At 40.4% G+C, this 71,454-nt stretch overlaps 5 protein-coding genes and 1 pseudogene across 7 annotated transcripts; 1 reads left to right on the top strand and 5 right to left on the bottom strand.

Moving 5' to 3' along the window:
• The first annotated feature begins 4,807 nt into the window (after nt 1-4,807).
• LOC115680553 (uncharacterized) lies at nt 4,808-8,827 on the top strand. Its single transcript, XM_030604374.2, has 8 exons — nt 4,808-5,171; nt 5,999-6,036; nt 6,148-6,222; nt 6,317-6,400; nt 6,489-6,523; nt 6,763-6,848; nt 8,442-8,507; nt 8,591-8,827. Exons 1-8 carry the CDS (start codon nt 5,105-5,107, stop codon nt 8,623-8,625), a joined length of 486 nt encoding a protein of 161 aa, XP_030460234.2. The 5' UTR covers nt 4,808-5,104; the 3' UTR covers nt 8,626-8,827.
• A 2,623-nt stretch (nt 8,828-11,450) lies between these two features.
• Nucleotides 11,451-15,534, bottom strand: LOC115662432 (disease resistance protein RUN1-like). 3 transcript variants are annotated; one of them, XR_008817414.1, is made up of 4 exons: nt 15,190-15,534; nt 14,757-15,071; nt 13,788-14,642; nt 11,451-12,048 (listed from the first exon to the last, which is right to left on the bottom strand). XR_008817414.1 is itself a non-coding variant. In XM_056315715.1 (3 exons), exons 1-3 carry the CDS (start codon nt 15,307-15,309, stop codon nt 13,863-13,865), a joined length of 1,215 nt encoding a protein of 404 aa, XP_056171690.1. In that variant the 5' UTR covers nt 15,310-15,534; the 3' UTR covers nt 11,451-13,862. The 3 variants fall into 3 exon arrangements, 2 of the variants coding, with proteins under 2 accessions (XP_056171690.1, XP_030460149.1); XM_056315715.1 differs by having other exon boundaries at nt 11,451-14,642; XM_030604289.2 differs by having other exon boundaries at nt 11,451-14,642; nt 14,757-15,059; nt 15,190-15,533.
• Nucleotides 15,535-33,343: 17,809 nt separating this feature from the next.
• On the bottom strand, nt 33,344-38,757 carry LOC115680486 (uncharacterized). The gene is made up of 3 exons (XM_056315867.1): nt 34,949-38,757; nt 34,452-34,736; nt 33,344-34,366 (listed from the first exon to the last, which is right to left on the bottom strand). The coding sequence occupies exons 1-3, from the start codon at nt 38,711-38,713 to the stop codon at nt 33,467-33,469; spliced, it is 4,950 nt and encodes a 1,649-aa protein (XP_056171842.1). The 5' UTR covers nt 38,714-38,757; the 3' UTR covers nt 33,344-33,466.
• A 21,700-nt stretch (nt 38,758-60,457) lies between these two features.
• LOC115680525 (disease resistance protein RPV1-like) lies at nt 60,458-62,733 on the bottom strand (annotated as a pseudogene).
• LOC130139239 (uncharacterized) lies at nt 62,297-63,984 on the bottom strand. Its single transcript, XM_056315776.1, has 3 exons — nt 63,455-63,984; nt 62,769-63,297; nt 62,297-62,698 (listed from the first exon to the last, which is right to left on the bottom strand). The coding sequence occupies exons 1-3, from the start codon at nt 63,982-63,984 to the stop codon at nt 62,297-62,299; spliced, it is 1,461 nt and encodes a 486-aa protein (XP_056171751.1).
• Nucleotides 63,985-64,814: 830 nt separating this feature from the next.
• Nucleotides 64,815-65,642, bottom strand: LOC115668347 (putative disease resistance protein RGA3). Its single transcript, XM_030589811.1, has one exon. It carries the CDS (start codon nt 65,640-65,642, stop codon nt 64,815-64,817), a length of 828 nt encoding a protein of 275 aa, XP_030445671.1.
• Nucleotides 65,643-71,454: the final 5,812 nt, after the last annotated feature.

The following is a 71,454-nucleotide window of genomic DNA, read 5'->3' on the forward strand; positions in this document are numbered from 1 at the left end:
CTCTTTCTCTCCCTTTTGCTCTCTATAAAAATCTGATTTCTCAAATTATGAAAGCTCCTCTCCCCAGATTATGAGACATAAACATATATTTATAGTGTAAACCTAGGTCAATTAGCCGGGCTTTCTAGTCCTAATGGGTTTAGGTTTAGGCTTTAATTTAATTCTAAGTGGGCTGAATTAATTTGGGCTTTTCTTTAATCAAGCATAATGGGCTAATTTAAGCTCAAATTAAGACAACCAAGCCCTTTTGCGTGTGATTTTTGGCCCATGCTTTCCGAGTGAGCGGAGTCTCGTTCGATACCCGAGCTCGATTTACGTGATGAATTTTAAGCTCGCTTACCACCGCTGATCCGATGCGAAATGCAGTTAATCTATATGAACCTAAACTTTATGCTATGCGATTTGTAATATTTTTGTTCAGGGGTTAAAATTTAATCCCTAATTTTCTATGTAATTAACCACTAAATGATATGCCGAAATTTAGGTGTCAACAATAGAGTTGACTGTGGCTCTCCCAGGTCAAACATATGTGATGGTTAAACTGAGGAAATGCTTCAGTTTTTAGCATAAGATCCAGCATATGAATATTTATTTTAATGTAAATAGTCACGAGTGGGTGAGCAGTAGTCCATGACGCAATGATTTCAATCACCTGTCCTTTTCTTATAAGCGTCTTTCAGAATTTTGCCTTCTTTAGATAAGTTAGAAGCCATAAAAGAGCGACATGACTTTTATTTTAGGGTTAATACCACGGAAAACCCTAAACTGGTACACTTGTGACACATTTACCTCAAACTATTTTTTTTACCATAAAAACCCCAAGCCAAGTACACTTTGTGACAATTTTACCTCGAACATACCACAAAAACCCCAAACCTAGTACACATATGACAATTTTACCCCAACTAATTTTTAATATTATTTTTTTTATTTTTTTGAATTTTTTTGAATTTTTTCTTTTTTCTTTTCTTTTCTTTTCTTTTCTTTTTTTTTTCTTCACTTCAACCTCTGGCCGGTCGCCGGTCCGGCGACCGGCCAGAGGCGGAAGCCGGCGAGGGCCGCCCTCGCTCGACTCGGCAAGGGCGACCCTCCCCGGATCTAGCGAGGGCGGCCCTCGCCCGACTCTCAGCGAGGGCTGTCCCCCGCCCGCCCAGCGAGGGCCGCCTCACCCGGGCCGGCCGCGAGCGGCAGCCTGGCAAGGGCTGACCCTCCCCGACGCGGGCGAGGGTCGCCTCGCTTCGAGCCGGGCGAGGCTGGCCTCAAGCCTCGACGCCCGGCGAGGGCAACCCTCGCCCGACGCAGGGCGGGTCGCCCTCGCTGATCCGGCGAGGCGGCCCTCGCTGATACCTGGCGCGAGATCGCCCTTGCCTGGGCGGGCGAGGGCGGCCCTCGCTCGGCGCCGGGCGAGGGCGGCCCTCGCCCGACGCCGCGAGGGCGGCCCTCCCGACGCGCGGCGAGGACGGCCCTCGCTGGGCTTCCAGCCTCCCCGGCCGGTCGCCCGGATCGGCGACCGGCCAGAGGTTGAAGATAAAGAAAAAAAAATAAAGGAAAAAAATAAATAAATAAATAAATATTCGAAAAAAATAAAAAATAATATTAAAATTTTAATTCAGGGTAAAATTATCACATATGTACCAGTTTGGGGTTTTTTGTGGTAAGTTCAGGTAAAATTGTCAGTATGTACTGGTTGGGGTTTTTATGGTCAAAAAATAGTTTGGGTAAAATTATCACGCAGTGTGTGCCAGTTTGGGGTTTTTTATGGTCAAAAAAATAGTTTGGGGTAAATGTGTCACAAGTGTACCAGTTTAGGGTTTTTCGTGGTATTAACCCTTTATTTTAATAAAAGTTTAACTATTCAAGCACTTTTGTTGAATTTCTTTCCATAAAGTTTAGGTCGACATGACAAAATTCAATTTTAATCTGTACTTTTTAACATTCAGTCAATTTCGTCGTCGTTGTTGTTGTCAATGTCCTTCAATCAGACAAGAATCTAATCAAATTCTAAATATTTGATAAACATAAATTACTAAATGATTTTTTTAAGGGTTAATATCATGAAAAACCCCAAACTGGTACACTTATGATAAATTTACCCCAAACTAATTTTTTTATCACAAAAAACCCCCAAACTGGTAGACCTGTGATATATTTATCTCAAACTAATATTTTAACCACTAAAAACCCCAAACCGATACATTTGTGGCAAATTTACTCTCCGTTAAATTGGATTAATACCATAAAAAATCACAAACTAATACACCTGTGACAAATGAAGGGTAAAATCCCAAACTAGTACACCCATCAACTACCACGTGTCATTAAACTAAAAAATTTATTGATAAAATTTAACGAAAACTAATGGATGGTATAATTGTCATATATATACCAGTTTAGGGTTTTTTGTGGTAAAAAAATTAGTTTTGAGTAAATTTATCGTATGTGTACTAATTTGGGGTTTTTGGTGATATTAACCCTTTTTTAAATATGAATGAGAGATGAATGTTCAAGTTCACAAGAGATAACTCATTATTCTCAAATCATCGTACTAGCGTGCTGCGCTCAAAAACCCATTTTAGAAGTCCAAATCTACGTTTTTCGATACGTGCATAATATGAGGAAATAACGTATATAATTAGAATTAGTTGAAAGTTCAAAGAGTCTTGGATAATTTTTGTTAGAATAGTAGGATAATGACATTGCAACTATATGAATTTTTGCCCGATATTCAATCTGATACGCAATTTTCTTTGTTCAAAACATGGCATAATGTGGTAATGACGTGCCATATCATGAGTTCTCCCTAACTTAGGTCACCCCCTCCGTAAAAATCAAGAACTATTGCCAAGTAAGAGGGTGAATTCAAGTGACAACGAATTTGAAATCGACCGTTTTTTTCTTCTTCCTTTTCCTCCATGCGTATGTGGTCGCCACAACTCTTAAGTCACCTCTGTTGGAGGTCAAAAGCCGGGGAGAGAATTATACTAATGCCAGTTCAGTTTTAAACTTTACAATTTAGCCAATTCAGTCATAAATTTTTACTTGAAATCCCAATGTAGTCGTTCCGGTTAATTTTTGCCGGAGAATGCTAATGTGACGGTGTGCCACATAGGACAGTCAATGATGACTGGATCGTTGTATCAACGATTTTCCGGCAAAAATTGATCAGAATAACTATATTGAAATTTCACGCAAAATTTTTATGACTAAATTAACAAAATTAAAAAGTTTATGACTAAACTAACATTTATACAATACATTTATGACTAATTGGGTAACTTCTCCAAAATCTAATGGTGGTGGTGGTGTTGCTAGTGGCAATGGTGATGAGTGGTGGGTGGCAATGTGCAATGGTTGGAAGAAAAATTATTGTAGAGAGAGAGATGGGGAGAGAAACATGACCCGAAAACATGTAGAAGGCTAGATTTAATAATAATAATGACAACTTTACGTGAATAATTTACGAACCGGGTAATCTCGTCATATTTTTCATTTAAGTAAACAAGCGAAAGTTCGGGTAGTTAATTAAACAAAATAAATAATTGAGGTATTAGATATGGGTGAGCATGATCTGGGTGGGCAGTTCCCACATTGGAACCGTAAACTGCCCACTAAGGACAAGTTTCAAAAAATTAAAACTGGGAACTGCTCGTTGGCCTGATCCAATTCCCGAGTGGGTCCATGAAACTGGTCTCCAATCTATACACCGGTTTGTAGCTAAGATTAGTATAAACTGATTTGTTTGGTCTTTGATTGATCAAGGAAAAACAACATTACATATTGATGGCTATACCTTGGAAATCTTAATACCATAATGCCTTTCAATTGATATATGCAGATCAAATCGATCGCGAATCTCACACAGGCCTAAACAACGTATGCTCACAAAATGATTTCCTTTGTCCTTCAAAGGAAGTCTAGACGGACTAAGAAATGAAACTCTACTTGCTCGATAGACACATGAACGACGAGTTAATGTTCAAATGATGAGTACTTGTGTATTTCAATTGACATTTGATGCTCTCCTAGTTTTATTAGTCCATAAATCTTGAAAGATATACCAGAGAAGGCGTTTGTATTTCAATTGACACAAGTCCTTGCTGAATCTTCTACAAAGTTATAGTTGACGGTCGAATTTTGCTTTTTTACATATATATATATGCCGGTTCGGTCTGGCTGGGCGGTTCCTTGCTTGGAATCAGATTGGTACTTATCAATTCCAGTAAATTGGAATTGGGAATCGGACCGGCCTCCATGGGAACCGCCGGTTCTAAGCCGATCAGATTCGATTCCGGGCGGTTCTCGATTCCTTTGTACATTCCTAATATTAGATGTAACAATAACTAAAGTATGATTTCCTTCGTATCATTATCGGAGATATTCTAACTCACCTTAGGGTCTTTGGTTACCGTTAACCCTAGAGATTATTGCTTTGAGGAGTGGAGAGTAAAACCCAGAAGGCTCTCTCCTGTACGCCTTGTTTTATGTCTTGACGGCCGGACCTCCTCAAGCCCCTCTCCGCCCCCACCCTATATATTTATTTTCCCATAGAGGAGGAAATACCCATTTATGCTTTACATTCCGAGGATAAAGATAAAAGCTTTTTAAAGACGTGCTTAGGTTTCTAATAATATTAATGCTTAGGGACGAAAAGGAATAATGTTAATTTCGGTCAACGTCGACTTCAAGTGCTCTCGACAGAACCAAAAAAGGCGAAAAAGCGTTTTTTTTTTGGGGTCAAAATCCAACGTTGAGCTCCTCGATAAATATCTGAATCTAGCGACAGCACAGCACGCCATCGAACGACATTTATATAGACATCGGCCACGACCCGACCCGACTAGGGTTTTCGTGTTCCGATTCCGATTCGGAGATAGTGGGGGAGGTGAAAAGGGGAAGAGAGGAAGAGGAAGAATCGATTCAGCTCCATCCCTCGTCGTCGGCTCCACAGCGGAAGATTCTTGGTTCCTCGCGAACGATAGCCGCTCGATCGCGCCGTGAACGAGGTCGATCGCCTTCTTCTAGATCTGGGTCGATCTCCTCTTTCGTGCCCGAATCGTGTTTCGTGTTCTTTTTGGGTGGGGGAGCGCGCGCCTCTCTGTGAGCCATGGGGAGAGGAAAGTTCAAGGGCAAGCCCACGGGTCGCCGCCAGTTCTCGACCCCCGATGAGCTCAGTAAGCTGGAAAAACCGCCAAAGATTTCGTCTTTCTTGCGAAATTTCGTCGACCCTCTTTTCGTCGCGTTTGGTATCGCGTGTTGTTGTGGGGAATAGTCCGTTCGTTGACCTTTCAGAATATAGTTTGTTTGGGCGTGATCGGGCTGGATTTGGGTGGTGTTCTGTTTTGCTGGATCTGTTGGTTTTGAGATCTTGGTGATTGAGGAAATAAAGTGGAACTTGGGAGGAGGAGGTGGTGATGATGATGTTTTAGAATTTATCTGGAAATGGTGTTTTTTTTTGCTTTGCAGTTGAGTTTTGATTTCATAGTCATGGATATTGAGAAAGAAAGAATGAGGATGGTAGTGGGGTCTACACTGTAGTATGATTGTCCCGTTGCAACAGGGAGCGACGTGCAATTTGATCTGAGCCTAGATAACATAGTTGTCAGCTAATGATTCTAATTTTCCACTGGTAAAATTTTTGATAATGGAAAGGGTACGGATGTTGTTTATGGAATCGAATGCGTTTTCTCTTTCGACAGTATTTCCTTGTGGGAACAAGGTGGGTTTTTTTTTGTCAATTTGATGATTAGGATTACTTGATATCCATAACAGTGATTACAATGAGGACCCTCTGAAAAATGCCCTCTAAAAGCAATGATTACAATGAGAGAGAGAACTAAGTTTGAGTTCTGTGCTCTCTTACTTCTGAATATCCTAAAGTCAATATTCAGAGAGATTGCACTTGGCAAGCTCTCGCAGTTGCTATCTTTTGATGAACCTGTTGTGTTTTTGCTTGACTTTATACCTGGCTAAGCTGGCTTTGTTGTTTAAATTGTTGCAGTCGCGGGTACTTCCAGTCGTCCTCGCACATTCAAACAGGTCTCTCTCTCTCTCTCTCACGGAATCTTGAGTGCTGGAGGGCTTTTGTTTTATTCTTTCACACTATTTTACATGATAGTATACTACAATAAGTGTGTATTTTGTTCTCAGGAAGAAGCTGAGCGCGTAGAATCTGAAGAAGAATCAGAAGAAGAATCAGGAGAAGAGTCTGGTGAAGAGACTGAAGTGAGTAATGCACGCCTGCCTATTTCGGTTGAAAAGGTCATTTGATTACGTTTAATTGTTTATGGCGAGCTTGATTTTGTTGAACTTTTTGCAGAAGCGGAAAGGGACTGAAAGTGTTATTCAAATTGAAAATCCAAATTTGGTGAAGGCAAAGAACTTGAAAGCTAAAGATGCTGATGTAAGTTTGTATATCTCTGGATACATTTTAGTGTTGCCAAAACATTGGCGATCTGCTTCTTAAAATCCCACTGGGTGTTGTCTTTCAGGCGAGCAAGACAACGGAACTTTCAAGGCGGGAAAGGTTTGTAGATGCTTATTTGCTTCTCTCTATGCGATTGCTATTTGCTTGCATTAGGGTTGAACGAAAGTTTTGGTGTTTTCTTAGGAGTTGTTTATTCAAATTGCAACACGCAGTTTTCTGACTTTCTTGAAATCTTAATGTTCTAGTCATTCTTGGTTTCTTTAGCTTGAATTTGAAGTTTTTGAATTTTTTTATTCATTGAAGAAGTATTCATCTGTTAATTGTCTTTACGTGAGCAGGGAGGAGATAGAAAAGCAGAGAGCTCACGAACGATACATGAGGCTACAGGAACAAGGAAAAACAGAGCAAGCCAGGAAAGATTTAGGTAAGCAGTGTTTGGTTGAACAGAAACAGAATTTCATGTGTCCATGTATATTTATATTCTTAGTTTTCATTAGTCATATGGGTAATTCATTGTTCACATGTGCAACATAGTTGGGTATTATTACCTATATCATGTAAACTGTGGTGTAATTATGCCCTTCCTGAAGTGGTTTCGATATTTTTTAGCATCTACTACGGGGAGGCAGTGGACTTTCTAGCTAGTTAACTATGATATTCAAGTTATGACAAAAAAAACCTACTATACTCGAGTAATTTTTGGTAGTGTTTGCTGTGTAAAAGTACTGACGAATAACTATCCTATTAAAGTTCTTATTGACTTTGGAAAGGAAACTGGCTTGCTTGCTCACATGCTATTAGCCCACTGACTTTGTCTTTAAGTAGAACTACGGCTATGCTTTGAAGTTAGTAGTATGAACATCTTGGTGAGTTTAGATTGTGTATTGCAATGAGTAAGTATATCAGACTGATGGAATAAGTATCTTCATTTTGATGAAGATGGAGCGAGAAGTCAAGCAAGACCGAGGTTGGTAGACAAGTTGTTGCCTTGTCGGCGAAGGGGAGGGAAAGTAATAACTTGACTTGTAATCTGTAAGATGTAGTTAAGTCAATCAATCAAAACAAAAAGAAGAAAGAAAAAAAGAAAAGAAGGATAAGCAGTGTTGTGTCTTTTGTCTTTGTTGATATGCCAGTGAAGCCTAACATAGTTTAAAATCTCATTGCTAAATTTTACTGCCGCAAAGTTTAATTTGAGCCCCTCATTTTGGACCTACTATTGAAGTTTAATGTTGAAATTATTCACTTTTAGTCATATTCACTCATGATGAATGATATTAAAATACAATCCCGGATATCATAACTCTTATTCTAAGTGAACACTAGCTAACCAGGGTCAGGTTTGATATTGGTGTCTAAATAAGTGCTTGCACATATTATGTCAGTGGCATCTGAGCTTTCTGTATGAATCTCATCTGTGACAAATCCAACTAGGAAGAAAGGGACCAGACAATGGGAAATATTATTGTCTTCTCTTTTTTTTTTCCTTCCCATATAGATGAGAAATGTGCATCGCCGTCCATAGTAGGATGTAGAGTTGCCTCCGTAAGACTGTAAGACTAATATCTTTTTCATTGTTGGTTCATAATTTAAACCGTACAATTTGATTCAATTCGTGTATGAAGCGATTTGTTTCGAGGGTGTGAACCAAGTTAAAAAAAGAATCGTCCAATTTAGTCGCGATTCATTTACGACTCGGCTGCTGATGGACCAATATAGCTATGCATGTTTCTATAAAGTGTGTCACTTAATATTAATCTAGAATCTAGTGGTCTAGCAACTTGAAACCTAATTTGAGTTTGATAGGTGAATACATACATTGAACAACTAGATGAAAGCTAAAAAAATGACTGATGGAAAAGTGAGGATATTCTTATATGTTATAACCATGCAAACCACAAAGTCAATCTTGACTATACTTCTCCTTGTTGGTGTTATTGAATAATCATTATCATATCCATTCCCTTCTCCATTCTAGTTTTGGTTTTGGTGCTCATTATTGCGCTCTTATTTCCTGCAGAGCGTTTAGCCCTTATTCGGCAACAAAGAGCGGAAGCTGCCAAGAAGCGAGAAGAAGAGAAAGCCGGTAATTCTTCGAGGCTGCTATATTTCTCGTTCTGGTTTCGCCCTTATCACCAAAAACTGATTCAAAAACTCTTTCATCTACAGCCAAAGAACTGAAGAAGGCAGATGCTCGCAAATGATCCTTAGAGAGAGCGCACAGAGGAGCGTTCTCTTGCAAAACAACAAAAAGAATATGTGAAGATTAAAGACATCACTTTTCTATTCTAGCAATTGGTGCAAACAGTATATTTTATCTTCCCAGTATTACTACTGAAAGCATGTGGTACTGTTCTCGATTGGCCTTCGTATGAGTAAAGGCGTTTCTGATGACTATTTAGAAAATCTACCATGTTTGGCTTGTTTGCAGAGCAATATTTTGCTCAGGAGTAGCTACGTCAGGTGACTGCTATTTCCCGTGGTACTTCAGGCTGAGAATTGCGTGGATTGACCGTCAATTAAGATATGGATTACACTGATAAAAAAGACTGATTACAAGAACAAGTCTATTTGTGTTAAACTTCTTTATAATAGCAATGATGGGTAGACGCTGCCAAGCATCTCTGCTCAATGTACCCAAGGTTGATTTTGAAGTTAGAATATGAGGTTTCAAAGTGATTGAATCTTCTATGATCATATCTGAGAAATACAGTGCACTCATACGATGAGGACAAAGATGACCCACTTTTCAAATATTTTAAAAAATATTATGTACTTTTACTCGAGGGACAAAAATGGCCGTAGACAGCGGAAGTTTGAGCCAATTTTAAAATGTCATATATCATATAACCCTTGGCAACATTGTCCAATCAAACTTCGGACGTAGCATAAGTGTCCATGAATTACTAGTTTGATCAGTTATGCAAGTATTTGTCAATCAAATTGGATTGCTGCGGTGTATGATCGTTTGGATGAAAAAGATACCAGTGGTCCTTTTTATCCCTCAAATAAGAAAATGTGCTTTTTTTTTGGGGACATTTTGTAAGCGAGGCATTATAACTGGGATTAAGCCAATTTTCTTTAGTATTAGGTGGCTCAAAAAGTTTCTTTATAGTCGTGGTGGATGTACTGGGTTGAAGTCGGGTCTTGAGGTCCTCGCTTAGCAGAGTATGCACGGAGGTAAATGTAGTGTAGAGCGATATATGGACGACTTTGTTGGCAGTGAAACATGACCGAGAAGACAAAAAAGGTGAGAGAGAGTGTGTGGAGCTCTCACAATTAGGTAAATGACACAAATGATTCATGAACTTTTGCCCAACGTATAATGTCGACCCTGAACTTTTTATTTGTTCGATGTGGCCCCTGGACTTTTTGTACATATACAATTTAGTCCTTGGATTGTATGGAAATGTTTAGTATTGTCCCCGAACTTAAATTAATGGAAGGACATCATTGAATAATTTTATACAGTTCATGGACTAAATTGACATGTACCAAAAGTTTAGAAATCACATTGAACAAATTAAAAGTTCAGGGACGACAATGCATATTAGGCCAATGTTCAAGCACCATTTATGTCATTATCCCCTCACAGTTCTTAGATCTATTTCCCGTGGACCGACTTGATTACAAACACCAATTTCCTAGGCCTGTTCGTTTCATTACACCCTCATAGTTCTTAAGTTACACTTTATCCTGTTACTTCTTCACTAACAAAGTGCGGTTTTGCTAAGGACTTTGGTGAATCAGAAATGTCGATTGTGTTAGAAACACAGTAGAACTAGAAAACGATTGTTGTACGACTACTGTCCACCCTAAGTGAAATGAAATCTTTCGCCGTCCTACGCTACGACCTGTTCGACGAAGAGTCTACGTTCCTCACCGGGTGCTTATGGCGCGTTTGGTAATGTTTCTGTTTCTGGAAACAATTTCTTTTAGAAATAGTTTTTTCCATTTCTATTTCTAGGATGAGTTTCTGAGCAAAATAATGCGTTTGGTAACTGCACAAAATTTCTATTCCTAGAATAGAAAAAGAACAGAAATGCGTTTGGTACAACAAAAAAAATTTCTATTCCCAATTTTTTTCATTTAATTATAAAAATGTCAGTGAAGACTTAGCAATTCATGTTTGGATAAAAGTAGACTAGAAATATAATCAAAATATATTATGATATAGAATTTGATGACCTTAACATAATCATAAAGAAGATTACTCCTTGTAGACAAAGCAAATACTGGGTAGTGGTCAAGGAAATTGGGGTTTAGCATTTATGACTTAGGTTTTTAGGGTTTTGTGTTTAAGGTTTTAGGGTATAGGATTTTGGGTTTTGGGGTTTGGGTTTGGTTTGGAATTTAGGGTTTAGGGTTTTGAGGTTTAGGGTTTTAGGTTTGGGTTTTGGGGTTCGAGGTTTGGGGTTTGGGTTTTAAGATTTGGATTTTGGGGTTTCGAGTATTAGGTTTTAGGGTATTGTGTTTAGGATTTTGGATTTTCGGGTTTGGGGTTTCGGGGTTTAGAGTTTTAGGATTTAGGGTTTTGGTTTTCGGTTTTGGGATAGGGTTTTGTTTTGGGGTTTGGGATTGGAATTTAGGGTTTTGAGGTTTTGGGTTTGAGATTTGGGGTTTGGGTTTGGATTTTGGGGTTTCGGGTATTAGGTTTTAGGGTTACGGTTTTAGGGTTTTGGGTTTTAGGATTTCGGGTTTAGAATTTTAAGATTTAAGGTTTCGGTTTTTGGGTTTAAGGATTTAGGGTTTGGGTTTAGGGGTTAGGGTTTTGGGTTTGGAGTTTTGGGTTTAGGGTTTTAGGATTTGGGGTTTTGGGATTTAATGGTTTATGAAATTGTTTTTCTAAAATGACATTATTTCTTTTTTTGTTTTTGGGAATAGAAAAGTAGATTTTTTTTACTTTTTATTTCTGTTCCAAATCTATTTCTTGGCCTCTTTTCTATTCCGGAGAATAGAAAAATTAACTGACGTACACAAACGGATTTACGTTCTTTTTCTGTTCTAGGGAACAAAAGAATAGAAAAACAGATAAATAAAAATGTTACCAAACACGCATTTAATGTACCCCCAAGAGTCATACCCGTTCGAGAAACATCTAGCAAACATAAATATGCTGTTAGCTTGCCTGATTACGGGATGATATCGTGAGGTCCATCTTTAATTTCTCCTTTCCTACGTGAGCACGATGCCATGAAGAGAAAATAAATTTCGTGTGTTGCGCACGACAACCACGATTTCCCATGAAGAGCAACAACCGGCTATCTTAACAGCTGAGACATCGTCCCTGTTTCCTTTGTTGATCGTCTCTCTTTGGCAAAGCTGCAGGGCCATCACTTATGTCGAGAGCCATCCTGCTGACCTCACGACAGATCTGAGATCTGAGTCAACACTTCCGTGAAGGCACTCTTGACATTAAGTGCCTCTAGAGCATAGTAGTCCACAAAGAAAGTGCATCTCTCGTGGAAACGGCTTGGAGACGATGCAGGTCTGCCTAGTTTCCAATGAGCATGATCACGACGTTGGCCTCGTGGTGTTGCAAGTATCTTTTAGCCATCTTTCCACATTCTCAAACATGACATGCCGAGTGATATGATAGGCCGGCTGTGCCTTGATAATATGCACTCCTAATTGCACGATCTCTATTAGCTATGTCAAAGGATATTATGAGACAGTGAACGAAGTGGGATCAGATGGAGTTTTGGTTTCGATCAAGTCCATGAGATGAGAGAATTTTTTCAACAACACCAAAACAACCAAACTCTGAGTAGAATGGAACTGAAAAATGAGTATATGGCATGATGAACTAATGCAGAAGGAAATATAATCGGTAAAGTTCTTATATCTGATGATAACTTTCAGTTCATCCGAGAAAGCTGGTCTTTCTTCATAAGGAAAAAAGATTCAATACGTGAATTGCTGAAGTTAATATATATGATTCTATGACCATAACTGGAAAAGTTTCCGTTGGCCCTAGTGTTAAGGGAAATGTTTCCGGATGTTGGTCTTGGGTTCAAACTCTCTTTGAGACTCCCGTCTACTTTAAGCAAACAAATGTATCATCTCAGAGCCAACTCTACACTGAAATTGGCTCTGGATGGCACGATTCCTCGGTTGCATTCTGGAACTAAAGCCATCTTCAAGCATTGAACTCAAATGCTTCACGACTTGGTTAACCAAATGGGTTATTGCTATGTCTACTTAAGTATAAATCTGCTGCTTTCTTATTAGGTTTTCACCACCACATGTTCATGTTTGGTCTTGGATGACATTGTATTTTTCATTATGTATTCTGAAGATTGAGACTACCACTGTGGCCCTACATTTTTTATTCAAATTAAGCAAGGAGCTAAGGCCCGTGTGCTCGATAAATTAACTGGGACGTAGGCACGATGACAGTCCTAACCCGATGCACTTTCACTTGTTCCAGTTGCATCTAATGAGTTTCTGATTGATAATTGATCTAGATAACGCTCCCTAGAAGCAGGAGAAACAGGAAGAGTTACAGAGAAAAAACAATAAGAAAACAACATAACATGAAGCAACCGTGTCCACAATTAGGAAGTCCAGTTGGGTTTAGCAACAGCTTGCCTTAGTTTCCTTGGGGCTTGTTTTGCATTTGGCACCTATGCACAATCTGAATAAAAGCATAGGATGCCTGCAAGCAGCAAACCAAGGAAATAGCATTAGGCCATTCAAACTCAACTTCTTGCATTTCCAAAGAAATTCCCTCTGCGTTGTCCTCTTATCACTTCAAACTGAATTTGGCAGTATATGCTTGTAGTCCTAAGATGGGAATCATTGTATAGGCGTGTACTGAACTAATGTAAAAACAATTTTTTACTTTTTCTTGCTGCTGATAATAGCCCTATGCAGAAAAAAGAAAACAGAGAGAAAGGAAAAAATAAAACAGAATTGCACACAGAAAACTCAATAAATTGAGACACAAAAAACAAAAACAACTAAGGTGACCCCTGCCAATCTAGTGACGGTGAGGAAGACAAAACAGAACCAGTTGCATAGATGATGCAACAAGCTAATTCAAAAATGCTCCCAAGGAGTAAACTACGATAAGAAGGTCCGGATACATGCTGTCATAAGAAGAGCAGTGTCTCCAAGCACAAAAAAAAAAAAAGAAAAAGGAACGAAGAGTAGTGTCTTTCCAAAGACACGATCGCGCTTCAAGTTCAGCTTTTTAGAAACACAGCTTGACATCATTCGTGCCCACTAATTTAAAATTCAATGGCTCTGACATCAATAGTTATGTAACTTTTCTCGTCAAGAGGAGCAGTTTGACTAAGTCAACTTGCTCAGTTATCCACTTACTCGTTTAAGCCCACATGGATAAGAAATTTCCGAGACGTACCTTGGTTTTGGACCTTCAAGACTAAAGTATGACATCCACAGGATCATCTGCATTTTGTCGATAAGAAGGTCTGACCTAAAGCGAAATTGCGCGAGGATAGATAAACTCGACGCCGTCATCTTTCTCAAGAATGTAGAGATTAGAAAGCCCATAATCTCCAGTGAGCACGCGAGAAATTCTGGTGCATTTTAATCTCACGATTCTCAAAGAAGACAATCCTGTGATGTCGCAATCTTCACTCAAACTTTCGCAGTGGGTGAAATCCAACTCTTGAAGCTTCTCAAGATCTTTTATGGCTTCAGGAAATCCTTCTAGGTAAGTATGAACCATCTTTAGCACTTCAAGATTTTTCCATTCCTTGACAGAAGAAGGTAATTCATTGATTAAGGTGTACGACAGGTCCATTTCCTGTAGCCAAACAAGCTTTCCAATGAAATGTGGAAGCCCTTTTAGCTGCTTGCAACTTCTTAAAGCAAGCTTCCGAAGATTCTTTAATAATCCAATGGAATCAGTGACTTCACCCAATACTTCACATTCGCAAGCACTGAGAATTTCCAGTGCTGGCAGAGAGCCTTCCTCAAAATGAAGTCTTTCAACTTTAGTTCCGTAAATGAGAAGCTCTTTCAATGCTCTTAGGGAACACAGTGCTGGCGGCAAATGTTTCATCGATATGCAACGCTTCATGTTTAAGGAAACTAGATTTTCTAAGCTAGAAATGGATTCATCAATTGTTGGAGTTGATAATAAACAACCTTCCAGGATCAAGCAGCATAAAGGCATTGAGGCAGGGAATTCCAGAGATGCAGTGATCCAGGGACAGCCTTTCAGGTTCAAGACTTTCAAACTCCCAGCTTTCTGCAAAAGCAACATGATTCATATATTCAGTTACTACTTCAACTATAATGTCCTAAGAAAAAAGGTGCAGGCACATTTGTAATGAAGAAGCGCACAAGCACGTACACCCCATACCAGCATTAATCGTTTCCAGTCTTCCAAGTTCAATTCGACTGGGCTCGAACATAAGTTGAGAATTACCAGGTTCTTCATATTCAATGCAAATAACTTAGATTTCTCACGGCATCCTCGCCAATCAAGCCATACTAAGTTCGAAAGAAGATGATTCTTGGGATTTCCTTCAAGACCAGCATTATTCAACTCAAGAAGCCTCAGATTTGATAGATGATGAAAATGGTCACAATGAACACAGTCGAATACCCGTTCATCTTGATTAAAATTGAGGGTCACACGGAGAGCTTCAACCTTTTCGGTACACTGCCAATTTGGCTGAAAAAAGGGAAGTGCGAAATTAGAACACAGATATATGCAATGAAACAATAATATAACCATCGTATCTAGAGGAAAAGTTAACAAGCATAATGAAAAAATCTCAGTGTCATTTTACCATCTTTTTCCGCAATGTTGTTTGGACATCTTTGTAATCCCACAGCCTGCTGCGCTTCCCGGGGTTTTGAAGATTTTCCTTGACAATTTCTCTTCCCAGGATTTTTAATTGGTCGTGCATCGAAAACTCATTTTCTTTTCCAATTTTTAGGAAAGAAATATTTTGAAGTTCACGAACTCCTCTATTTGAAGTCGCTTGCCTTCAACACTCGTTCCACTTCTTTTTCCGGCTCTCGATCTAATTTTTGCAAAGGAGATTGCTGTGCTCTTCCAATACAAATACGATCCCACAATTTCAATGGCAAGAGGAAAGCTTTCCGATGGCAGAAGTGATGTTGCTTGGCAGAGAACGGTAGCCCTCTAGGGGATGATTCTGTCGAAAAGCATGTTCATAGAAAAATTTAAGAACATTATCTTCATCCATAGAAAAACCCTCATGTTTATTAATTTCTCCAAGCTCATAACACCCAATAACGTGGTCCTACTTCCTGGACCAAATCAAGTTAGCTGCTCAACCAATTGTTTGATTTGTCTAAAGTCGTCTACATCATCTAGGACAATGAGAATTCTTTTGGCTCGGAATAGGAATTTATACCCTCATTGGAGGACTCTACTTCGGACAGTGTCCTCTCATGAGGTCTCGAATTACTTTCTTTTGTTGTGATGCCACTCTTTTCTATTCAGTCTCATCTCGAACATCTTTAAGAAAACTGCAACCATCAAAGAGGTGACTGATTTTGTTATATACCACCTTTACGGGAGTGGTTTTGTCAATCACGCATCTCCACTTCGTCTTTTGTCCTTCCACAACTTGTCCATCCTGATTATTGACACCAAGTTTTTGCATTATCTCTCGCACTTCTCTGTCTATTCCTCCTAAATTTTTAGTAACATCTTGCTCATCAATTCTCAAGAGTTGCCAAAGTTTGAAAATGACATTCTTTACAGGTTCGTGATACCTACAAAATAAGGAAAACGTTTGCATTTTTATTGTCATAGATAAAGGGCCGGAAGAGGAAGAGCGCTAACGACCCCTCTGTACATCACGGAACGATCTGGACATCACGGAATGTTTGGGTTTGATTTTTGAGGAACTTATAGAGGGTGACATCAATTAACCAAGAAAAAATATAAGGATATGAAACATTACAAAATGGATAAGACGAGATTTACAGATGCATTGCTATTAAAAAGGAAAAAAGCAAAGTGAAATCTCCAGAAATTAATTGAACTTCAGAAGGAGCGTGGCGGGCAGCTTAATATACAAGCCAATTCTCCTATCTTTTCAGCTAAACAAGTAAAACATGCTAATGGAGCGGTCAGACTTACCCCTTGCGGACATCCTTCGTTGCCATGCAGAGATCTTCAATGGCCATATGGATTTCCTGCTGGATTTCTCTGGAAGTGGCATCAATAACCCTTCGTTGCTTATTCTGACAGGAACTTTCCATTGCTTGACTGACTTCTTTCAGGATGGAGAATAGGAAGACTGGTTTGAGATTCCAGTCTGCTCCTATAGCATCAAAAAGCTTGCTCCTATACCATAAGGGGGCCTATGGTATCCTAGACTTACCCCCTCATGGCTCTCATACCATAAGGGAGCCTACGGTATAACTCTAGGAATCTGTGATAGGTATGCTATTCCTTAATACGCGGATCTCAAAGAGACTGCCTTTTAGTCACCATATTCTTTTGATTTACACCATAGATCTGCCCTACAATCATAGATTTCTGATACACAGATTCCACATAGTAGCAAATGCAGAGCATACTATTGTTAGATGTATGCCCTAAAGTTACCATGTAATAGTTACATGTTAGGGATTTAAGTTGTACTTTCAATTACATTATTTATTTAATGGCAAGGACGCATTCATTCATTTGTCCAATTATTTAAATATATGAATGATTCCATAAGATCAGTTGTGACTGGATCTATTCTTGAGACGTTAAGAATATGTGTGACAGGTTCACAGTTAGACTGAATCTTTAAATTGTTCTCGGTCGATGGATCATTGAGTGGATATTAATGATCCTGTTGAGACCGGTGTGTTCGTAACTTCACCAATAAGTATTGGATACTTAAGGGAATGACGAGTCACGGGTAATTGGATACTGCGATACCCGAGTTAGAACACAGGTGCTTGTATCAGACAAGTTCACTGAACGTGACATGCATAGAACGATTAGCAACATGGAAACTTTTAGCATGGTCAATGTCTAATCGTTCGTGCTCTGGTCTTGTATGGATAATCCTTAGACCTGAGGTACAGTGTTGACTTGTATGTTGGATGGCTATGGTTCACAGGTGCGCATATTGCCGCTTCGTTGATTCGTCTCTGTACTTGATGGCCATAGTTCGTTCACATACGAAGTTACACGTGTGCGCAAAATGGAATCTGTCTCCTTGTTATATGCAAGGTACAATAATGATGTCCTATGCAATCTAATCTTGACATTGCATTGAAATCCTCGGCGGGGGTTGTAACCGAGAATGAATTGTTCATGTCTCATATAAAGTGCATGTCAATTAGATTTGTGCATATGATCGAATTGGTGACTTGACAAATATTCCATGGTCTTTGTTTGATCGGGACATAGTAAGGCAGAGGGATTGAATTACACTGTAACCAAAGCTGACAGGTTCATTATGTTCTTAAAACATTCACACTGTCTGGGTAGCCATGACATATTGCTAGATGTCAATCATGGCTTGTAGAACCTAGAGGTTGATCGGGACAATCAATTCTCTTGGGAGTACTAATGTGTTAGTGCAAGTCTTACTACCAGCTCAGTGATGAACCTAGGGATGTCACACACCATAACCAATTTTGGATGACGTAGTACGGAAGAGACGATATAGCAAATATGTTTGCAATCGAATTGAATCGGACTGAAATTAAATTAAATGGGATTTAATTTAATTCAATTTTTGTCATGGGCGTGTGTGCATATGATGCTCACAAAATACACATATGCTGATCATGCACTTCTATATTTGTGTATACATGTTTATATTTATTTATAAAAAAAAAAATTGTCGCATGCACGTGGCCAGCAAGCGCTGACCATGTGCATGGCACACGGTCAACAAACGGTTGCTGACCGTGTGCATGACACACACGATCAGCAACCGTTGCTGATCGCGTGCAACGTGCACACATGCGATCAGCAACTGTTGCTGATCGCACATTATTAATGATGCGATCAGCAACTGTTGCTGATATGATGAAGAAAGCGTATGCAATTAATTATGGTTTTGTAAGAGTTAAGAAAAACATTTTTTTCTCTCTTCCGACGCCGTGACTGAAATATCGAGAGTGCGAAGAATTGTCGCAACAAGATTGCTAGCACAATTTTATTGGTGATTATCCGCAAGTTCTTTCTTCCGTTCGTCGTGCGATTGGTGGTGTGTCTGAACTAGAGGTCCGACGGTTGTGGGGCTCGAACTGAAGAACATCCAAACCGAAATCGTTTTGGGCACGCTACGAGAGGTAATCCGTTTAACCCCCTATGGTCTTTCGATTTTTGATTGAAACGCACGAACAACGCCTTTGGAGATACATGTATGGTTATAATTTTCCGCTGCGTTTATATTTAATTTTAACTATGCATGTTCCGTAGAAAACCAACAATGGTATCAGAGCCAATCCTTAGGCGTTCTCGTGCGTTTAATTGATTTTGGTTCATATATATATTTTTGCGATCCAATGGGCAATTTACTTTGTTGAGAGAATTGCTTGCTCTTAAGTGGCCTATAGAAGTTGATTAATTTATATGATAAATTTGATCAACTGAACAAAAAATCGGAACTAAATCAATTTTGAATCAAAAATCTGTACCTTATTTTCTATTTGCTTTTTTCTTCTGCAAAATGATTCACGACTATGAATCGAGAGGCGACAACGCTACCGTCAGTTGGAATCACGCACGTGAAATTTGTTTCACCGGTTTTGATTTCTTGACGTGGCTTACGTTGCTCGGCTATGAATTTGATTCAGTGCAGAATTTTATTTGTGCCTTCCAAAGCTTTAAATTTAGAATTTATGGCTCGTGAGGAAGGGTGGTGATCATGGAAAAACCCCTAATCAATATGATTGATGTATGGATGAATGTATGATGATTACAGGTATTTTTGGGGTTGTAATTATTAAATGGAGGCTGCGTCCTTCTTTTTATTTCCATGTAATGTATTTTTTTTTTTAGTATAGTTTAGTATTATCAATTGTTGATGTAAACATTACATGAGGAGCAGCCATTAAAGCCGGAGAGCTCTATGGGCCCGGTACGTGAAGAGTTCAAGGATCCAAGAAGAAGTGAAGAGCGGATCTCTATTATTAAAACATTAAAATGGCTAAATGGGACTCATTGGCTCGAGACCCATTGAGCCATAATTCCATGATCACCACGTAGGATAGATTTTTATGCATTTGATATCTATTTATTTATTCAGTTGTTATGCATGTTAAACCGGTTAATGTGCAAAGTGAGACCATTAATAACGACCCAAACCTCCTTATTAATTATATTAAGTTGAAACGGGTTTCGGACTCGTGGCCTTCCATCGTCATGGTTTGGTCCAACATTATAGTGGTTGATTGACCGGCTATGGATACATAGGGGTCAATTGCCATTTATAATATTGGATCACTCCATTATGCATGTGATGTTGTGGGGTTGGAGCCAAACGATTTCCAATAACTGTTAGGTGAGGGGATCGTTTGTGTTTTCAATACTTGCATGAGATGATGTGCTAGACTTAATTATGATCATGATGTCAATAACTGTCAGGTGAGACATTCATGGTCTAAAGGCCAAAGTTATGATTGGGACTCGCATATGATGTGTTGAACAAGTTAGTTCACTCACTAAGTTAATAGAACACCAATAACTGTTAGGTGAGGTGGGCTATGGCCTGGTGGGACTCCAATCCCCACTAGTAATCTTTACCCAACAAAGATTACCGTTTTCCCATTTTAAGGAGTATGGGATTCGAAAAATTTAGTGGGAGGCACTATTTCATTTAAAAGCCAAAATGAAATGGTTATTTTGAAAGACAACGGCTAACAATTTATTTTCTGCACAGATATATTATTACTCTGAAAATGGTGACCACAAACCCATTCGCTTCTATACTTGACAAGAATTGTTTGATTGGACCCAATTTCACTGACTGGGTGAGAAATTTGAGAATTGTTCTCAATTCGGAGAAAATCGGGTATGTGCTTGATCAAAAGATGCCAGACTCATTTCCTGAGGGTGGCACCCAAGAGGAGCGTGTCACGTATGATAAATGGCGTGATGATGACTTAAAAGTTAGGTCATACATGCTTGCTTCAATGAATAATGAATTACAAAAGAAGTATGAAACTATGGAAGATGCTAGGTCGATCATCTTGCACTTAAAAGAATATTTTGATGAGAATGATCGAACCTCTAGATATGAGATATCTAAGGCATTGTACCGTATGAGGATGGCTGAGGGATCATCGGTTAATGATCATGCTTTGAAAATGATCTGGCACATAGAAGAGTTGGCTAGGCTTAATCTTGTTATGGATAATGAGTTAGCTGTGGATTTGATCCTCCAATCTTTGCCCGATTCCTTCTCTGGTTTTGTCCAAAACTTCCACATGCACAAAATGGAGAAAACTCTTGCTGAGTTACATAGTATGTTGGTAGTTTATGAGAAGGAAATGCACAACACGAGGCCCAATGTGGTGGCTATAGCTAAGGCTTCTTCTTCAAAGAGTAAGACTGTTTTGAAGAAAAAGAAATGGAAGAGGCCTATGAAACATGCTGTGCAATCAAAGCCCAAGGTTGAAAAAGGGAATTGTCACTACTGTGGTGTCAAAGGGCACTGGAGGAGGAACTGCAGGAAGTACCTCGCGAGCTTGAAGGTCAAGCCTAAGGACCAACCTTGCGAAGGTATGGTGTCTATGCTTATTGAAACTAATCTTATGGTTAGTGCTGAATCCAACTTATGGGTTCTAGATTCTGCTGCAACCTCACATATTTGTATGTCTTTGCAGAATCTGGAAATAAGCAGGATGCTAGGGCGAAATGAAATTGTCCTAACATTTGCAAATGGAGCAAGAGTTGCTGCGTTAGCTGTAGGGACTTTTCGTTTATGTTTGCCTTCTGGACATGTATTGGTATTGAAAAATTGCTTGCATTATAAGAATGCTGTTAGGAACATCATCTCTATACCTCGTTTGAGTAAAGAGAATTATGAATTTTCTTTTGCTGATGATGTATGTTCTATTTATCATAATAGGAGATGTGTTGGTTCTGGCTTATTAACCAATAATCTTTATACCATTACAATGTTCGGTAATGCGATTACCAATGCCAATAAGCAACAAAATAATGATATAAATGCCATAACTAATAAACGCCCTAGAGATAGTCCAAACCCAAATTATGTTTGGCATCTTCGATTAGGTCATATTGGAGAAGATAGAATCAACAAGTTGAGTAATGATGGATATATTAATCCATCAATGTTTGAGCTATACTCGGCTTGTGAGGCATGTCTTCTAGGAAAAATGACCAAAGCGCCTTTTGTGGGACATAGTGCGCGAGCTCCTGACATACTGGGATTGATACATACAGATGTATGTGGACCAATAAATGAAAATGCTAGAGGTGGTTATTCTTACTTCATTACATTCACCGATGATCAGTCACGGTATGGTTATTTGTACTTAATGAAGTATAAATCCGAATCTTTTGAAAAGTTCAAGGAATTCAGGGCTGAAGTTGAGAAACAAACAGGAAAATGTATTAAGGCTCTTCGATCTGATCGAGGAGGTGAATACCTTAGTACTGAATTCCTAGACTATCTTAAGGATAATGGCATTGTATCACAGTGGACACCTCCTGGAACTCCAGAACACAATGGTGTATCTGAAAGAAGAAATCGCACTTTATTAGATATGGTGCGATCTATGATGAGTTACACTGATTTGCCTATATCCCTTTGGGGATATGCCCTCGAGACAGCCGCATATGTATTGAACAGAGTGCCATCCAAATCTGTTCCAACTACGCCTTATGAGATATGGCATAGTAGGAAACCAAGTCTTAATCATATTAAGATTTGGGGTTGTCCAGCTTTCGTCAAGAAGCTAAAAATGGAAAAATTGGAAGCTAGGTCTGAACAAGGTCGCTTCATTGGATATCCAAAGGAGTCTCTTGGATACTATTTCTATTTTCACTCTGACCTAAGAATTTCGGTCAGCAGGCATGCTTCTTTTCTGGAGAATCAGTTTGTCCAGGAAGGTGGTGCTGGACGGAAAATAGTCTTACAAGAAGAGAAAAATGAAGTACCAAATAACCAAGTTCAAACACCGATCTCTGATTCAGTGGGAGCTTCTGATACACAACCTCTTAGGAGGAGTGCGAGAACGTCTCGTCCACCTGCTCGTTATAGACACTTGGTTGAACATATTGAACCATTATTCATTGTGAATGATGGTGATCAACCTAGTGATCCAAACACCTATGAGGAGGCGATGTCGGACATCGATTCTGGTAAATGGCTAGAAGCCATGAAATCTGAAATGGATTCAATGTATTCCAACGAAGTTTGGACCTTAGTTGACCTGCCTGATGGTATTGTACCAATTGGCTGTAAATGGATTTTCAAGAGGAAGATGAATGTTGAGGGTCAAGTTGGAACTTACAAAGCACGATTGGTGGCGAAAGGATATCGTCAAAAAGAAGGAATCGATTATGACGAAACTTTCTCACCTGTAGCCATGCTAAAATCCATTCGGATTATGTTGGCTATAGCTGCACACCTAGATTATGAGATATTCCAAATGGATGTCAAAACGGCTTTTCTAAATGGCTTTCTTGAGGAGGACATCTATATGGAACAACCACGGGGTTTTGAATCCAATGGTGAACGTCGGAAGGTGTGTAAGCTTAAGAGATCCATTTATGGACTCAAACAAGCCTCCAGAAGTTGGAACATCCGTTTTGATGAAGTAGTCAAATCGTTTGGTTTCATCAAAAACCCGGATGAACCTTGTGTATACAAGAAGGTCAGTGGGAGTGCAATTGCATTTCTAGTTTTATACGTCGATGATATACTTTTGATCGGGAACGATGTACCGATGATATCATCGATCAAACTATTCTTGTCACAGAAATTCTCCATGAAAGATTTAGGAGAGGCAACCTGTATTTTAGGTATCAAGATCTATAGAGATAGATCGAGACGATTGATTGGCCTCTCACAATCTACGTACATAGACAAAGTGTTAACACGTTTTAACATGCAATGTTCCAAAAGAGGATTATTGCCTTTTAGGCATGGAATCCATCTTTCCAAGGAGATGTGTCCCAACACTCCTGAAGAAAGAGAGCGGATGGCAAAGATACCTTACGCATCTGCTATTGGAAGCATAATGTATGCTATGTTATGTACGAGACCTGATATTGCACATGCTGTAAGCATTACTAGCAGATATCAGTCTGATCCAGGGGAAGAGCACTGGATAGCAGTCAAGAATATCCTTAAGTACTTGCGAAGGACTAAGGATTTATTCTTGATATATGGAGAAGGAGAGTTTAAAGTTGAACCTTATACTGATTCCGATTTTCAATCGGATCCTAATGATTATAAGTTTACATCTGGGTTTGTCTTTACACTTAATGGTGGCGCAGTTAGTTGGAAGAGTTCCAAACAGAGCATAACTGCTGATTCCACCACTGAGGCAGAGTATGTAGCTGCTTCAGAAGCAGCAAAGGAAGCCGCTTGGACGAAGAAGTTCATTTCTGAACTTGGAGTCGTTCCTTCCATTGCACAACCAATAACATTGTTTTGTGATAACAATGGGGCAATAGCTCAAGCGAAGGAACCAAGGTCTCACCACAAGTCCAAGCACATTGAGAGACGCTTCCATCTCATTAGAGAAATTGTTGGGAGAGGTGATATCGCCTTGCAGAAAATTGCCTCAGCGGAAAACGTGGCAGATCCCTTCACTAAGGCCTTACCTCAGTCTTCTTTTGAAAGACACATTGACAAAATGGGTTTGAGGTACCAAAACAAATTGGCTTTAGTGCAAGTGGGAGATTGTTAGATGTATGCCCTAAAGTTACCATGTAATAGTTACATGTTAGGGATTTAAGTTGTACTTTCAATTACATTATTTATTTAATGGCAAGGACGCATTCATTCATTTGTCCAATTATTTAAATATATGAATGATTCCATAAGATCAGTTGTGACTGGATCTATTCTTGAGACGTTAAGAATATGTGTGACAGGTTCACAGTTAGACTGAATCTTTAAATTGTTCTCGGTCGATGGATCATTGAGTGGATATTAATGATCCTGTTGAGACCAGTGTGTTCGTAACTTCACCAATAAGTATTGGATACTTAAGGGAATGACGAGTCACGGGTCATTGGATATTGCGATACCCGAGTTAGAACACAGGTGCTTGTATCAGACAAGTTCACTGAACGTGACATGCATAGAACGATTAGCAACATGGAAACTTTTAGTGTGGTCAATGTCTAATCGTTCGTGCTCTGGTCTTGTATGGATAATCCTTAGACCTGAGGTACAGTGTTGACTTGTATGTTGGATGGCTATGATTCACAGGTGCGCATATTGCCGCTTCGTTGATTCGTCTTTGTACTTGATGGCCATAGTTCGTTCACATACGAAGTTACACGTGTGCGCAAAATGGAATCTGTCTCCTTGTTATATGCAAGGTACAATAATGATGTCCTATACAATCTAATCTTGACATTGCATTGAAATCCTCGGCCGGGGTTGTAACCGAGAATGGTTCATGTCTCATATAAAGTGCGTGTCAATTAGATTTGTGCATATGATCGAATTGGTGACTTGACAAATATTCCATGGTCTTTGTTCGATCGGGACATAGTAAGGCAGAGGGATTGAATTGCACTGTAACCAAAGCTGACAGGTTCATTATGTTCTTAAAACATTCATACTTTGTCTGGGTAGCCATGACATATTGCTAGATGTCAATCATGGCTTGTAGAACCTAGAGGTTGATCGGGACAATCAATTCTCTTGGGAGTACTAATGTGTTAGTGCAAGTCTTACTACCAGCTCAGTGATGAACCTAGGGATGTCACACACCATAACCAATTTTGGATGACGTAGTACGGAAGAGACGATATAGCAAATATATTTGCAATCGAATTGAATCGGACTGAAATTAAATTAAATGGGATTTAATTTAATTCAATTTTTGTCATGGGCGTGTGTGCATATGATGCTCACAAAATACACATATGCTGATCATGCACTTCTATATTTGTATATACATGTTTATATTTATTTATAAAAAAAAAAAAAATTGTCGCATGCACGTGGCCACAAGCGCTGACCATGTGCATGGTACACGGTCAACAAACGGTTGCTGACCGTGTGCATGACACACACGATCAGCAACCGTTGCTGGTCGCATGCAACGTGCACACATGCAATCAGCAACTGTTGCTGATCGCACATTATTAATGATGCGATTAGCAACTGTTGCTGATTGCACATTATTAATGGCGCGATCAGCAACAGTTGCAAATATGATGAAGAAAGCGTATGCAATTAATTATGGTTTTGTAAGAGTTAAGAAAAACATTTTTTTCTCTCTTCCGACGCCGTGACTGAAATATCGAGAGTGCGAAGAATTGTCGCAATAAGATTGCTAGCACAATTTTATTGGTGATTATCCGCAAGTTCTTTCTTCCGTTCGTCGTGCGATTGGTGGTGTGTCTGAACTAGAGGTCCGACAGTTGTGGGGCTCGAACTGAAGAACATCCGAACCGAAATCGATTTGGGCACGCTATGAGAGGTAATCCGTTTAACCCCCTATGGTCTTTCGATTTTTTGATTGAAACGCACGAACAACGCCTTTGGAGATACATGTATGGTTATAATTTTCCGCTGCGTTTATATTTAATTTTAACTATGCATGTTCCGTAGAAAACCAACAACTATCAGGTTTAATCAGAAGACAAACTCTTGCCTTTAGGGAATCATTCCAAGCTTCGAGAGAGAGAGGGGGAATACGTAATGTATATGATTTATTTCTTTGTTCTATTTTTTGTTGTTTTTTATTTTTTTGTTGTTCAATGCTTATTTTCACAACAAATTGTTTTAGAGCCACGCTTGACTAAGTTGAAGCGAATCAATAGGGACAAAATAAAGAAAAGTGAGAATCAAAGATTTGATAGGAACGATTTTGGCTTTCGAAAGATGCAAATTGATTCATATACCAAAGTTATATGCACTAAACCCTGTATGAGAAAAGCCATAGTCTGTGGCAGTTGAGTCGATAAGCGGCTATGGGAAAGTAGCAATGAAGTTTAGATTCTAGCGAAGCGATTGTAACTTTACTCAAACATCGAGCCAATGTGGAGATTATTGAAAATATGTCTTAAGTTTGAGCCCATAAATGAAACATAATCCAAGTTGGTATATTAGTTTGAGTGGGTCTTCTAGGTGAATTGTATTGCAAGAGGCAACTTTTTTGGGAATTACACTCCGATGCAATTTAAGAGGAGTTTTTTATAGACCTATCAAATGAGTGGATCGGGTCGGGTTTGGGTCGGACTATTTGACCCATTTAACCCGTTTATGACCCATTTATTATAATGCAAATTTCTCGACCCATACTCGACCGACTCGTATTGTTAATACACTCTCATATCTAACCAAATATAGAAAAACTTGTTTCTTATGATTTTTAAAAAAAATTGTATTACTAAAACATTTTCATGCTAGTTGACCATTTTTATAATTTTTTTGAGTTTTTATTTTATTTTTGTTTTTTATATTTTATATTTTTCTTTTTTTGTCTTCTAAATTTGGCAAGGGCCGTGGAGATCGGCGATGGCAATGATCGGTAGTGGCGGAGATTGGCGACGGCAACGACCGGTGGCAGCAGATACTGGTGACCGAAGATGATGGTGATCGGGACGATTGGCAGCGGGCGGCGATCGGCGGTTCAAGCTAATAAATTATATTTGTAAAAAAAAGTTAATAAGTTAAATGGGTCTATATGGGTTTGTTCAATGGGTTTAATATGAGTTTGTTGCAAACCCATACAGACCCATATAAACTCAGCTTTAATGTTTCAAACCCATTTTGACCCATTTTAAAATTTTAAGTGACCCATATTCAACCTAGGCCCGCTAAATCTAAGTTAATAAATGTGTTTGTGACCCATATTGCCACATCTAGTTTTTGAAAATGACAATGAAGTGTAGAATGTGCTCGTGAATTACATTTCGAGTGTTTGGAGTCATGCAAATGTTGTATTAAGATTTTATGTAATTCATTTGTGAGATTGAAAGATTATTTCGTGAAAAATTGTGAGGGCTATGTGTACGTTATTGAGTGTAATTGGAGATTGAGAAACATTGAGGATGTTTAAGTTACTCGAGTATGGTTATAATCTTCATTGCATTACTTGATCTATAATGAAATCCCGCGCTACTCTTCCCGTGAAGTAGTTCCCATCTTCAAAACCCGTAAATCTTGTATCCTATTTATTTCCTTATTCTATTTATTTCATTTTTTGATTGCTTTTTTTCTTTTTGCAACCATATGGAGACTTAGGAACACCCTATAAGCCTTTTGAAACGGTTAACTTTAGGCTTTTAGCTCTACATAGGTGATCCTAACCCAAAGTAATTTGCATATAATTGATAGGGTTTGAATGAGAAAAATGTCCAAAAAGTCATAAATCTATTGTAGGACTGCCAATTCAATTTTAAACTTTCTAATTTGGCCCATGTACTCCTAAACCATTTGATGGTTTTCCATCGTAATCCATCTGATCAATTTATGCCGAAATTTATTGACGTGGCGATTCAGTCAGCGCCATTTGTCCTATGTAGCACGGTTGGTGATATGACATGTCCGACACCACTCAAATGAGGTCGTTTTGAGATAGTTTATAATTTTTTTATTTTTTTTTTCCGTTTCCTCACTTTTCATCCTATTGGAAAGAATTGATGAGGCTCATTGGGGCATTTAGGGGTGAGCATGGTTTCAAGATAGAACCTGGAACTTAAGAACCTGACTGGTGGGAACCTGTAGGTTCCAGATTCTAAAAGTTGGGAAACCTATTTTGATGGGTAGGTTTCAGGTTATAGGTAGGCGGAACTTGGAACTTGAAACCTAAACAAGTTTTTTTGTGTTTTTTTTTTGGTCTATAATTTCGCGTGATCCTATGGTGATTCATGGCGTTAGATGATGAGTGTATAATCTAGAATAATTAGTCTGACCTTTTATTTTATGACTTATTAATGTTTCATATTCTTCGCGTGTCGAAATATAAGTTATGGTCAGTGGATCATAGCAGTAAGTAGCAGTTATTAAAGGTAATGATTCACTGCAATTGTTCAATTAATAATACAGGTGGTACCTGGGTAGACCATGAAACACCTTGGAACCTGTGATAGGATAGGTTCTAGGTTCCAAAAAATGAGGAACCTATTCTCATGGATAGTGTCACGCCCCGGACCCCACCGAGCCCGCGATATCCCTCCGTGGTCGTATTGAAAATGCGACGTCCCAGGACTCGTCGCTGACTCACGCGAACATCAAAACATAAAGCGCAAGCGGAAACGATTAAAAGCACCCAGACAAGATTAAAGACCAATGGTAGTAGAACACTTGAACAAATGAACCACATACTTCATTCAACAGCACGCACTTACAAAATCCAACCTTACATACAAAGGCCACTAGGGTTAAAACCACCATCATCAAAAAGGGGCAAGTGATCGGGTAGGTTAGACTAGCTATACAAAAAGGGTCCACCAACTCCATGGGCTCCTTTTCGGGATCTTGCTCCAACGGCTCTTCCTCGGGATCCCAAAACGCTGTGACGGGCCTTTCATGGTCGGAGTCGGGGGTCTGAAATGATTATATAATAACCATGAGAACGAGTCTCAATAAGCAACACCCTAAACTCTACCTAGGCCAATGCGTACCCGGACAAGTTTTACATGCAATCTAACAAGTAACGTACAAAATTCGCATCCACGCACTTACCTCGCCTCAATCCACACGTCACCTCTACACGTTAGTTAATTCACAATAATGCAATAATAACTCACGATCATAACACAACCACTCGAGCGCCACATACACGCACATTCATCCAATTCAACCAAGCACAATTCGCATGCGTGTCTATCCAACTTTCTCATGATCCGCGTAAACACGCCTCAAGTCAGCCCTCCGATCAATCCGGGCTCCGTCCCGCGTAACCACGCCTTAGGACATTTCTTTTTTTCCCATGACCCGCGTAAACACGCCTCGGGTCTAATTTTCCTTTCACGGACCACCGTCAACACGTCTCAAGTCCGTTCTCACAGGCACACAAGCCACACAATTCAATCAATTTCCAATGACTGCCGTCAACACGTCCCAGGTCTAACTTTCCTTTCACGGACCACCGTCAACACGTCTCAAGTCCGTTAACTTTCATTCTACGGACCACCGTCAACATGTCTCAAGTCCGTTCTTACATCCAATCTACCACAATTTCCACAGAATGTACCATACTAAATCGAGCGCACAAAGGCCTCGATAGGCCATCGAACCTAGCCCCCAACATAGCACGTCCAACGCAATTTAGGCATAAAATTACACATGGGGAAAAATCACAAGTCAAACCGCCACTCAAACACACTCGCTTCAACAACGAACAACCAATGCAAATTGCTACTAATCGAACATTAATTCACACACGAACTATCACACATTTAAGCCCCACTTCGAGCACCAATCGGTCCCACAAATCATCACACAAAACGGCCCTTGAACCGCCACAATTTAGCCCACGTTTGCACCACAAATCAGCCACCACACTCAGCCATAAACAGCCACATTCGGCCACAAAGAACAAGGGAAAAACCGAATACACAGATTCGGAGTAATTCTGGGCCAGCGCACGGTTCGGAATCCCTTTTAAAATAAATAGTAATTCAACTCCAAAAATTCTAAATTTTGGATATGTTGCATAAAACATCTTGATAAACATTTTCGATGAAGAACTCAAAACCCAGTTCCAACTGTAAACACCTCTTTTTGTCACTTGAAGTCAGACGAAAATCAACCCGTCCGGTCAGGCCGCCTGACCATAAAAATGCATCTCATCCAGTACTCAAATCACTTTGGAAAGCCTTAAAATTTTTATATGTCATATAAACGAATGTTATTAACAATTTTTGTGAAGAAAGTTTGTTGAAAAGAGGTCTGCAAAAATTTATAGAAAATCGGAAAGCTCAGAAGGTCGGGTGAACAGTAAATCCGGCAGACTGAATTTGGTCCAAAAATGAACTTACGAATGGAATTAAATGATCTCCAAAAATTATAAAATTAAATTATGTAATATTTCAAGATGTTATGAACAACTTTCATGAAGAACACTTCCTCAAATTCGGCCCACAAAAGTCACAGTAAAAATAGTAAAATCCAGCGACGCAGCAGCAACCTTACCGGAAATCAACCAACAAGCAGCACCAAGCAAACCAAGTACAACCAGCCACTAAACCAACTATCCACAGCCCTAATCCACCCCTAAACATGTCCATTAGTAACCCATTATCCTAACTAAGGCTTAGGGAGTACTTACTCTTAGCCTAAGCAAGAAAAACCGAGCGAAAGGGCAGCAGCAACCTCGCCGGTGCAGCAGCGACGGACGGCGGTGAGCGGTCGCCGGACGGCTGAGGCGGTTGACTGGTGGAGGCGGACAAAGCTGCTGGTCGGGCGTGCAGCAAGAAGAAGCGACAAGCAGAACAAGAAGCAGAAGTAACGTGGGGCAGCTCGGCGGGGAAAAGAGGAGGAGGAGAGAGAGAGAGGAGAGAGAAGGTCAAACACTTATCCAATCTTTTTGACTCATCCTAGGGCCCTCATTTGATCTTGGTGAGCAAGCCAAGATCCTAGGGTCACGAAAATTCCAGATTTCCAATTAAAGAAAAGGCTAAAAAGACACTAAATAAAATAAATCTAGAGGGAGGTATACTGATTAAAATCCGCACCCGGTCCAAATTTAACTTTTCGATAATTCCGGGCAATATCGACGCTGGCCACAATAATATCGACACTGTCCAATTAAATTCATCACGAAACTCCGAGAAATTTGACACCAAAGTTTGGGCTCTAAATAACGGTTAAATTCGATCGAGTGCGATTCTAGTGAAATCTCTAATTTAAAAATAACCCAAGAGTGATCAGTTCCGGGCGAGATTTTATTATAAGCGCACTGACGAAATACACGTTTTATAAATCCCAAAAATGGGCCGAAATTCAGAATGTCACAGATAGGTTCTAGGTGGAACCTGTACGGAACATGGAACCGTTCACCTCTAGTATCGATTCATGCAACGACTTCTCATTTTAATTGTATTTATTTAAACCATAATGCCAAGAAAACTAGTCTTTTGTATTCTCTTTGATAAATGATAAGCTTTTTTAGTATTATTACGTTCATTTTCATTTTGTTTAACTAAAAATGAAATAAATAAAAAAAGAACCCGTTAGACCTTGGAATCTATCATGGAACCTGTGATAAGATAGGTTCTGGGTTCCGGGTTCTGCGACAAGGTTTCGGGTTTCAAAAAATGAGGAACCTGTACTCGAGGGTAGGTTCCAGGTTACAGGGGGAACCTGTAAGGAACTTAAAACCGCTCACCCCTAGGGGCCTTGGTGATGGCCGGCTAGGGTATCGTGGCCCTCGTTGTGGCACCCCGATGACTTCCATTGGTTGTTTTCGAAAAGATGAACATATACGAAAAGGAAAAAGATAAACTAAAAAAAAGAAAAGAATTAGATAATTTATAAAATTTATCAAAATGATGTCGTTTTGGGTGGAATTAGATCGTCGGTCGTGGCACATAAAATTGCTGGCGATGACCGGATGTGATGTTGCGATTTTTAGCCAAAGTTGGCCAGAATGATTATATTAAAAAATTATCAATATGTTTAGGATTACATTAGCTAAATTGGAAAATTTATGATTGCATTGGCAGTCATACAACATGTTTAAGATTTCTTGGGTAAACTTCGGTTCCTAAGTTGAAAATAACCAAAGCGCAACCCTCGACGCACATCCTGGTGATTTCTTTTTATGCTTTTGTTGTACTTTTTTCCATAATATACCGATAACTTACTCTTTTCTACCTCTGTGCCATTTTTTCTTGTTGATGTATGTTTTTTGGTTGAATTATTCTCTTTTTGATTGATAATTCATTCGTTTTCAAGTATAGCCAGGATAACCTGTAGTTGATTACAGTAACCCAGCTATACATAGACACATAAAAGAGACATTCGAATTGTATAATTCACATTAGGCTCATTCTAATTTAATTTGTTTTTTTTTTCAATTAGTCCACGTTTCTCCAAGCTGACAACAAGAGAAAGCATTATACTTCACCATGAAAAATGGGTTGTAATCTATGTATGATTTATGAACTATCAATTCCACTCTTTTGGATGATGCTATACTTCTTTTACACAAATAGGGATCTATACTTCCCCCGAGAAAATATTTTGCAAACACCAGTCAATAGAAAAAAAAAAAACAAAATCACACACAACCACTCATCTTGTTTTTTTTTTTTTAGATAAGTGCATTGAAAGTCTTAAAACTTATCACTGGAGTGCAATTAAGTCCTAAAACTTTTAAAAAGTGCAATTAAGTTCTAAAACTTATACGAAAGTGCAATTGAGTCCTAAAACTTTCAATAAGTGTAATCAAGTTTTAAAACTTGTCAAATTGATCTAATCAAGTTCTTCCATTGATTTCACTTTTTAAAAGTTTTAGGACTCGATTGCACTTTCGTGATAAGTTTTATGACTTAATTGCACTTTTTAAAAATTTTATGACTTTATTACACTTTTGTGACAACTTCTTAGACTCAATTGTACTTTCGTGATAAGTTTTAGGACTTAATTATACTTTCGTGACAAGTTTTAGGACTTCTAGTATGCTCATCCCTTTTTTTTTAGGGGAAAAAGCACCTTTTGATATGTTTGTGCCAACTCCAAATATATTTACTACAAAGTACAAACACCAACTTATTTATTTGAATACTCATTTTGTATACTTTTGTATCTTTGCTATAAAAAAGTATTTAGATGCTAATGGGACAAAGACTGGTTTCAATGACCTTGTTATCTAAGTTACACAATAACGAAACAAATTCCCCAATTGTGCTGGAGGTGATCTTAAAAACCCAGCACCAACTCTTCGAAACAGAGACAGATTCTAAAGATAAGACATTGTTTCCTTCAGTGTTGGACTCAAACGCACGTTAACCAAACCAGAGGGAAGTGCTGGCAACTCATGAAGCATGTCGCAGTGAAGTAGATCAAGAGTCTCCAGCTTGGAAAGATGCTTGATTTCATAGGGTAGGCTCCAAATACCAGAATATTGCAGCCTCAAGATTCTCAGATGAACTAGCTTCCCAATGTCCCTAGGAATCTCCCCTTTTAAACTCCTACACGAGGAGGCATGTATTTCTTCAAGGCTATGTAGCCGCCCAATAAAGCTAGGAAATTCTATTATGAAGCAATAGTCCATCTTTAACACTCTCAACCTCCGCAAATTTCCAAAGGAATCTGGTATTTTTGCAACGCCTGTTCCCGACATATCAAGCTCCTCTAAAGAGCTTAATTGACCAATGGAGTCTGGAAGTTCTCGTATCCAACGACAATTCCTCAATGACAAACGTCGGAGTTTCACTAGCTCTCCCACTCCACCAGGGAGTTTGGTAATCTTTGAATTATCTACTGAGAGTATTGTAAGTGATGTCAGGTGTTCAAATGAATGGGGCAAGAGACTCAATGACAAGCAATTGGAGGCACAAAGAGTTTCAAGTTTCTTTAAATCACCTTCCAAGGGAATCTCTTGCACAGAAGTTTCATCAATGAGGAGTTCTTTCAAAGCTTCCAAGCCACCCAGTTCGGCAGGCAACATGTTGAGTTCAGAGCAGGACTTCAAATTCAGGCAAAGTAGATTTTTGAGACCACCAACTGAAGGATCTAGATGGACCAACCGAGAGCATCTCTCTAGAATTAGTATCTCCAATTTTGGGAAGCTAGAAAATGTAGGACTTATCAGTAAGTCAGTGCAACCGGTGAGATTTAAGACTTTCAATTGCTCCATCTATAAAACAGAAGAGAAAACATCATAAGGTCAATTGCCAGATAATTAACAGAATAAATGCATTAGAGTAGTAATAGGAAACCACCTTGATTTTCATCCAACCTCCCCAGTCTTCGGTCACTTTGCTCCATGAAAGATCAAGAATGACCAGTTCAGTCAGATTAAATTCTGTTGCTTTGAAATCGCTTGGGCACCCTTGCCAACGAAGCCACCTCAACTTTGGAAATACATTTGTGAAATTTCCAGTCATACTTGCATGATCGAATTTCAAGAACCTTACGTTTGGCATGCTCTTGAAATTTGTTTCTGTAAATGTATGGGGACGGCAGTTTTTGAAGTCAAAACATAGGACTTCCACCTCTTCCATTCCCTACATTTGCCAAGAGTAACAAATAATCTGAAGCTATAAAATTTGATTTGACAATTTGGCTATGTGATAAGGACTAGGATGCTTTCTTTTCCGTGCATGCAAAGAAAACCTTTAGATGGTAAAATAAGTAAAGCTGGATAGCATATTAGACCTTCTATGTCAAAGCTTTCATTTTACGGTGGAAAGTAAACCATTGAACCATAAGCCTTTACCTCTTTGCTGTTGATTACTTTCAGGTCTGTTTCATGCAAAAAGAGTCTACTGCGCCTTCTAGGATATCCTTCTTTATCTATAGATCCACTGAGGTGCTTCAACAGCTTATGCATCCACAGCAAGTTGCCTGCTCCAATTTTTACTAGGGGCATCAAAACATGGTGAGAAGGTAAAGGATCTTGATCGGGCCACATATATGATGCAATTCGGCTATCCACGCCATTGGCAAACCATGCTATGTCCCAAAATATTTGTTTCTGCTTTTCATCTAATGCTTCATAACAGATTTTCGAAATCTCCCTACAATCCTTCAAAATCTCTCGAGAGTTCTCCTTCCGTGGTTTTATGAAGTCCTCTATCTTCCTCCAATCTTCTATTGTTTTTCCACGCAGAAATGAACCAATAACTTCAATAGTAAATGGAACCCGCCCCGTAGCTTTGATAATGCGCTTCCCAATTTCAGGATAGCCAGGTATTAAACCGTGTGTTCCTAAAGCATGCTTGCAAAAAAGTTCAAGAGCTCGATCATTATCCATCTCATTCACTTCATATGTACGGACCAGGCCTCGAGAATCATATGTTTGGAGAATTCCACCATTTTCTGAAGTGACAATTATCCAACTTCCAGAACCAAACCAGTCAAGCTGGTCTCCTACAAGATCATGAAGATGAGACTGTTCTTCCACATCATCTAGGACAATCAGAACTTTTATATTGCGAAATACATCCAGGAAAAACCTGATTCCTCCTTCGAAAGAAGCAACGTCACCATCTCGCCCAAGAATATCACATATCAACTTAGTTTGCACAAACTGAATACCACCAGCATTTTGTATTGTTTCTCCAATCTCTGCTAGAAAGCTACAACCATCGAAACAAGAGGAGAGTTGGTCATATACGGCCTTCGCAATAGTGGTCTTGCCAATTCCATTAGTTCCATGGATTCCAACAATGCGCACTCCAACCTCATCATCATCTATTTCCAATAACTTGAGTACATCCTTCACTCGATCATCCATACCAATTACATGTTCAATAGTGGCAACTGAGGTTTGCAACGACTCCAAAGGAAAACTAGGAAGTTTCAACTCCTTGATATGTAGAAGGGGCGGAATCCATTCCATCTTAGGACACTCCCATATCCTTAGTGCAGAGAGATTAGGAAGTGACGAGAGGGCATGAAGATCACTTTCTGTGTATTCCACTAGAGGTAGCTCACCAATTTCCAAACGCTTGAGGCTCGTAAGCTCACCAAGTGGTGGGAGACTTTTGCATCCTGCACAATGAAACAACCGTAGCTCAACTAACTTAGGCATGTGAGACATCCAGCTTGGAAACCTTGCGCCCCCATAGCCTCTTATTTCTAAGCTTCGAAGATTTAAGCTTGGCTGCAGCTCTTTGAGTAGAACTTCATCACTTCCTTTCCCGGCAAACACTAATACTAGTGAAACTAAGGAATCCTTTTCCTTCAAGTTTGCAGCATTTGATTCTGCTACTGCATCTTCTATTTCTCCCTTAACTTCGATTTTCAGACATCCTCTCAAATGGCTTAACCTGTTCAACTCCCCCAGCCCACCATAATTCTTTGGACAATAATCATCCCCAGGCAAAAGGAAATCTGTTAAAGTGCGCAAAAGAGTCAACTGGCCTAACCCATGTGGCATATGAGATAGGGCATTACAGTTGCTAATCTCCAGTTGCCTGAGGTTGACCAATTTTCTCATATCCCTTGGCAATTCTATTAGCTTGTAACACATATTGAGTTTAAGTACTTGCAAGGTTTGCAGTCTTGTCACAGAATCAGGAAGCCTTATGATTCCTTCATTTTTAGAGAGATCTAGAAATGTCAAGTGCTTCAACTCACAAATGGAACTTGGTAACTTCTCAATACCACTATCATGGCAATTCAAGGTGCGCAAGAACTTGAATATAGAAATAAGTTCGCAAAGAGTTTTTTCACCTAATTGAGTTTCACACCTTGAGCTTTTTGTTTGATCTATTTTGAAGAACGTCCTCAGATGTTTTGCTCTGAGTAGAGTAGTGGGAAGTCCCCGTGATAAATCTAAAGTTGAATCCCAGCATACATGACGAGTTCTTTCACCAATTGGTGACCGGAGCTGAAAAAAGTGTTGAGAATACTCAGTTTGAGCAACTGTGCATGCTAGCTCATTCATTAAATCATGCATCTTACAAGAGGTCACATTTCCAAGTTCATCTTTAGTACAGTCCTGAAAGAAATTCCTCCTAAGTAAAGCCATGAAATAGTCGTGAGCAATATCTTCCCTATCCCGATCTACGTTGTCTATGGGCTGGATAAATCCTTCAGCTATCCAGAGACTCGTCAACATTAGTTTATCAATCACCCAATCTTTGGGAAACAATGAACAGAAGTCAAAGCACTGTTTTAGATGGCATGGGAGATGCTGATAACTAATTATAACATGTGTGATTACCCCATAATAATCCGATTCCGCAGAATAATTTGGGATCTCCCGCTCAAAACGTAACCACTCAGCTTCAGTTTTCTTGAAGAATAGTATACTTCCGGATGTTCGTAGAGCCAAAGGGATTCCACGACATTTGTTGACTATCTGCCTCCCGATAATTAGCTTTTTTGAACCTATAGTCTCTTCTTCTTCCTTACATGCCATTCTCATCAATAAATCTAAAGATGAGCTTTCAGAAAGGCCCTCAAGGAAATAAGATGAGGCTGTGCCCATGAAATGCGCAACTAACCGATCGCATGTAGTTATCAGAATCTTGCTTCCTTCGGCACCTCCCATAAATAAACTTTTCAAGCTTCCCCATTGTGCAGGAAACTCGAACCACCTTACATCGTCCATAACTAGGAGACATTTCTTCCTACGAATGTGTTCCACTAGTTGATTTTGCAAACTCTCCGACTCAATGTCATCTGCTCTCTCTGTTGTTGCACTTTCTATGATTTTTTGCAGTACCATTTTGAAATTAGACATGGCGTCACCCACACAGATCCATATCCTTAAATCAAAATGCTGGTTGACCATGTCATCTTTGTATAGACATCGAGCAAGAGCAGTCTTTCCAATCCCATCCGGACCACATATTGAAAGGACGGAAATTTTCTTTTCAGCGTCAGAGTCCAACAAGAACTTCTTAATTGCGCTTTTAGCATGATCTCTCCCTATAATCTCCTCCTCGTATGCAAAGGAGTCCGACTGCTCTCTCTTCCTTGATCCTCTCTCTACTTGCACATCCTTCGCGTACTCTCGCAACTCAGAATATAAAGCGCCTTTAGCAGCGCTTGCCCTTTTAGCACCATCTCTCCCTATGATCTCCTCCTCGGACACAGAGGTGTCTGACCGCTGTCGGTTCCTCGATCTTCTCTCTACTTGCACATCTTTCGCGTACCCTCGCAACTGAAAAGACTTCCCTCTAGCAGCGATGGCTTCTATTCTCTTCCTATTGCTCTTCAGCTCTAGAGCAAGTTCGTTTGAAGGTGAAAAGAGGGTATTTACCTGCTTCAACTTCTCATCTTTGCTCCGCAATTCTCGTTGCATAACTTCAACGTTCCATTCTTCCAGCAAGTCCTCTGCATCATACAAAGCAGCTTTGAGATCGTCAAGCCATGCTCTGAGGTTCTGCTTTTCCGCATCGTGCACTACATCTTGGAGAGTGGAAACGGTTTGCTTGAGCATCTGAAATTCGTGACCATCCCATATTTTCCCGTCCTCTGCGAAATCTTCCAGAATTTTAGCTATCTTCGAGACGACCGCCTCCGCCATAGCTCTTCCGGGGTGAAGGGATCCTGCTCTGCTTTTTCTTTCAAGAGTTTATGGAGGATATATAAATGGAAGTGCAACAACAGAGAGATGGCATTTGCCGTTCCTAATTCAATGATACATCATGTGATTGGCCTAATTTACAAGGTGCTTTTGTCATTTAAGGCAGTTTGATAGATTGAGACTATGGTGGGTGGAGAATTTTTATATTTTTAAGGTGTTGAAATAGCCATAGCCTCTAATAATCACAAAAAGATAAATGAGCTCGTCAAAAAATGCATTTAAGATAGTAAACTCCCAGTCCAACAAACTTTGTTTATAGGACTCCCGGGGCGATCATGAACTTGCAATTTATAGTGATTGCACCACCAATGTTTGATTAGATCAGTTGGATCATGTTTTCTCTTAGCATACGAAAGAAGATATTGATGATCCAATAGATATAATGTGCAAGGGGCATGAATATCATGGTCCTTCGATTCGATTAGCATGTAAGGTCAACAGAGTTGGTCATCAAACTATTATACATTTATCTAATAATTGAGATTTATTTATGTTTTCTGAATGATCTGTCATATTAGTTGGTGAGATCTGTATTTAGGTCCCACTCAAATTTTTGCTTGCTTCTTGTAGACTTAGCAATCAAGTTGGGTCAGTTTGTGTTTTCTGCTCAATACGGGTTTGTGTCGAGATCTTTCGTTAAATGGGTCCAAAGTAGATCAACCCATACTCGTGCTATTCAAACCGGGTTGTCCTTTTTTTTAACCCATTTTTTCCTCAACAAGTGGGTCATTTATAGCAAATATTTCAATTAAATATTCTTAATAAAACTAATTAATAGAAAGTTTGTACGTTGATTGCGACAATATAGTATTTCTGTATAGTGACAATAATCATGAAATCTAATAACGGGAATGAAATATTACTTGAAAACAATATTTACCATTTTGTAGATAATTGACTATTATGGATTCATTTTTCTTATGTATAAATTCATTTGACACTCATCTTATGTCATTTCTTACAAATGTAAAGTTTCTCAATAGACTATTTCTATTAAATTCGACTCCAATTGCTTGATCATTTTCTTAAGTAATCATTGTCCTTTAAGTAATATTACTCTAATATTATATTGCCACATGTTGTATTAGACCGAGTCGGGGTAATTTTATTCTCTATAATGTATTATATTACAAGTGACAAAGTCAATTTTTCTCTTCGTATTATGTATGAATACATCAAAATGCGTTTCTGTTAATCTGTTTTGTTTATTGTGTTGAAACATAGGAATACCAGAAAATAATTTTTGTACGACTAGTGTCCACCCTAAATGAACTAGTTTAATGGGAAATTAGAATCACATGACGTGACGGCATCTTCCTCACTAGTTTAATACTCTTCCAACTTGAAAGTAATCTTATACAAATTTTGTGGACAATACTTGTAAGAACTAGTTTAATATTCACCTCCTGGACCGACGAAAGCTGAGCGAACACCGCACTCGCGTCCTTTCAGGTAGCCTGTGCCGAAATTACATTGATTGTCCGATTTCCATGTACGGTTGCGAAAAATGCCTACTTAATCTTCATAAATGTTGGCCGCTAAAACAACACCCAAAATCTCAATAGTTAGAATCTTAAACACATATAATTGAGTAAAAGGAATTTGCACACCTAATTTGGAATCCATCGTTTTTTATGCGGCATAGCGACGATCCTCAACGCAAGTTCTTCTCCTCTATTATCCTATGTATCACTAGCTCAATGAGATTGCCTCTCACATATAGTGTTTGATTCTTATGTGAGATAATTTATGCGTTAGGGTTAAAGGAGGGACTTGAGCACTATTTATAGAGTTTTAAACCAGGCCCTCATCACGGGTCAGGCCTTACTTGGCCCACACTAGCCAATCCCATATTAGACTAATTAAAAATATTTATATCTTTCTTTATTAGACCAAGCCCGTAAAACGGCTAATTACAATCTCAATTAATTTAGCCCACATCAGAAAAACTTTTATAATAAAATTTGTGCTGAACTGCCTTGTCGGTCCGACACCCATGTCATGCGGATCACCCCTCAACCTTGAGTGGGTGAATAAGGTGATTATGTTCGACCAAAAAAACAAGGTGATTATGAGCCTACACCAGTAATTTTCCAATGCAATTCGTGCGACTTCGATTTGGATGCCTACATCGCCATGGCGACTTTGCGGGTTGAGTTATACTATGGTCCAAACTTGAGTTGGCTATCATTTTGAAGATAAATTGAAAAAAGAAATATCTATTTCACTGGAAAGGTCAACAAAATTCCTTTGGAAATACGGATCGATCAGATACGAACCGACAAAGGTCAGAAAATTCCCTTTGTTGATTCTTGGACGGGAAATTGAAATGAAAAGAAAATTAAAGGTACTGAGACTAGAAACAATCATTGCCAACCATATAAAAGTGCATGATTGTCAAGATAGCTGGAAGTTAAATGGAATAACTGACGTTCTTTGATCGATTGACGGTTCGTCTACAAACTACAATTCAAGTATTTATAACTACTTTCAATAATAACAACGGTTACAAAGAAATCAAAAGCATTCTACGTGGCTCCTATTAGGGATGCACAATGGTCCAGGGTCTATTGGGTAGGTTTCAATTCCAAAAACTAGGAACCGGTCCTAATAGGGTAAGTTTTAGGTTCTAGGTTTGGAACCTACCCACTTTGGAACCACTCACCCTACTTGGTGAATGCTGGTCTTAACAAGGTAAGTTCCAACTGTTAGGAACGTGAATCTTTGAAGAGAAAAAAAGTAAGAAGAAGACGTGAATTTTTACGTGGAAAACCCTCTCAAAATCAAAAAGGAAAAATCACGGTGCCCCACTCGGTAATCTCTTCACTATCAATATCAGAGTTACAAGCTTCGGGGTTACAACTACAAAAGATATTCTTCCAATATATAGCGAGAGTTTGACGAATACATAGTTATGCAGGAAACTAGGGAGAAGAACACTAGAAGTGCCAAAACTTGCGTACGGCGCTCACTTTAGTGCCAAAAGTTTGTTTCGGATCACTTAAGTGCCAAAATTGGAGAAAAACGATCACATAAGTGCCAACGGCGAGAAATTCCGGCCAAATTAATACGTGGCTTTTTTAATTAAAATTTTAATCTACGTGACATTTTCACGTGTATATTTCGAATTTTTTAGTCATACGTGGCATTTCCACGTGTAAATTTCGAATTTTTAATTATTTTTTTGATTTTTTTTTTCTGTTTTTTCCTTCTTTTCTTTTTTTTCTTCTTCTTCTTCATTTGGCCGGTGACCGGACATCGGCCACCGGCCATGGCCGGCCGCCTAACCTCGCCCGGACGAGGCCGCCGTCGCCTGCCACGGGCGAGGCCTGGCCGACCTTCGTCTGGGCGAGGGAGGGCGAGCCCCGGCGAGGGTCGGCCTCGCCTCGCCCGGGCAAGGGCGAGCCCCGGGAGGTGAGGCCGGCCTCGCCTAGGCCACGGCGGCCTCGTCGAAGGTCGCCCGGGAGGCGACCTCCGGCGAGGCCGCCGTGGCCCGGGCGAGGCCGGCCTCGCCTCGCCGGGACTCGCCTCGCCCGGGCAAGGGCGAGCCCGGCGAGGCGAGGCCGGCCCTCGCCCAGATCCGGCGGGGCCGGCCCTCGCCAGGCCACGGCGGCCTTACGGGGTCGCCTTCCCCGGCGACCCCGGCGAGGTCGCCATGGCTTGGGCGGGCCGGCCTCGCCTCGCCCGGGCAAGGGCGAGCCCCGGCGAGGCGAGGCCGGCCTCGCCAGATCCAGCGGGCCGGGAAGGCGAGCCCCGTTGAGGCCGTTGTGGCCCGGGCGAGGCCACCTCGCCTCGCCGGATCCGGCGAGGGCCGGCCTCGCCTTGCCGGCCTCGCTCGCCCGGGCAAGGGCGAGCTCCGGCGAGGCGAGGCCGCCCTCGCCAGATCCCGCGGGGCCGGCCCTCGCCTAGTCCACGGCGGCCTCGCCGGGGTCGCCTTCCCGGGCGACCCCGGCGAGGCCGCCGTGGCCGGGCGAGGGCCGGCCTCGCCTCGCCGGATCCGCGAGGGCTTGCCTCGCCTCGCCGGGCCGGCCCTTGCCCGGGCGAGGCGAGGTCGGCCTCACCAGATCTGGCGGGCCGGCCCTCGTCCAGCCATGGTGGCCTCGCTCGCCGGATCTGGCGAGGCGAGGGCCGGCTCTCCTCGCCCGTGGCGGGCGACGGCGGCCTCGTCCGGGCGAGGCCGGGCGGCCTGTGGCCGGTGGCTGGTGTCTGGTCACCGGTCAAACGAAAAAGAAGAAGAAAGAAAAGAAAAAAAAAAGGAAAAAAACAAAAAAAAAAGAAAAAACTTTAAAAATATTATTAAATATTGTCCTCGTCAGCGTCGACGTGCCACGTAGGACTGAGAAATTAATAAAATATGGCCACGTCAGATTTCCGGCGACCCAAATCGGAGTTGGCACTTAAGTGATCGTTTTTTCAAAAAAGTGGCACTTAAGTGATCCGAAACAAACTTTTGGCACTAAAGTGATCACCGTACATAAGTTTTGGCACTTCTAGTGTTCTTCACCCCAGGAAACTACATATATGCAATTAGCAGTATAAGTTTTGAACTTTAATATTATTTTTGTCTATCACACTCCACAAATCCATCAATCTCCCACTTGAAGGTTGATTTTCAAAACAACAATAGTGCAACGGCCCCCTCATTACTAACCATGGAGGCCAACTGAAGTAATGTACAGCCTCAGTTTCTCAGTGGTGACAACCTTTGTTAACATATCTGCTAGATTTTTTGAACCTAGAAACTTCTTCGATGACAATGTCCCATCATCTATCAGCTAACAAAAATGATGATACTTCAACTCAATGTGCTTTGTTCTTGGATGAAAAGCTAGATTCTTTGCAAAACAAATATCACTTCAATTATCACCGAAAAGAACACTGCTATCTTGCTCCTTGCTTATTTCCTTCAGAAATTTTTTTAACGACATCATCTCCTTGCTAGCTTGAGATATAGCGACATACTCTGCTTCAGTGGTTGAGAGAGAGACACACGTTTAAAGTCTAGGCATCCAACTAGTTGTAGTGCCACCCAAGGTAGAAACATAACCCGAGGTACTCTTCCTCTTGTTCAAGTCACCACCAAGATTTGCATCAACAAAGCCTTGTAAAGTTACACCGTTTTTCATAGTGAGATACTTGAAGTGGCTCTCAAGTATCTTAATAGCCACTTTACAGCTTCCTAATGTTTTATTCCTGGATTAGCCATGTATCTACTCACGACATGAGTATGTCTGGTCCGGTACACACCACAACACATATCAAACTATCAACAGCTGACGCATAAGGCACTTTAGTTATATACTCCCGCTCTTCATCTGTCTTTGGCGGCTGCTTCTTCGAGAGCTTGAAGTGACTTTCTAAAGGAGTACTTCTAGGCTTTGAATTATGAACTCCGAATCTATCTAGCTATTTATTGTTGGGGCTAACAATATAACCTAGAGGGGGGTGAATAGATTGTTTGAGAACTATGAAAAACATTTGCTGAATATAACAAGTTCAACTTCAAACATTGGTAGATATGGTTTGTAGAAATCAGGTGCTTGCTGCTGTTTAACAAATCGCGATGCTAAAGATCAGGTAATGCTAATACTGAATATATAGATGGTTCACAAGCAGATATATAGTGGTTCGGCTTTATCCCCAAGCCTACATCCACTCTCCAGACTAACAACCGCAATATGGGCTTGATTGCACTAGTAATCTGCTTAACAAGTTACAATTGGCAAGTACTGATCCTTTACAAATGATAGATCACACTATCAGGACTCAGCCACTGCACTTACTCTTGTACACTTGATCTTTCACACGATTACTATACGACAAGATTATCATAATGAAGATCTTTCGAGAGAACATAACAATATCAATAGGGAAAGCAGCTCAGAGCAAATATTCAAATTCTATATTGTGCTCTTTAACATTTTGGCCTAGAAGGTCTTCTCTTAAATAGACATCTTCAATCTTCCCATTGGAGATGCTTTGGAAGATCAACTAGCCGTTAAAGATCCGTTGGTGCTGCTGTCTAGAGATGGAGCTGCCCATTCAGCCCTTTATCTGAACATTTGCAGGCTATCCGGAAATAGGTTCTGTAGCTACTGTCCCGACGCTGACTACCCTAACATTTCTAATAGACACTTGCTTCTATTCCCCGATAGACTTCCTGATCTTCCTGTTGCACATTTCCACCCTTCAACGGCTATAATTCTCAACATCCTCACATGTTCATTATTCAAATATCACCAATGACATGATGTCTCAGCATTAATACAAATATCATCAATCAGTTGATCTTTAAGTCTGTTGGTGCTGTTTACAGAAAATGTAAAAGGAAATCTTGTGATCCTCTCCCAATGGATCATACCATGGATATCATGTAGTCCTTAAAGATCATCACAATTTTCCACTTCATCTGTATAAGGCAGCTGCTCTCACCCGATATTGATGTTGATCTTTCTGATCCTTCCAAGCATATTAGCAATTTTGACTCTACCAAACTGTTCATCTTCATGGTCCTTCTAAGCTTTACCAAACATTCTCGTTCTAGGCTTGTTCACTATCATCAGGTCTATCCAACTGTTCACCTGATCTTTATACCTCAAAGCCATCACGAGCATCCCTGTTCTTCTTGGCTTGTTCACCTTCGACCAAGGTCCTTCCAGATCTTCACCTTATCTGAGGATCCTTCCAGCTTGTACACATCTTCAATTACCCAATATATTGTTCACCTTAGATATCGACAGAGCATCTTGACAGTGGCAGACCACTCGTCATATCAGAATGTTTTTGTGGTGTTTATGACAAACATTTGCATCTCGGCTCGTGCATATATCATCTGGTACTATTCAACCAATACACACATTAGTAGCCTTTAATTGTATTTGTCATCGTCAAAACAACACATGGGATTTTCCCAACAATCACCACATTGGTGATTTTCCCAACATTTCTTATTATACTTTTCTTGAGATAACTTTAGAATTCCTTCGGTTCTATCTTTTGCCATGTCCTTTAAAAAGCCGCCACGTCACGTGGTTCAGCCCGCTTTCCGAAGGTGCCGCCTTCAGACAGAATCAACTCTTCATCTTCATCTTTCCACCTTTCATCCTTTTAAAATTCTCTTACCCCTATTTTCTAAGCTGTGCTTTCAAAATTTTTCTGAAGTTCGAATTAATTTCTTTTTGTAGACTCCAATGGCACCCATTGCCAAAGCCTAAAAAACCTTCAACATTTGTGCTGACTCACACATCACTTGCTTCGACAGGCTCAAAGATTCAGAGGGTAAAGGTGAGCTTTCCTTGCGTTTCCGTAAAGCCCTTGATGGTGATTCTAATCAGGTTCTCCTCGGCCTATATTTCAAGTCTCTTCCAGTTCCTGCAATTTTTAAAAGATGTTTTCCCCGTCGGCTAGAAGGAAAACTCTATTAAACAAGCAACATCTTTTAGTATGTTTGGTCAAAAAAGAAGCGTCGATTTAGGGCTTCCCTGTTTTTTATGTCAATTTTTTCTAATGGTGCTTAAGACTGAAACCCCACATAATTCATATCTTACAGCAAGTCCAAATTGACCGTGCTCTAGAGTTCTCCTGTTTTGATTTGGATTTGGATCCCGGTCTAATAGGTTCCCTTTGCATGTTTTGGTCCCTTTCAGTTAACTATTTCTTTATTCCATCTGGTCCTTTGTCATTACTCTACTTGACATCCATGCAATCTTTGTTTTGGCTCTTCAGGGTGTAGAGGCTTATGAAATTCCAACTAATCGATGCCCTTATTTTAATGAAGTTACAAGAAAAGAACTCTCATACGGTGACGCGGGAGTATCAAATTCGATAGAACAACTCTCAAGTACAACTCAAATTTCGTCGATTGATCTAGCCCGGTTCTTATTCCTACAAGTAAAGGCCAATTCAACTACAATTTGATTAGTTGGGTTCAAGATTGAAGATATCGATTCTATAAGGAAGTTGTCGATCAGTGGACTAGTTGTTGATCATGATTGCCAATTGACTACCAAGATGTCTATTTACAAGTTTGTCGTCGACTTTGAGGCTCCTATTTGGCTACCTAACAACTGGAGCTATTTTGTCGATTTCCATGGTTGTTTGTTGATCTAAGGTGGCTATTTGACTGCCCATACTAGTGGACAAATTTGGAGGGTCAAATTAAGTTACAATGCATCCAATCTTAGTTAACCACATTTCGTCCTAATTATTAAGCGTCTTAATTCTTAGTTTTTTTGAGTCTTTATTATGATGTTAGTTTCAAAAGTCTTAATTATGTGAATATTCTAAGAGTAATTTTGGTTTCTAGCATTCCAAGAATTGCTTTCTTTTGTGTAGCAGCATTCCTTTATAAATAGAGGTGTAATCTCATTTGTACGCAGATCGGACTTGCATTTAAATACGTGAGATGTTCCTCTAGTGAGCAAATTTCTTATTTCGGTTCTTAAGCCAAATTCACATTGGTGGTGAACCAAGAAGTCATTTATCCTTGGCTAGTTGGTTTCTTTTAGGCCTTGATGGTGAACCTGTCTTATCCCGAAGTCCGGGGTAAGAACAGTAGAAGTGCCAAAAGTTGTGTACGGAGCTCACTTTGGTGCCAAAAGTTTCATTTGGATTATTTAAGTGCCAAAATTTTTGAAAAACGATCACTTAAGTGCTAACTCCGGTCAGTTTGGCCGGAAATCCGACGTGGCATTTTTTTATTAATTTCTGAAGCCGATGTGGCTCGCCGGAGATACAGTCAGCACGTACAGTCAGCATTTTTTATTTTAAATAATTTTTTTTCTTTTTTCCTTTTTTTTTCTTTTCTTTCTTTTTTCCTTCTTTTCTTTTTTTCTTTTCTTTCTTCTCCCTTTGGTCACCGCCGGTGACCGGAGGCCGGCCACCGGCCGCCTGGCCTCGCCCGGACGAGGCCGTCACCGCCCGCCACAGGCTAGGCCCGGCCGACCCTCGCCCGGGCGACGGCGGGCAAGCCCGGCGAGGTCGGCCTCGCCTCGCATGGGCGAGGGCTCCCTCGCCAAATCCGGCGAGGCCGGCCGTCGCCCCGGGCCACGGCGGCCCGCCGGCGTCGCCTTCCCCGGGCGACGTCCGGCGGGGCCGCCGTGGCCTGGGCGACGGCCGGCCTCGCCGGATTTGGCGAGGGAGCCCTCGCCCATGCGAGGCGAGGCCGACCTCGCCGGGCTTGCCCGTCGTCGCCCAGCGAGGGTCGGCCGGCCTCGTTGTGGCGGGCGGCGGCAAGCCCGGCGAGGTCGGCCTCGCCTCGCATGGGTGAGGGCGAGCCCGACGAGGGCTCCTCGCCAGATCCGGCGAGGCTGGCCATCGTCCCAGGCCACGGCGGCCCCCGCCGGACATCGCCGGGGAAGGCGACGCCCGGCGGGGCCGCCGTGGCCTCGGACGACAGCCCGGCCTCGCCGGATCTCGGCGAGGAGCCCTCGCCGGGCTCGCCTCGCACATGCGAGGCGAGGCCGACCTCGTCGGGGCTTGCCCGCCGTCGCTCGGCGAGGTCGGCCGGGCCTCGCCTGTGGCGGGCGGCGGCGGCCTTGTCCGGGCGAGGCCAGGCGGCCGTTGGCCGGCCTCCGGTCACCGGCGGTAACCAAAGGGAGAAGAAAGAAAAGAAAAAAATAAAAGAAGAAAAAAAAGAAAAAAATTTAGAAAAGTATTTAAAAAATTGAAATATATACGTGGAAATGCCACGTAGACTAATTTTTTTATAAAAAAAATCCAACTAAGATTAAAAATTTAATTATAAATGCCACGTATTAATTTGGCCGGAATCTCTCGCCGTTGGCACCAAAGTGATCATTTTTCCTCCGATTTGGCACTTAAGTGATCCAAATGGAACTTTTGGCACAAAAGTGAGCTCCGTACACAACTTTTGGCACTTCTGCTGTTCTTCCCCCCTGAAGTCCTTTATCCTTGGCTTGTGGTGTTTCTTAGGCCTTGATGGTGAACTTTATCTATTCCGATCTTCATCATTGGCTGGTGGTGTTTCCCTTATGCATTGATGGTGATCATTATCTCTCAAAAATCCTATTGTCACTCAAGACACATCCCCATCACGCATCAATTTGGTATCAAAGCTCAATGTTGAACTCATTTTGAATTATTCCTTTTGTTATCTATCTCATACTTTTATTCAAAAATGGATGATCAAGTTCCAAGAGGCTTGACTTTAGAGCAAGCACACAACGAAAGGTGTGACCGTGCCTTAGAGGATCTCCTTAGACAAATAGAGCGAGTCCTCAACTGTTTAGAGAATCCACTGAGACGAGAGCAGTGAGAGAGACCTCCTATTAATCGTCCACACCATGATGATCCAAATCCTCTTCAAAAATTTGGTGATGAATCCAACGGCACTGGAGGCGACTCTAGTGATTTGGATTACCGAGTTAGGAAGAGGAGGAGAAGAAGGCGCAAGTAAAATGACCATGAAGTCAAAGTGAAAGCACTAGAGTTTGAAGGTAACCTCAATCCAGGCGACTTTGTCGACTGGCTACTACATGATATCGAATGAGTATTCAACTCCTATAAGGCTATCTTTCATAAGCAAGCTAAAGATTTCGTCCAACTTATTGATATCGAGTGAGTGAACTTGGGTATCTTTAGCCCTAGTAATTGTTGTTTCTTTTACCCTAGCAGGCTTTGGTGCCAGCCAAACATAACGCTTGTCGAGCGCTCCTTTTGCCACGACCACTTCCACGTTTTAATCCAAATTAGAATCACTTCCTGACTCGTAATTAACAATTACAGCCACATTTTATTTGCATTCTCTATATGGTTTCTTATCTTTTTCTTTAAGTAGTTGCTTGTGTTTTGACATTCTTGTTGCCCATTGAATAAATCGGCAAAGACTTGACCTTTAAATCTTTCTTTGACGTTGAATTTTAACCCATTAAAGACCAAGTTTGTAAATTCTTTTCTAAGAGCGAAGTGAGCCATATGTTTTTGGCATTCTTAAGTCAAACAATAAATTGATCGACTTACTCATAGTTGCATTGATAAAGTCTAGCCAAATCAGAAATCGATATCTATCTATAAAAATGAAAGTGGAATTATGTTTTCATCTTTGCCCATTTGTATACTAAGTTTGGTGGTATGTTGGTGTACCAAGTACAGACAGTTTTTGATAAAGACAGAGGAAACAACCTAAGTCTTAAAAATTCATAGTTCCTGCCTCACCATACTAGGCTACAAATCGACCAAAATGTTCCATGGTCGATTGGTCATCTTCATTAGTAAATATGGCAAAGTCATGGATTTTGAAGCCTCTTGGAAAAGGCTTGTTGTCGGCCCATTTAGGATTAATTTTCATATACATAGGCCTTGCAACATCCCTATCTAACCCCAATTGTTGTCTAACTTCTTCAGCAATTTGTGCTGCACTCACCACAATATTCTATAGAACATCCTACCCCCTAGTGAGTAATGCTGCTCTTGCCAGATTGTCCATATTCATGTTAATCGGTACGTAAGGCCTAAAACGGACGATCACCTTTGGTGTTGTTAAAACAACTGTTGGCCTAACATTTTCAGCCTTTCGCATTTGACCAACCTATGGGACAGTAGGGGTGAGCGGTTCCAGGTTCCTTACAGGTTCCACATGGAACCTAGAACCTACCCTCTGATACAGGTTTCTCATTTTTTGGAACCTGGAACCTACTCGTTAGAAGTTGGAACCTAGAACCTACCCTGTCATAGGTTCCAGGGTAGGTTCTAGGGTCTAGCATTTTCTTTTCTTTTTATTTCATCAAAACGAAAATGAACGCCACAATACTAAACAAACTTGTCATTCATCAAAGAGAATACAAAAGACTAGTTTTCCTGACATTACGGTTCAAATAAATATAACTAAAATGAGAAGTCATTGCGTGAATCGATATTACGGATGAGTAGTTCCATGTTCCGTAAAAGGTTCCACCAATGATAATGGGTTCCTCATTTTTTGAAACTTGGAACCTACCCTATCAAGGTTCCAGGGTCGGTTTCAAAGTCTACTCAAGTTTCACCTGTATTATTAATTGAACAATTGTAGTGAATCATCACCTTTAATGAATACCGTTTACTGTTATGATCAACTAACTGCAACTTATATTTAGACACACAAACATGAAATATTAACAAGTCATAAAATGAAAGCTCAAACTAGTGGTTCCAGACTATATACTCATTATCTAACGTCATGAAACATAACAGGATCACGCAACGATATAGACCAAGAAAAAACACAAAAAACTTATTTAGGTTTCAAGTTTCAGATTCTAGGTTCCAGGTTTCACTTACCTAGAACCTATAACCTACCTGTCGAAGCAGGTTCCCTAATTTTTGGAACCTGAAACCTACCTTGCATACCTTAGAACCTGCAATCTATAGGTTCTCACTGGTCAGGTTCTTAGGTTCCAGGGTAGAACCCGAAACCATGCTCACCCTTATAGGATAGTCTAATTTGCCATATTGTTATTATCGATTTGATTATTTCTACCGACACTACCATTACTTTGGCTTTGATTTGGCGATTCAGGCCTCAACAACATTCTTATAGGGGGTTGACTAGTTTGACCAATATTATTATATAAAGGAGAACTAGGAACATACCCTTGTGCGATCGAATTTCCTTGTAGGAGTTGGTTGGAAGATCCTAGCTTGGACAGGGCATCGTTCACAGTTTTGACAACCATTAGCTTGATCTGACATGTGGCTCACGATGTAATTAGCCATTTCGACCTTTTGGTCTTCAAGTAGCCTCCTCATGGTCAATATAATTATAGAATTTGGTGCTATTTCCATTAACTACTCTTCGGTAAGATTCCTTGAAAGATCACCTCCTCTGTGTCAATTTTCTTCTGCCGCTCTACTTGCCGCTAAAGATTCAGAGTGTGCAGAAACATCATTTATAGTTTGGGATATTGAATTACTATTGCCAGTAGCATTGTTTCCCTCTTGTTGATTTCTAGTTCTTGTCATGAAAGCTTCCTCATATCAACAAACAAGGGTCCTACTGGATATGCCAAAAAGATGTTTTAGCAAAAAGGTTGATGAAAGACCTTCAAAATACGAATCAGTTGGACACAAACCAACAAAGGTCATAAAAGGTCTTTTGACGATTCTTGGACATGAAATGTAAATGACGATACTGAGACTACGAATGATCATTAATTGCCAGCCATATGAAAATGTAGGAATGTAAAGATAACTGGAAGTAAAATCGAGAACTACTGTTCTTTAATTGATTGGTGGTCCCTTCTACAGACTATAATTCAAGTATTTATACTACTATCGACGGTTAACAATGGTTTCAAAGAAATCAAAAGCATTTTACATGGCTCTTATAATCCCATAAGTCTTGTCTACAAACGGTTACTCAGAAATTGACTCCACTACTTGATCGTTATATCTTCTCTACTTCTTGACGACTGCCATTGTCAATTGCTTTCAGACTCTTCGACTCCACTATTCGACAATTGCATTAGATCTACTTCTATAGATAGCTCTTATGGTTACACCAGAAATCGTTGGCTCAATTACTTTGGCAGTTATTTCATTTCCACTCCGTCGACGGTTATTTTTTTTTCTCGAAAGTAAATATTTCATTTATATCTCAAGATCTCAAGATGAGACATGAGAGTTTCAAAACAACGCGGTAAAGTAGAACAATAAAGCACAAATTGTTGTGATAAACACACTCTCATCCCACAAAAACATATATATCTTAGCATCAAAGTAGAACAAACGGCGATTGATCACCGAATCTCACATCATCATAAGTGATGAGCATACACCATAATCTCATTCTCCAATAGCTATGGCTTGCCCAGTGGACAGTGCACGCTTAGGTTCAGCATCCTCACTACCATCACCATATGAAGACATCAAAAACAGGTTGAACAGGCTCCCAAATCTAGATCTAGATCGATCGGGAGAGATTGAACGAGTACAAAAACGCTTCTAAGGAACTCCCAGATCTAAATCTAGATCAGGAGAGAAATGATTCCAGGTCTAGATCTAAATCGGGAGATGAGAGCTTCCAAAACTCGGAGAAGTTGTATAATAATCGCTTCTAGTGCCATATGAACTGATCGTATTCCTTCTTGATCCTGTCGGACTTTTTGGTTTCAAGGATCTGAAGCAGCGGGTTGATTCCCAACGATGGAAGTGGAAGATACACCCAGCGAGCAAAAAAAAGCATAAGGAGCAAACAAAGAAAAAAAACAAGAAAACTAGATAAAAACAATAAAATACTCCCGTATCAAATCGGGAGAGAAAATCTCAATTCGAATTAAGAAGATAGAGCGTTCCTCGACTGAGAATTCTCAGTTGATGGAGCTTAGAGTGGAAGAGAAAAAAGGAACAAGAGAGAGGTGGGTGAGAAGAGAAAGCGGCTAGGGTTTTTGAGACTAACTGGTGTTGTCGATCGTTACTTCAAGCGTGGCTCTTTTATCAATTAATTGGATCTTCATTTTCGATGTTTTGCTTCAAGACTTGGACGCTGCATTAACAATTTATGTCGATTGGAACTGTATTCCCTTGTCGACTAACTAGATTCGTTGACTAGAAGCTCTCAACACTTAGCAAATTTTTTACCTCTGTTGCTTTTTACCCGGTCGTTGCCAACCAAGTCGTCGATTGAGTACTTGGATATTTTTTGGCATCAACAATACTTAAATGACTTTTCATTTTTTATTGGCATGATAATTTTAAAAAATCCCAAAATTGTTACGATGTTAAATTATGTTGTTGTACTAAAACGGCTTTGTTCCAGCCTTTCCTCGTTCTAAAGGAGTCGTATTTTATCCGAACTCGCTGGTTTCGAAAATGATTCCGTGTATCTTATTTTAATTGGATCTCCACAAGAATTATGGAAAAATGCTGTAGCATTGATAAAAATCCCCACCACAAACAAAAAAAGAACATGCTATGTTGTACAAGAAGTTCCAAAGATATGGAGTAAAAAACAAGAGTTAATATCACGAAAATCTCAAACTGGTACTTATGTGATAAATTTATCAAAAACTATTTTTTGAACACAAAAAACCCCAAATTGGTACACTCGTGACAAATTTACCCTCCGTTAGTTTCCGTTAAATTTTATCTTTAAATTGCTGAGTTAGATGATTCTTAATAGTTGACGGGTATACCAGTTTGGGGTTTTACCCCTCCGTTTATCACATGTTTACCAATTTGTGATTTTTTGTGGTTTTAATCCAATTTAACTGAGGGTAAATTTGTTACAAGTGTATCAGTTTAGGATTTTTGATGGTAAAAAAATTAGTTTGAGATAAATTTATCACAGGTATACAAGTTTAGATTTTTTATGATAAAAAAATTAATTCGGGATAATTTTATCATAAATATACTAATTTAACGTTTTTCGTGGTATTAACTCAAAAAACAAAAGCTCCGTCACAGATGACGCATTCTTACGAATCTGAGCAGGCTGAGAAACAATTAAATATTGGGACAAGGAAGCCAGCACGCGCGTCTCAATCCTCTCAAGATATTCCAATGGATATTCTTGCAAGCCGACACAAGCGTCTCAATCCAAGTTTGGTTCCAAAATTTTCTACCTTAGACTTGTATATGAAAATTTTTAGTTGTAGGCAATTTGCCACCAAATCCCTGACACTGAAATCCCGAAAACGTTGCTTTCTGATATGACGACGTTGACGGGCAAAGATGTGCGACTCCTTAGCAATTGGTAATAGAATATCTTGAGAGAGTCTAGGCCTTTACTGACCTCAGCGTCGAAACATTTAAAAAGTGAAGCATTATCGTTGGGATTTGGCCAAATTTCGTATGGCCTGTTCATTTCAAATATGTTACGCTTAGTCCTTATACTTATTCACTGTGTTTTTGCTAAGGATTTCTGTTAATTATTTTCGTTGATTGTGTTGAAATACAGCAAAACCAGAAAATAGTTCCTGTTCAACTACTGTCCACCCTAAATGAAGAACCTTAATGAAGGGTGAATGTGTCATACATGTACAAGCTTGGGATTTTTAGCATCACAGAAAAAAGTCTAGGATAAATGTGTCACAGTGGATATAATTTGGGGTTTTTGGTGGCTTTTGCCCATTTCATAAAGGAAACTTCAACATTATAGTGTACATGTCTACCACATTAATCTTTGACCTTCATAATATTCTTCCACAAAATTAAAAGAAATACAAATCTCATATTTTTTTCCTGCACCACAATCGACATGCCCGAGCTTTGCTCAGGCTAAGTAGCTAGTATAAAATAAGGGAAAAAGTCACCAAAAATCCTAAATTATGTTTACTGTGACACATGTATCTTAAATTGTTTTTTGTGTGACATAAAAATTCCCAAACTTGTACCTGTATAACACATTTACTCTCCGTCAAAATTCTATCAACGATAACCATTAAAAATCTACCTACATGGATACATGAAAGAAAATAGTGTTGATATGACGCCAACATGGCTTAAGGGTGCGTTTTTTTTTTTATGGAAAACGTAAAGTTTTTGGAAAATGTTTTCCAGGAAATCATTTTCTAGGAAAATGGTTAGTTTTCCTTTGCTCAGTAATATATGATCGAAAACGTTTTTTGGGTTTTGGATATTATTTGGAAAATGATTTTAATCTCATGACTTTATTTCGGACAAAAAAAATTTGAATTTTTTATTTTAAAAAAATTCGAATTTTATGTTATTTTTCTTTTTCTTTTCTTTTTTTTTAAAAATCTAATTTTTAATTATTTTTATTTTTCTTTTCTTTTTAAAAAATCGAATTTTTAATTATTTTTTTCTCTTTTCTTTTTCGTTTTTTCTTTCTTTCCTTTTTTTTTTCTCTCTTCCTCCACCGCTACCGACCGGCGACGGCCATAGGCAAGTTGGAGGCTTGCCCGGCGATGGCCACAGGCGAGCTCAAGGATCGCCCGGCGACGGCCATAGGCAAGCTCAAGCTTGCCGACCTCGCCCGAGCTTGGGCTCACCTGGATCTGGCGAGCCGCGAGCTCACCGTCTTCAACGGAGCTTGGGTTGATTAGCTCGCAGCTTGCCGTCCTCCATCGAGCCCGAGCTCAGCTCGCCGGCCTCGACAGAGCTCAGGCTGACGAGTTCGCAGCTCGCCGGCCTCGGCCGAGCCTGCGAGGCCGACCCGCGTCTGTGGCCGATCGCCGACGACAGCGGGAGGGAGGAAGAAGGAAAAAGAAAAAAGAAAAAAAAAGAAAAGAAAAGAAAGAAAAGGAAAAAAAAGAAAAAAGAAAAGAAAAATAAAATGTTAACAAATTTAAGATAATCAATTCTGGAAAGTGTTTTCACCTTCTTAAATTAGGAAATTCACTTTTCTAATTTATACATGAATGTTTTCCTTGATCAGAAAGTGTTTTCGGTTAACCAAATCATTTTCGAACAACCAAACGGATGAAAGTCCAAAAAACACTTTCCCGGAAAATACTTTCACCAAAACAAACGCACCCTAAGTGAAATAAAAATAACGTTGTTTTGGCTGAAAAATATTCTGACGGAAGTTAAATGTATCACATAGATACACGTTTAAGGTTTTTTATGTCACAGTGATCATAATTTATGATTTTTGACATCACAAAAAAATTATGGGTAAATATATTACCGTGGGCACTGGGCATAATTTGGAATTTTTGTGCTTTTTTCCATAAAATAAAGGGATATAAAACCCCAATTGCTCAAGTCCTTCTCGCCGTTTACATGCTATCATCGCCAACCATTGCTTTAGATTTTCATTATTAATTTATTATTACAACTAAATTATCTTGACAAAAACTTGTGAGGGAGACGGCAGGCACCTAAGGGAAATGAATCACCGCCTCGGCTAGGGTTGAGCATGGTCCAAGGTAGAATCACGAAGCGGACCGAACCGGCCTTGGGAATTGGCACGGCTCCTGGTTCCAAATTTTTAGAACCTGTTCGGTGCGGTTCAGCTTCCAGTTCTCATGTTGGAATCGAACTGGATCGGGCCGAGAATCGAAGAACCTAGAAACCTATCCGTGAACTAGAATATCGACCCTAAACGCTCCAATACTTAAACGGGGGGGGGGGGGGGGGGGAAGCACATATCTATGCATGTCAGTTTCAAAGATATTTTTCTAAAACTATAATAGTAGATGAATGCATGGGTCTTGCCAATTCTAGTGCTGCTGGGGTGAGCATGGTCTGGATTGATTTGGTCCAACACCGGACCCAAGGACCAACCCGCACAGTATCGATCCCCAATTTTTAGGACCAAGGACCGACCCTGTTGAGCTTAGACCGAGGACTGGACCGACCCAATGGGCTCGGTTCGGTTCTAGGGTCAACCCAGGACCCATCGATTATTTTTTTGTTCATTTTGTATTCATTAAAAGGACAAACATACTACTTCAAATTACATAACTATCAACAATGCAATATTGAGCATCCAAACTATGAACTCCAGTACATATCAAACATAAATATAAGATAAAGTAAAAACATAAATTTTACACTTGCTAAAAACAACAAACCATTAAAATGAACACGTGAAATACAATTAAACCATAAGAAGTTCAAATTATGTAATATAAATCATGAATTAAACAACTTCATATTTTGTTCATTTTTAAATGATTGCTTCAGCTTCCGAATACCTGAAAACAAAACAAACAACACATATAATTAATACTTAATAAAGTATGTTTGCCCAGCTGAGCTGTGCTCGTGAGGCGAGTGAGGAGAGGCCAAAGGCGAGTGGCAAGGCGAGTGAGGCAAGCAAAAAGAGGCAAGCGGCGAGGCAAGCAAATAGAGGCATACAGTGAGGCAAGTGAGGGGAGAGGTCGAGGCGAGCGAACAAAGCAAGGCGAGGAAAGAGGTTTCTATTTTTTTTTTTATCGAATTACGGCTGAGTTTCTTTCTACTTTCTAATTTACACGGCATACTGAACTATATAAGAAAGAAGAGAAGAGGCGCTAGGGGTTAGAGTAGACAAAAGCATATATAATATATAATATATAACACACGGATTGGACAAACCCTAAACTTCCAGTATCGAGGACTAACCCGCACATTACAGGGTCCAGGGGTCTTAGGACCAAAAACCGACCCAATCCCCTGGGAACCGGACCAGGACCGGCCGAGTTAGACCGGTCCAGGGTCAGTCTAGGATTGACCTTGGACCGATGCTCACCCCTAATTCTACATTGCATTGATTGTGCAAAAATGAAATCATGCGTACGTATAACTCCTGCAGGTTTGGAGAGGTGTGGGATTTGTCTCCGTAAAAAAAAGGAGACTGGGAAAACATGTCTGATTGATTTGATGATAACAAAATTTAGATCAAAATATTTTGTGAGTGGACTTAAATACCGCTGAAGCTGAGATAACGACAGAAAATGCATTCAGGGTTCCTCATTTTTCATGGGTGAAAGTTGCTTAGTGTGGAAAATCGTAAAAACAAGCTCAAAAAACTAAGCATAGGTTCTATGATTGTCCGGAGTGTAAGAATGTGAACTTTCTAACTACATAGAGTCCTCCGACCTAAAAAAATTTACTTAGAGTTCCGAAATTGAAGAACTAGCTCATTTAAATATGATATTTTAAGAGTGCTCCAGCCAAAATTCGTGGACAAAACTGCACTGGAATTTACTAAAAAGGTATGATCAAAATCGACGGACAGGAATTTTTGTTGTTGCTTGCTTTAACTTTCATTTTACTTGATGAAACATGAAACAAAAAAAGGAATAAAAAAATAAAAAATTGGCCGGTTCCGGAGTGTACAAGTTAGATTTCATGCTCCAAAAACTAGAAACCAGCCTCGACGGTATAGTTTATTCTAGGAAAAGTGTCAAAAAAGTCCTAAACCTTTTGCATTGGTGCCAATTTAGTCCTAAACCTTTTACATTGGTGCCAATTCAGTCCTAAATCTTTTTTTTTTGTGCCAATTTAGTTCTAAACTTTTTGTATTGGTGCCAATTCAGTCCTAAACCTTTTTTTGATGCCAATTCAGTCCTAAACCTTGTGTATTGGTGCCAATTCAGTCCTAAACCTTTTGCATTGGTGTCAATTGAGTCATAAACCTTTTTTTTTTGTGCCGATTGAGTCCTAAACCTTTTGTATTTGTGCTAATTCTGTCCTAAACCTTTTGTATGGGTGCCAATTCAGTCCTTCTGGTTAATTTAGCTCAAAAAGGTTTAGGACTGAATCGGCACAAATGCAAAAGGTTTAGGACTGAATCGGCACAAATGCAAAAGGTTTATGACTCAATTGGCACTAAAAAAAAGGATTAGGACTCAATTGGCATCAATGCAAAAGGTTTATGACTAAATTGGCACAAATACAAAAGGTTTAGGACTGAATTGGCACCAAAAAAAGATTTAGGACTAAATTGGCACAAATGCAAAAGGTTTAGGACTGAATTGACACAAAAAAAGGTTTATGACTAAATTGGCACAAATGCAAAAGGTTTAGGACTTTTTTGACACTTTTGCCGTTTATTCTAGGTTCCAAAAGCGACAACTAGTCCCGATAAGGTAGGTTACGGTTCCATAGCTCAAGCTCACCCCTAGCCCAGGCAACGTCAAAATGTGAGCAATTCGTTGTCTTTTAAATTATCAACAATTAGCTAGTGTCAAACAACACGCAATATTTTGGGCCCCCCAAAAAAAAAACGCGAGCATGCAATATCAGAGGAAGCTCGGATACTTTGGAAGGAAATAGGGTTAGGGTTAATACCACGAAAACCCCAAACTGGTACATCTGTGACAAATTTACCAAAAACTAATTTTTTTGATCACGAAAAACTCCAAACCCGGTACACCTATGACAATTTTACCTCGAACTAATTTTTTGACCACAAAAATCATAAGTCAGTATACCTGTGACAATTTTATCCCGAACTAATTTTTTAACCACTAGAAACCCCAAACTAGTATATCTGTGACAAATTTACTATCTGTTAGTTTTCGTTAAATTTTATTGTTAAATTGCTGAGTTTGATAACACGTAGTAATTGACGAGTGTACCAGTTTGGGATTTTACTCCTCTGTTTGTCACAAATTTACAAATTTTTTATTTTTAGTGATATTAATCCAATTTAACGGAAGGTAAATTTGTCACAAGTGTACCAGTTTAGGGTTTTTGGTAGTTAAAAAATTAGTTTGGGGTAAAATTGTCACAGGTGTACCAGTTTGGAGTTTTTGGTGGTCAAAAAATTAGTTCGGGGTAAAATTGTCACAAGTGTACAAATTTGAGATTTTTCGTGGTCAAAAAATTAGTTTGAGGTAAATTTGTCATAAATGTATCGGTTGGGGTTTTTGATGGTCAAAAATTAGTTCGAATAAAATTGTCACAAGTGTCTTAGTTTGGGATTTTTCGTGATATTAACCACGAAAAACCCCAAACTCCAGACACCTATGACAAATTTACCCCGAACTAATTTTTTGACATGAAAAACCTTAAAACTAGTACATCTGTGAAAATTTACCCAAAACTAATTATTTGATCACCAAAAATCCCAAACCGGTACACCCATCAATTGCCACGTGTCATCCAACTCATAAATTCGACAGTAAAATTTAACGGAAACTAACAAAGGATAAAATTATTACAAGTGTACAGATTTGGGGTTTTTGGTGGTCAAAATATTAATTTGGAGTAAATTTGTCATAAGTGTACCGGTTTGGGATTTTTCATGGTATTAACCAAGGAAATAGCAGCGGAAACAAAAACTATATCTGAATCGAGAATAAAACGCCTTATTGGGCATAGCCAAGGCCAATAGAACAAAGACTGGTTTCAATGACCTTGTCATCCAAGTTACACAATGATGAAGCAATGTCCCACTAATGTGTAGTGGACGTGATCTTAAACACCCAGCACCAACTCTTCGAAACATAGAAATATTCTAAAGATTAGACATCTTTTCCTTCAGTTTTGGATTCAAACGCACATTAACCAAACCAGAGGGAAGTGCTGGCAACTCATGAAGCATGTCGCAGTGAAGTAGGTCAAGTGTCTCCAGCTTGGAAAGATGCTTGATTTCAGAAGGCAGGCTGCAAATACCAGAATATTGCAGCCTCATAATTCTCAGATGAATTAGATTCCCAATGTCTCTGGGAATCTCCCCTTTTAAACTCCTACACGAGGAGGCATGTTCTTCGAGGCTATGTAGCCGCCCAATAAAACTAGGAAATTCTCTTATGAAGCAATAGTCCGTCTTTAACACTCTCAAACTCCGCAAATTTCCAAAGGAGTTTGGCAATTTTGAAATGCCTGTTACTGACATATCCAGCTCCTATAAAGAGTTTCCTAATTGGCCAAGGGACTCTGGAAGTTCTCGTTTCCAACGACAATTCCTCAATGACAAGCGTCGGAGTTTAACCAGCTCTCCAATTCCATCAGGGAGTTTGGTAATCTTCGAATTATCTACTGAGTTGAAAGTGCTGTCAGGTGTTCAAATGAGAAGCAATTGGAGGCACAAAGAGTTTCGAGTTTCTTTGAATCACCTTCCAAGGGAATTTCTTGCACAGAAGTCTCATCAATAAGGAGCTCTTTCAAAGCTTCCAAGCGACCCAGTTCAGCAGGCAACATGTTAAGTTCAGTGCAGGACTTCAAATTCAGGCAAAGCAATTTTTTGAGACTCCCGACTGAAGGATCTAAATGCACCAATTGAGAGCATCACTCTAGAGTAACTATCTCCAAATTTGGGAAGCTTGAAAATGTAGGACTTATCAGTAAGTCGGTGCAACCGGTGAGATTTAAGACTTTCAACTGTTCCATCTGTAAAACAGGAGAGAGAACATCATAAGTTCAATCGCCAGATAATTAACAAAATAAATTCATTAGAGCCGTAAATAGGAAACCACCTTGATTTTCCTCCAACCTCGCCAGTCTTCGGTGACTTTGCTCCATGAAAGATAAAGAATGACCAATTCAGTCAGATTAAATTCTGTTGCTTTGAAATCCCTTGGGCACCCTTGCCAACGAAGCCACCTTAACTTTGGAAATACATTTGCAAAATTTCCAGTCATACTTGCATGATCCAATTTCAAGAACCTTATATTAGGCATGCTTTTGAAATTTGTTTCTGCAAATGAAAGGGGACAACAATTCTTGAAGTCAAAGCAGAGGGCTGCGACCTCTTCCATTTCCTACATTTGCCAAGAGTAACAAATCAATCTTAAGCTATAATTTACGATGGGACAATTTTGCAAAGTGATAAGGACGAGAGTGCTTTCTTTTCTGTGCATCCGTCAAGGCTTTCATTTTACGGAAGAAAGTATACCAATGAACCAAAAGTCGTTACCTCTTTCCTGTTGATTACTTTCAGGTCTGTATCATGCATGTATAGTCTACTGCGCCTTCCAGGATATTTATGCTCGTCTTGATCTATAGTTCTGCTGAAACGCTTTAACAGTTTATGCATCCACAGCAGGTTGTCTCCTCCAATTTTCGCTAGGGGCATCAAAACAAGGTGAGAAGGCAAAAGATCTTGATCAGGCCACATGTATGATGCAATTCGGCTATCAACGCCATTGGCAAACCATACTATGTCCCAAAATATTTGTTTCTGCTTTTCATCTATGCTTTATAACAGATTTTCAAAATCTCCCCACAATCCTTCAAAATCTCTTGAGAGTTCTCCTTCCATGGTTTTATCAAGTCCTCTATCTTCTTCCAATCTTCTATTGTTTTACCACGCAGAAGTGAACCGATAACTTCAATAAATGGAACACGTCCCATAGCTTTGACAATCCGCTTCCCAATTTCAGGATAGCCAGGTATTAAACCGTGTGATCCTAAAGCATGCTTGTGGAAAAGTTCAAGAGCTCGATTGCTATCCATATAATTCAATTCATAAATACGGGCCAGGCCTTGAGAAACATATGTGTGGAGAATTCCACTATTTTCTGAAGTAACAAGTATCCGACTTCCAGAACCAAACCAGTTAAGCAGGTCTCTTACAAGATCATCTAGATGAGACTGTCCTTCCACATCATCTATGACAATAAGAACTTTTCGATTGCGAGTTACGTCCACAAAAACTTGATACCTCTTTTGAAAGAAGAACATCCCCATCTCGCTCAAGAATATCATAAATCAACTTAGTTTGCACAAACTGAATACCACCAACATTTTGTGTTGTTTCTCCAATCTCTGTGAGAAAGCTACAACTATTAAAATAAGAGGAGAGTCGGTCGTATACGGCCTTTCCAATAGTTGTCTTGCCGATTCCATTAGTTCCATGGATTCCAACAATGCGCACTCCAACCTCATCATCATCTATTTCCAATAACTTGAGTACATCCTTCACTTGATCATCCATACCAATTACATGTTCAATAGTGGCAACTGAGGTTTGCAACGACTCCAAAGGAAAACTAGGAAGTTTCAACTCCTTGATATGTAGAAGGGGTGGAATCCATTCCATCTTAGGACACTCCCATATCCTTAGTGCAGAGAGATTAGGAAGTGACGAGAGGGCATGAAGATCACTTTCTGTGTACTCCACTATAGGTAGCTCACCAATTTCCAAACGCTTGAGGCTCGTAAGCTCACCAAGTGGTGGGAGACTTTGCATCCTGCACAATGAAACAACCGTAGCTCAACTAACTTAGGCATGTGAGACATCCAGCTTGGAAACCTTGCGCCCCATAGCCTCTTATTTTGAAGCTTCGAAGATTTAAGCTTGGCTGCAGCTCTTTGAGTAGAACTTCATCACTTCCTTTCCCGGCAAACACTAATACTAGTGAAACTAAGGAATCCTTTTCCTTCAAGTTCGCAGCATTTGATTCTGCTACTGCATCTTCTTTTTCTCCCTTAACTTCGATATTCAGACATCCTCTCAAATGGCTTAACCTGTTCAACTCCCCCAGCCCACCATAATTCTTTGGACAATAATCATCCCCAGGCAAAAGGAAATCTGTTAAAGTGCGCAAAAGAGTCAACTGGCCCAACCCATGTGGCATATGAGATAGGGCATTACAGTTGCTAATCTCCAGTTGCCTGAGGTTGACCAATTTTCTTATATCCCTTGGCAACTCTATTAGCTTGCAACACATGTTGAGTTTAAGTACTTGCAAGTTTTGCAATCTTGTCACAGAATCAGGAAGCCTTATGATTCCTTCATTTTTAGAGAGATCTAGAAATGTCAAGTGCTTCAACTCACAAATGGAACTTGGTAACTTCTCAATACCACTATCATAGCAATTCAAGGTGCGCAAGAACTTGAATATAGAAATAAGTTCGCAAAGAGTTTTTTCACCCATTTGAGCTTGACACCTCGAGCTTTTTGTTTGATCCATTTTGATGAATGTCCTCAGATGTTCTGCTCCGAATACAGTAGTTGGAAGTCCCCGTGATAAATCTAAAGTTGAATACCACGACACATGACGGGTTCTTTCACCAATTGACGATCATGGCCAACAAATTCCTCGAGAGTACTCCGGTTTAGCAACCATGCAGGCTAGCGCATTCATTAAATCGTGCATCTTACAAGACGTCACATTTCCAACTCCGTCTTTAGTGCAGTCTTGAAAGAAATTCCTCCTAAGTAGAAATAGTCATGAGCAATGTCTTCCATATCCCGATCTACGTTGTCTATGGGCCAGATAAATCCTTCTGCCATCCAGAGACTCGTCAACATTAGTTAATCAATCAAACAATCTCTGGGAAACAATGAACAGAAGGCAAAGCACTGTTTTAGATGGGATGGGAGATGATGATAACTAAGCTTAAGATGTGAGGTTAAGCCATAATAACTCGACTCTGAAGAAATTTCTGGGATCTCATGCTCAAAATGTAACCACTCAGCTTCAGTTTTCTTGAAGTATAATATTCTTCCAATTATTCGTATCGCCAAAGGGATTCCACGACATCTTTTGGCTATCCGCCTCGCAATAGTTAACTTCTTTGAATCTTTAGTCTCTTCTTCTTCCTCACAAGCCATTCTCATCAACAAATCTAAAGACGAGCTTTCTGAAAGGGTCTCGAGAAAATAAGAGGTTATGCGCATGAAATGCGCAACTGACTGATCGCGTGCAGTTATCAAAATCTTGCTTCCTTCAGCAACTCCCATCAATAAACTTTTCAAGCTCCCCTAGTGTTGAGGAAACTGTAACCATACATCGTCCATAACTAGGAGACACTTTTTCCCACGAATGTGTTCCATAAGTTGATTTTGCAATTGCTCCAACTCAACGTCATCTGCTCTTTCTGTTGCTGCACTTTCTATAATTTTTCGCAATACCATTTTGAAATCAGATAAGTCACCCACACAGACCCATATCCTTAAATCAAAATGGTTGTTGACCATGTCATCCTTGTATAGACATCGAGCTAGAGAAGTCTTTCCAATCCCACCCATACCCCACATTGAAAGGACAGAGATTTTTTCTTCAGTTTTGGAGTCTAACAAGAACTTCGAAATTGCTCTTTTAGCACCATTTCTCCCTATAAACTCCTCCTCGTACACAAAGGGGTCTGACTGCTCTCTCTCCCTCCATCCTCTCCCTACTTCCACATCCTTCGCGTACTCTAGCAAGTTAAAAAACCTCACTCTAGCAGCGATGGCTTCTATTCTCTTCCTAATGCTCTTCAGCTCTGGAGCAAGTTCGTTTGAAGGTGAAAAGAGGGTATTTACCTGCTTCAACTTCTCATCTTTGCCCCGCAATTCTCGCCGCAAAAATTCAACGTTCCATTCTCCGAGCAAGTCCTCTGCACCATGCAAAGCATCTCCGAGATCGTCAAGCCATGCTTTGATTCCGCGGCTCTCGAGGCTCCGCTTTTCCGCATTGCGCACTACCTTTTGGAGAGTAGAAACGGTTTCCTTGAGCTTGTGGAATTCGCCGACAATACCCCATGATTTTCCTTCCTCGGCGAAATCATCCAGAATTTTAGCTATCCTCCAGACGATTGCCTCCGCCATTGCTGTTCGGTGAAGAAGGATCCTGCTCCTCGGTATGCTTAGTCTTGTCGGGGCTCCTCGCATTTCTTACACGGTCAATCAATATGAAAAGACGAATACACCCTCACGTAACTATGGAGAGATTAAAAATTAAGGGCTTTATAAGCAAAATATTTTTTGAGCTATTGTTAGAATAACAGCATATTATGAGTCACAAATTTTTAGAGGAGTGAACTCCACAATAATTTCTAATTATTTATTATTTATCTTTTTGATAAATTCAAGACAGTCACATAAGCATTTTCCAAAAATTATTTTTTGGACGGGGCTATTTCTACTCGAGTTTTGATTAGGAAAGTACTACAAAAGGTCACTTGAATTTTTTCCATTAGCTAAATAGACCGAGCTAATGGAGAGACTTGAATATACTAATTTGACGAGCTGTAGTACTTCATTGTAGTTTTCAAAACCCTTTAAGACTTGATATAAAGACTCCTCATGCACTTATCCTTATTTTTTATTTTTATCAAAAAAGCTACATAGAAGATAGAAATTTCTTTTTATGATGACTTATGAATATACAATTAATTATTTGTTTTTTTGTTAAATAGCTTGAGTGAAACTATATTTCAAAGTTGAAAATTAAATTCAATCTAATTATCTAATAGATTGTGATCAAGATCAAATTTTGGAAAGGTTAATTAGTTAGAAGCATAGTCAATCTTCAAACATGTTTATATTTGGACCGTATCGAAATAAAAGAAAAGCACATAGAGGAACACAAATAGGAACTTCTTGTTGTTCTACTTCTACCATGAAGAAGTAATCAATACGGGTTGTAGATTCACGGATGAAAACTTTGAAATATGCTTAAAACCTTCTTTAGAAATAATTTGATGCATTCACAGATCTATTTTTGAAGGACAAGTGTGTGATTATATCTGCCAACTATGCTTTGATGATATACCTTGATTGCTGGTTTTTGATTTGTTTTGGAGCTCTGTTGGCTTGTTTTGTTATTGCGACTTTGCGATTTTCTATCATGTATCATTTTGGTAACAAATGAAAATTTGTTTTGACCAAAAAAAAAATAAAAAATAATCTGATGTGAGTTTGATAGTGAAGAAGGTGTCGCTAAATTTTCAACTCCATCTAACAATTCAAATTTGAAATTGAAAAGCTCAAAAGAAAGCGCAAAGCAAGTTTTGTTTAACTTTAGAAACCTACAAATTTATTTCCAGAAAAACACCCACAAGGTTTAGATAGACTAGATAAATAGATTGAAATTTAATTTTCAACTTTGAAGTATAGATTCGTTTAAACTATTTGAATAAAAATAGGTAATTAATTGTGTGTTTATGTCAGAAATTAAAAAAAAATTCTATATAGCTTTCATGATTATGAGACCATAAATTATAACATACTCTAGGTAAAGCGATAACAGGATGTGCGATAAGATGATTTTTTCTAGGCATAACAGGGCATTTATATTGTGAAACCTATGTGAGAGATGATAAAAATAAAGTCATTTTTATTGGTTAGCTTGCTAAAAAAGAAACAATCCATTAAAGATATAGAAGAAGAGTATTTCTGTCAGTTAACTAAAAAACAGAAGTGTCTTGGCCAAAATGGAGTAGAATTAGAAGAAGGGTATTTCATCAGAATATCAATTTAAGTCCAACAAAACTTGTGAGATAGGACGTATAGGCCACTATACCCTCGGGCGATCATAGACTTGCAATTTATAGTAATTACATCATGATGTTTAATTAGAGCCGTTAGATCATATTTTGTTAGATCATATTTTGTCTCAACATATGAATTAAGATATTGACGAGCCAATAGATAAAAGATGCAAGGGTGTGACGCCATAAGGCAGTACTAGCCTAACCAAACTTATGGACCAGTTCAAATCAAATCGATTCTCTTGAACATTATAATCCTCCGGTTCTATTAGAGGGTGTAGTCAATTAAATTGGTCATCAAACTATGGACATTTTTTTGTAATATTTGAGATTTTATTTCCATTTTGTGCGTAACACTAAAGATTTCTCATACCGGTTGGTGTGAATAATCCAATGTTTGGGTCTCGAATTCAAGTTTTAGCCCGCTTCTTGGAGACTTCACGATTGGGTCGGGTTGGTTTGTCAAACCCCAAATCCCGATGGGCTCGCGACACCCCTCTGCGGTCGATTGAACGCGACGTCCCAAGACGCGTCAGCCTACCCAAACGAAATACGCAAGCGGAAGCGAAATATAAATAACCTGCATAATTAACCATGACCAAGGGATAGCACTAAGATAAAATCAATATACACATTTTATAAAAAAGGTTGGGTAACCTACTTCACTATACAAAACGGGCAACCAAAAAGGTGGAATGAAACATCAAATGCCCAAAGTCACTCCCGGTCTCCGATCAACACATGACGACTATCCGTCACTCCCGATCTGAAAATGTTTAACAACGGGGATGAGATAAATCTCAATAAGTAGACAACCTAAACCCCACATAGGTCAATGCGTACCCCGGACGAGCCTAACATGCAATCCACCAGCCAACACAATCAATTCCACACAACATACTTACCTCGTCTCGAACTACGTGCCAATCCCGTATATTAGTCCAAACATGACAAATGCAATAATAGCTCATAACCATATCACAATCACTCGAGCGCCATACACACTTGCATTCAACCAATCCAACCAAACACCCGCACGTGCATTCAGCCAATCCAACTAGTCACATTACGCACACGTGTCCAACCAACTTTCTCACGACTGCGTAAACACACCTCGGGTTCTTTCTCACGCGGGCGTGAACACGCCTCGGGGCTCGGCTCTTCGATCAATCCGGGCTCGGTCGCGCAACCACGCCTCGGGACATTTCTTTCGTTCCCATGACCCGCGTAAACACGCCTCGAGTCTAACTTTCTTTTCACGGACCACCGTCAACACGTCTCAAGTCCGTTCTCACAGGCACACAAGCCACATAATTCAATCAATTTCCAATGACCGCCGTTAACATGTCCCAGGTCAAACTTTCCTTTCACGGACCACCGTCAACACGTCTCAAGTCCGTCAACTTTCATTCTACGGACCACCGTCAACACGTCTCAAGTCCATCAAATTTCATTCTACGGACCACCGTCAACACGTCTCAAGTTCGTTAACTTACGTGTACACGTGCCACACAATTCAATTTGTCATTCTCACACGTCATACTAATCAAATTCTAATCACGAGTTCACCACACAAGCCCACCAATCCGACACTCAAATCGGCCACATTCAAACATCAATTTCATCCACAAACGCCACGACAATTCAATTATCGCACTCACATAAATTAGCCACTAAACATGCCACATAATCACCACAATTCAATCCACCAATTAACCACATTTATAAATTGGCCTTAACCCAAGTTTAACCACTAAATCGGTACTAATCACACCCTAAACAAGTCTAAAAATACCCATTATACTAAGTAGGGTTTAGGAAGTCACTTACTAGGTTTTGGCCGGGAAAAATCAGCCGCGGCCTAAAATGGCCCGGGTGAGCTTGATCTTGGGAGAGGCCGGAGCTGACAGTATTTGTGGCCCGGCCGGCCAACACGGGCACGGTGGCAGACAGTGCGCACAGCGCCTTTGGCCCGCGATGGCCCCGAGCGGCTCGCCTAGAGCGCCTGAGGGAGCGGGTGGGCCAGGCTGTGATGCTGGGCCTGGCCCATTTGGATGGGCGACATGCACAGGCGACGGGCACGATGGGCCACAGGCGCCTCGGCGACGGGCCACGGCAGGCGACGGCTAGGTGGGCGAGCAGCCCGGCCACGACCGGGCGGCCCGGCTGTTGGGTGGGTAGGCCCGAACGGGGGGCAAGCGGCCGGAGCGGCAGCGTGCGGCCCGGCCTTGGCCCAGGCGGGAGCTCGCCGGCGGGGCTAGCGCTTAGAGCGGCCGACGGCAGCCAAGCAGCAGCCCAGGCCCCAGGCGGCGAGACGGTGGGCGAGGAGTTGGGCTGGTGGAGGTGGGAGCCGGCGGTGAGCCGGCGCGGCTTGTGATGTTGGGCGGTGCTAGGCAGCAGCCGAGAGCGTGGCGGCGGCTGTTGCTTTCGCACGAAAGCTGATGGAGACGGGGAAGGAAGCGGGTTTGGGCCAGGACGACGACAACGACGGCGAAGAGGAAGCGTACGGGGCCGAGGTCGGGCAGAACGGCGCGGAGGTGGGAGCTCGGTGAGGTAAAATAGAGGAGGGGAAGTGTGCGGCCGTCGGGGTGGCGGTGGTGCGGCGGGGGTGACAGCGGCGGTCGGGCGGCGCCAGGCGAGCGGGGGTGGGCTGACGAGCGGTGCGGAGAAATGGATGAGTTGGGCCAGGCGGGCGCACGAGCGGTGGTGAGTGGTCGGGGCGGAGCAAGCAGAGCAATCGGCCCCAAGAAGAAGAAGAAGAAGAAAAGAAAAGGAAAAGGAAGAGGAGAGAAGAGGGAAACGGCCATGCGGAGGGGAGAGGGCGTGAGCGTGAGAGGGGAGGGACGCGGCGGTGAGAGGAGAGAGAGAGAGAGGACAAAAGTCAACATAATGATCGTGATCCAGCGGTCCTTGTTCAAGCCCAAAAAAGATCCAACGGCCCACGAAAATCTAATAATAATATAGGCAAAAAGGGCCAAAGAAAATAGCCTAAAATACACTACGAGGGAGAGGTCACACTAGTCGAATCCGCACCGGTCAAAAATCCACTTTTCACATATCCGTGCAATATCGAGAGGCGGCCATATGTCTCGACACCGTCCAATTAAATTACGTCCTAGAACTCCGAGAAATTCGACACCAAAGTTTGGGCTCTAAATAACGGTCAGATGATCGAGTGCGATTCTCAAGCAAAATCTCTAATTTAAAATGATAACCCAAGGTGATCGGTTCCGAGCGAGATTTTATTATAAGCGCTATTTGACTAAATACGTATTTTATAAATCTAAAAATAGAGGCAGGAAATTGAATGTCACAACTCTTCTCCCTTACAAAAAATTTCATCATCAAAATTTACAATCCAAGCCAATGACCAGACTAATGGGGGAATATTGGTGTCGCATCAACTCTTCGCTTTCCCCGCTGCACCTTCGGTTCATGATTAACCCCAGAGTACTTTACCATCGGAATTGTCTTGTTCCGCCGCCCTCTCCATTCTGTCTGGAGTCCCTTTTTGGCCCTTCGGCGCCACGACCCTCTTGTTGTCCACGTGTATTTCCTCATAATACGGCCACGTGGGTGGGTCTTGGTCATACTTCCTTAACATCGACACGTGTAACGTGTTGTGAACTTGTAGCAAATTTGGCGACGATGCGAGATGATATGCCAAAGTACCGATTCTCTCTAATACTTGAACGGACTCACGTATCTTGGGCTCAACTTTCCTTTCTTGCCAAACGTGACAATCCCTCTCATGGCGATACCTTGAGGAAAACATGGTCCCTACACCCACTTGGAATTCCAAGGCCTACGTCCCTAGGTTTGCATAATTCTTTTGGCGACTCAAAGCTGATCTTAAGTCTATCCCGAATTACCTTGGCTTGCCCCTCCGTATTGATGAACTAACTCCTGGACTTGTGATGCTCCTTTCACCAACTTCATCCAACACACGACGTCCTACAAGCTGCGCCATACAGCGCTTCAAGCGGTGCCATTGTGATACTCTGGCGATAGTTATTATTGTAAGCAAATTCAACCAAATGTAAGCTGTTCTTCCCCGGCCCTTGCCCTTAAAATCCAACACGCATGCTCGTAGCATTTCTTCTAAAAGTTTGAATCGTCCTCTGGGCCGTCCGTTTCAGGATGATAGG

The sequence above is a fragment of the Syzygium oleosum genome, unplaced genomic scaffold (assembly GCF_021117445.2).
Source record: "Syzygium oleosum isolate NSW1041296 unplaced genomic scaffold, Sole_v2.1 Sole_v2.11, whole genome shotgun sequence".
NCBI classification, from domain to species: domain Eukaryota; kingdom Viridiplantae; phylum Streptophyta; class Magnoliopsida; order Myrtales; family Myrtaceae; genus Syzygium; species Syzygium oleosum.

Coding starts and splice junctions, on each gene's coding strand:
- LOC115680553 (XM_030604374.2), top strand. CDS start 5,105: ATGGGGAGAGGAAAGTTCAAGGGCAAGCCCACGGGTCGCCGCCAGTTC. Junction 6,223..6,316: donor AGTCTGGTGAAGAGACTGAA/GTGAGTAATGCA, acceptor AACTTTTTGCAG/AAGCGGAAAGGGACTGAAAG. Junction 6,401..6,488: donor TGAAAGCTAAAGATGCTGAT/GTAAGTTTGTAT, acceptor GTTGTCTTTCAG/GCGAGCAAGACAACGGAACT.
- LOC115662432 (XM_056315715.1), bottom strand. CDS start 15,309: ATGCACGACCAATTAAAAATCCTGGGAAGAGAAATTGTCAAGGAAAAT. Junction 15,072..15,189: donor CAACATTGCGGAAAAAGATG/GTAAAATGACAC, acceptor CCCTTTTTTCAG/CCAAATTGGCAGTGTACCGA. Junction 14,643..14,756: donor ACTGGAAACGATTAATGCTG/GTATGGGGTGTA, acceptor TTGCTTTTGCAG/AAAGCTGGGAGTTTGAAAGT.
- LOC115680486 (XM_056315867.1), bottom strand. CDS start 38,713: ATGGCGGAGGCGGTCGTCTCGAAGATAGCTAAAATTCTGGAAGATTTC. Junction 34,737..34,948: donor AAGTAATCAACAGCAAAGAG/GTAAAGGCTTAT, acceptor TGGCAAATGTAG/GGAATGGAAGAGGTGGAAGT. Junction 34,367..34,451: donor GAGGTTGGATGAAAATCAAG/GTGGTTTCCTAT, acceptor TCTGTTTTATAG/ATGGAGCAATTGAAAGTCTT.
- LOC130139239 (XM_056315776.1), bottom strand. CDS start 63,984: ATGGGTGAAAAAACTCTTTGCGAACTTATTTCTATATTCAAGTTCTTG. Junction 63,298..63,454: donor TTAGTTTCACTAGTATTAGT/GTTTGCCGGGAA, acceptor TTCATTGTGCAG/GATGCAAAGTCTCCCACCAC. Junction 62,699..62,768: donor ATGTTCTTCTTTCAAAAGAG/GTATCAAGTTTT, acceptor GTGGAAGGACAG/TCTCATCTAGATGATCTTGT.
- LOC115668347 (XM_030589811.1), bottom strand. CDS start 65,642: ATGGCGGAGGCAATCGTCTGGAGGATAGCTAAAATTCTGGATGATTTC.